General features: G+C 39.5%; 1 protein-coding gene across 1 annotated transcript; it reads right to left on the reverse strand.

The window, feature by feature from the left end:
* Positions 1 to 15,387: 15,387 nt before the first annotated feature.
* LOC126176747 (mitochondrial ornithine transporter 1-like) lies at positions 15,388 to 54,791 on the reverse strand. The gene is made up of 6 exons (XM_049923916.1): positions 54,701 to 54,791; positions 54,365 to 54,609; positions 36,244 to 36,390; positions 29,926 to 30,106; positions 28,749 to 28,898; positions 15,388 to 16,878 (listed from the first exon to the last, which is right to left on the reverse strand). Exons 1-6 carry the CDS (start codon positions 54,789 to 54,791, stop codon positions 16,760 to 16,762), a joined length of 933 nt encoding a protein of 310 aa, XP_049779873.1. The 3' UTR covers positions 15,388 to 16,759.
* Between the last annotated feature and the right edge of the window lie 17,298 nt (positions 54,792 to 72,089).

A 72,089-nucleotide genomic window follows, 5' to 3' on the forward strand; every position in this document is an offset into this window, starting at 1 on the left:
GGTCACCATCAACAGTCGACTTGTCCAACAATGAAAGCCTAGTTTGTACATCATCAAATTTGGCTAGATGACCTTGTATTCCTCCAGATGCCTCCCACACAATGCTATAGCAGTCTTGCTTTCCCCAACACGATGTAAAGGCTTGGTGTCAAGTGACAGAATTAGTCTTTTCCTTGCCTTTGCATTAGCCTTTGTTCACTTCGAAGTTCAGTTTCATAACTCTGTCCACTTCCTTCTGGCCTAATCAGTTCGCCACTCACGACATCAAATATTTCGTCATACTCTAAAATAGTTCTCATAATAATTCTCCAGCTCCCCCAGTTTTCTGCGCCGGTGAGTTTATCTAGTTGTTGTCTTTCATTGGCCATTGTCTCGTCTTTGCACTTCTGTATCATCGAGTAATTATTTTCGGAAGTCGGCACAACTGTCGCACTTCATACAGATTTTATCAACCGTGCACACCTGCTACCGTGTTAACAAATCATCAAATGCCATTTCAGAAATGAATCATTTATTAAACATCACACAGTACCCCAATATGATACGAAACACCAAATGCACTTTCAAAACACAGCCAGAGATCATCAAAACTACATCAAAAATGAACCAAATAATTTATGAAACATGTGACAGACAACATTCAAAGATGAAACATCAATACTTTCACAGAGAGTAAACAAGTAAATGTAAGAGTTAAAAAATCCACCCAATACCAGCACACACAAGAGAGAACATGTGTGTCCAGAAAAGGAGCACGGAAAACAGAACAAAAGTTTAAGACAAAAACAAAAGAAAATTGTAGAATATAATGAGGATGTAATGTTTTGTTAATAAGTATCTAGATTCAAAGACTGAAAATTCCCATAAGATGCATGCAAGACAAGTAGCAATGTTCATTGTTCAGCTGTAGGACAAATGGTAAAAGCAGGTGGGTTTTATTCAGCATTACAAACAGCGTATTATTCCCTTCTCTTTTGGTTACAAAACCCTACTTTTCAAGACACTTTCCATTCAATGCAATGACGTTACACCACATCCCTGGGAGGGCACGTACACCCACATGGAATCACTCCAATGGTCAATGTTGGAGCCGACATCTAGCCGAGTCGATAACATCTCCGTCATCCATGTACTGCTTCCCATGGAGTGCATCCTTCAATGGGCCAAACAGATGGAAGTCAGAAGGTGTGAGATACGGGCTGCATGCTGGGTGAGGAAGAACGGTCCAATGAAGTTTTGTGAGCTCCCCTTGGGTGTGCATACATATGTGAGGCCTTGCATTGTCCCAGAGAGGAAGATGTTTGTATTTCTGTGGTGACAACCATACTGAAGTCGATTTTTCAATTTCATGAGGCTATAAAAATACACCCACAAGTTGATCATTGCACCATGACGGAGGTCAGTGAACAGAATAACCCCTCCAGTCCCAGAAGACCGTCGCCACCACTTTACTGGCTCAGGTTGAGGCTTTGAACTTATTCTTTGGAGGAGAGGTGGTGTGGCAGCACTTCATGGATTGCAGTTTTGTTTCCGGTTCAAAATGATTAACCCATGTTTCATTGCCTGTGACAACATTTGACAAAAAATTGTCACTATCAGCCTTGTAACACACAAGCAACTCCGCACAGATGGTCCATTGGTGCTCTTTATGGTCTTCTATTAGGTAGCGAGGAACACAGTGGGCATGCACTTTTGAATAGCCCAAATGTCGGACAGTAGTGTCAAAACCACCAACAGAGACATCTAGCTGAGCAGTGAGGTGTCTGTGATCTACCAATCACCTCAAATGAATGTGTCTCCACATCCAACACTTCAGGAGTCACAGCTGTGCAAGGCCAGATGGCATGCAGGAGATAGGAAAGGTTTCTGCAACCTGGTTGCCATGATGCCTCGCCCAAAGATTTACTGTGCTTTTGTCCACTTCCAGGTCTCCATAGACATTCTGCAAGTGCCTGTGAATATCTGTGACACTCTGATTTTTCACAAATGAAACTCAATGTCAGCTCTCTGCTTGGAATGCACCGCTGTTACAGATACCATTTTGAAGGCTATGCAAAGCACCATGACCAATCAAAACTCCACAAAACTATAGGGACTGAAGTGAGAATATTCAACGATTTCTCATTACAAATTCCACATTTTTTCAACAAAATGTCCGAGAAAAGAATGTGTTGTATTACTTACTGAACACCTCTTGTACAAGGTGATTATAATTAAACTTTCACTACTAGGGAGGGACCCCTATGAAAAACGAGTGATCATAGGACAGTGAAACTTTGTGGAAATATTTGTAAGGACATGCAGGAGAGAAATACTGACTAAACCATTAAAGAAGTACATTTTAAGTTTCACATTGGGGGCAACATTTGTTAATTGCACACCATATTTACATTTCAGGTTACAAATGTTGCTCAGTTTGATGACCATCTACATCCACAACAGCCTGGAACCACACTAGAGATACCGTGTCACAATTGTTTGCAGCACTTTTTGAATGGAGGACCATGGACTGTTCAGCTGTCATGACACAGCTCATGCACATTGTGTCCTGCTTTCTCAGCCATAGCGACATCAACTTCTTCAACAACTTGTTGCACAGTTGGCAGTCAGCATCTCCCAAGATGAATTCTCAAATCACCAGTTAATTCAAATTTTGAAATCCTGTTCTTCAACCTTTGTGCAGAGAGAGGATTTCTTTTACGAAGAGCAGCAACACAGCAGATATTTTATCAAAATAGCTTTTTTGAGTAAAAGTCCTGCTCACCTTGTCCACACTCATGTTGACTGTCTGCAACTGTAATGCAAACTGATGTTTGTTTTTCAATCCTACGTTGCCATACCAGTACCAATGCCTAATGGCAAATCATGGCACTAACACCACTAGCAACACAAATCCTGCAGCACACTGCTGAACATCATTCCTAAATAGTTGGATACCTATATGGTAAGTAGTTTTCCATCTACACTGGCTAAGAGATGAATAGCAGCAATTTAATATAACTGTGGAAGTATAAACTTTTGTCATAATAGTGGCTGTCTTGCTAATTAATTAGGATACATTTAAATGGCATCAGAACAAATAATATTAAATAGTGTGGTTAATTTATTGCTAATACAATTTATAGATTGAGTTTCTAAGAATTGTTTCTCTTGTGTTAACGTGTACCTAGACTCTGCACAATACTAAGGGTTGTTCCTTCTGACTGAAGAGTACCTATATGGTTAATGCATCTGCTCACCAAAGCCTAAATTAGATCTATAAATAAACACAGCCTTGTATGTATACAACCAACTTTATTTATCGATAACATTAATATCTTTATACCATCTTTTACAAAAACAATGTAAGTTGAGCATCAAACAGCAATGACTAGAAATTAATTAATAGATTTCCAAGGTAAAATAATTAATTATATAGTATCATGCTTTGGTCAGGCATATGGGCATTAAATAAAAACAAATACCTCTTAATTATATTAAATGAATATGAATTATCTGACAATGGACATAAATACAATTGGACATTTCCAAAGACAAACAAAACAACATATACAGCAGAATAAAATCCAAAGAAGTTTCCATTAATCACAAATGGAGGGAAGACTGACACAAGCAACACATTTTGATTTGATTTTAGATGGCCATGTAAGTTTCTTCCAGCCACACACACTAAAAGTTACAGACATAAGTTTTAATTCACATGGAAATGATTAATACTGAATGGAATGCAAATAGCGGTGTGTCTGCAGCCATTCACTTACTATAATAAAGTGCGAAGCTGCAGAATGGCACACAAACAAGAAGCTGCAGACTGTAATTCCAACTTTTAGTGATAAGGGGTCATACCTGATTATTCGACTACAAGACATCGCTAGTAAATTGATTGAAACAACATATTCCTAGCCTTGAGTTGATTACTGTAATACTATTTCTATTAAGGAATCAGTATAAATAACCTAGGGAAGAACAATCTTATACAAGTTTAAAGGAAACTCTGGACTACAAAAGAAAATACAGATAGTTTTTAAGTGTTTTGACATACATTATTTCCAATAAGTATGAAGCTTAGAATGTCATAAACGAATTTCAGATCCTAAGGAGGTCCAGGAACTAGTAACTACAGTGGCAAGTAAAATAGGTGAAAAATGTTACTCCAAGAAAGTCATTTTCAAAGACATCAGTTTTTTTATTGGTACCAATTTACATAATAGCAAGCAGTGTCTAAGGAAATCTGCAATAAATTAAAATAACCACTTACCATATAGTGGAGGTGCTAAACAGAATAACAAGATGATTGACAATTGAGCAAAAGTTTTGTAATTATGTTCTCTCTCCCTCTTCCCCCCCCCCCTCCCTCACAACATTCACTACCGATAGGCAGTGAAGTAATGTCACTTTTCTACATACTTTTGCTGCTAATTTTAGACATTTTATGCAGTAAATAAAAATCCTGTACATGGAAATAAAGCATACAATAAAATCTAATCACAAAGTTACAGCCGTAATTATCACTCGCAGCTTACTGATATGAGAATGGTAAACAACAAAAGAAGGCAACCAAACTCATTGTATGGTGGGATGTGGCTAAGATATCTACCTAGTAAAAACTTTGCTGTCAATCACTTTGTTATTCTGATCCAGGTACAGATAAGCACATGAACAAAAACATGAACTTTGTAGCACAGCTTGTGAACTTCTGCTGTTCTTTGAATGTACTCATTTGAATCATAATACCAATAATGTAGCATGCACATGTGCAGGATTCTCCCCCCCCTTGCCCCCCCTCCCCCACCCACCGCCTCTCTCTCTCTTTCTCTCAACAAGAATCCAAGTTCATAACTACAGAACTATTCTCCTTTTGTCTTCCAGTTTCTTTTTTCTTGACATCTGCTGCTCAATACTTCCACTATATGGGTAATGTTTATCATTACCCAGGCCTTTAATGAAAACAGTAATGATTTATAGTATATACGAAACCAGTCACCAGTTACAGTGCTTATCAAAAAACAAAGGTAGACTAATCTTAAAAATATAACTGAAAATACTTTTTGATTAAAGGAGACAACTCACTATAAAGCAGAAGCACTGAGTCATGGAGAGGCGCACACACACAAAAAAAAAAAAAAGAAAACATGGTAGCTTTTGGAGCAATCCTTTCTCAAGCTAGAGTGAAATTCAATTGTCCACTCACGCATGCTCGCCCACTTCTATGCCCCTACATGATGCCTGCCGGGTGAACCACAGCAGTGCTGCATTTCAGCAGGTGGGTTTCGTTGGTGTGGGGGTTGTGTCAAATGAGATGGGTAAAGGGTATCAAAAAGAGGGATGGAGGGTGGGATGATGATGTTTGGTTTGTGGGGCGCTCAACTGCGTGGTTATCAGCGCCCGTACAATTATCCAATCTTTGCTCAGTCCAATTTTGCCATTTTCCTGGATGATGATGAAATGATGAGGACAACACAAACACCCAGTCATCTCGAGGCAGGTGAAAATCCCTGACCCCGCCGGGAATCGAACCCGGGACCCCGTGCTCGGGAAGCGAGAACGCTACCGCGAGACCACGAGCGGCGGACAGGGATGGAGGGTGGGTGGCTATTGGCTTGGAGGGAGGCAGCTGCTTTGCCAGCTATAAATGCAGGAAGGAGAGATTACAGGTACACAGGCTAGGCATGTTACACATGGTTGTCACAGCCAGTGAGGAGCAGTGCACAGTGAAAGTGACACAGAGACTTGAATTTGGAAGAGGTGACAGAGGAAGGGGAAGGTGCTGGGTGGAGGATGTGGCAACAGATGGTTACAGGAGATTGAGGCCAGGACAATTATGTGAGCAAAGGATGTGTTGCAAGGATAACTCCCATCTGCATAGTTCAGAGAATCTGGTAATTATCCTTAGAACACATCCTTCAGTCTCATAATTGCCCTGGCCTAACTCTCCAGTAACCGTTTATTCTCAAACCCTCCACCCAACAGTCTCCCCTTCCTCCATCCTGTTAGCTCCTCCAAATTCACATCACATTCAGTGTGTGCTGGTCCTCACAGACTCCAACAACCATGCATCACATGTGTAGCCTGTGTACCTGCCTACCTAGTTGGCAAACCAGCTGCCTCCCTCCAAGCCACTAGCCACCCACTACCAAAACCTCTCTCCCTCTACTAACCCTGCCCCACCCGACGCAACCTCCACTACATCCTAGTCTGTCTGCCAAAATGCAGCACTGACACTGTTCATCTATACGGCACCACATAGGGGCATAGGTTAGTGCATGTTCAGCATATTTTACTCTGGATCAAAAAAGGATTGCTTCAAAACTTAGCAAGTTTTCTTCCTTTTTGTGTGACTACAGATGTCTCAACACTTCTGCTTTTAATATAGTATAATAGATTCTGAGAGCTGCAATGTAGCTGCTAACAACCGTCTACAGAAATTTTGATTATCAAAGCAAAATAAGAACCACCTCCACAAACCAAAAATCTTGACTCAGTGGTATGGTACAGCCAGAGAGCTGTACTGTAGTTCCAAATGCATCTGTGACAGATCAAACCAACATTTGGTTCCTCAGAAGGGGCAGCAATCCCTTTGTTCATTGCACAGGCAACAGTATGAATTGCTGACTGCTGGCCTTGTAACATTATCCAACATAACCTTGCTGTATTGTTTGATGATAACGACATCCCTTTAGGCAAAATTTTCCTGAGTTAATACAATTCCCCCACTCATATCTCTAGGTGGGTTCTATTCAGGAAGATGATATAAACATCACAAAAAAAGCAAATTGTCCCCTATGTAACAGATTGTGTAATGTTAGATCCTGTAACGGGATGGGTAGGATAGAAAACTTGAAAAGAGAAATGGATAGGCTGAAATTAGATATAGTAGGAAACTGTGAAGTGCTGGTGGGATGAGCAGGAATTCAGGTCAGGTAAGTACAAGCTCATCAACATTAAATGAAAATGGGTAATTCAGAAGTAGCCCCAAATAATGAATATGAAAATAAGTGTAATTACTTTGAACAACATAGTAAACACATTATCAGAGCCAAGACCCACTATAGTACAATATGTAAACTAACCCCGTGTATGAAGCCGGAGCCAAAACCAAAAAACAACTGTGACTGCAAGAAGGTTCAATACACAGAAAGGTGGGAAGACGTTTCTGAGATGCATGAGACCAACAAAATTTTGAAAAGTTCTCTGACATTTTCAGCTATTATTTTGAAATAGTGTTTCCTCTCAATCACAGGTGGTAAAGGGGATGAGTCCAACAGCAAAGAAACAAAAGAAATATGCGGTGTAAGTATTAAAATCCATGGAGAAGAAATAAAAACTTTGAGGTTCGCCGATGACATTGTAATTCTGTCAGAGACAGCAAAGGACTTGGAAGAGCAGTTGAACGGAATGGACAGTGTCTTGAAAGGAGGATATAAGATGAACATCAACAAAAGCAAAACGAGGATAATGGAATGTAGTCAAATTAAGTCGGGTGAATTAGATTAGGAAATGAGACACTTAAAGTAGTAAAGGAGTTTTGCTATTTAGGGAGTAAAATAACCGATGATGGTCGAAGTAGAGAGGATATAAAATGTAGAGTGGCAATGGCAAGGAAAGCGTTTCTCAAGAAGAGGAATTTGTTAACATCAAGTATAGATTTAAGTGTCAGGAAGTCGTTTCTGAAAGTATTTGTATGGAGTGTAGCCATGTATGGAAGTGAAACATGGACGATAACTAGTTTGGACAAGAAGAGAATAGAAGCTTTCGAAATGTGGTGCTACCAAAGAATGCTGAAGATAAGGTGGGTAGATCATGTAACTAATGAGGAGTTATTGAATAGGATTGGGGAGAAGAGAAGTTTGTGGCACAACTTGACTAGAAGAAGGGATCGGTTGGTAGGACATGTTTTGAGGCATCAAGGGATCACAAATTTAGCATTGGAGGGCAGTGTGGAGGATAAAAATCGTAGAGGGAGACCAAGAGATGAATACACTAAGCAGATTCAGAAGGATGTAGGTTGCAGTAGATACTGGGAGATGAAGAAGCTTGCACAGGATAGAGTAGCATGGAGAGCTGCATCAAACCAGTCTCAGGACTGAAGACCACAACAACAACATAGCGAAATGACAGTTGCAGCATGGTGACCCAACGCTAACAACCACAGATGAACTTTGGAACCAGGTGACTGCAACACTGATGGCTATACCACAGGATGCCACTTGCGCCTTATACGCTTTGATGCTATCATGCATGGAACAACATATCAGGGCCAATGGCCTACTAGGCAACAGGACATATGCTGAAACACGGTGACTGAAATGCTAATCATTTATGCAGAACGTGCTAATGTACATGTCCTGTGAATATGAACAGCGTATCTCTAGTCATTCACGGCATTCTTTTTCTTCACAACATGAGTGTAATAAACCCATCAAAAACAACTTTTCCAAACTCCTGTTTACAGGAGGAATCTTCCAACACCTCTGTGACAATAAACTACAGCAGAATTACACCCTCACTGGAAGCAAAAATTTTAGGCAGGTCACTTCAACATGATTTTAAATGGTATTCACGCATGCACAACAAAAACAAATGTGACAATGAATAAAGTATGCCTACATCTACTGGCACACAAAGCAAGCTTCCACACGGCTCCAGTTGCATACTGTGCCCAGTTCTACACCATTCTACAGTTTGGGATTATATTCTGAGCTAGTTCAGTCTTCTTCTTGACCCAAATACAGACCTATAAGAGCAATCCATCATGCATGACAGATTCCTGCAGGCCACTCTTTCAAAAGTCTTCAGTCCTCCCTCTTCCTTGCATTTTTATTCTATAAACATGTAAATATGTAAAACAGATAAATAAAGCTTTGGTATATATGAACTTGTTACCAGGCAAAAAGACAAACTCCATGTCTAGTCACTAAGGACATCAGGCTTTAAAACCTCCACTATGAATAGTGCTATAAAAATGAACAATGGTTTGCACCATAAAATAAAAGTTATTACCACATTCTCTCTATTTGATAAATCCTTAAGGGGCGTTCTTATTAGATCATTGCTTCTATTCAGTCACACAAATTTTAAACCATGTGGAGTACAGCAGACTTGAATCAAGATGTGCAAAAGCTGCTACTGCTCCCAAAGCAAGAGCTAACAGCATTAATTTATTGCGTTATTACAATATATTTTGATGTTATATGTCAAACTCACTTTTGTGTGAGTGCGCATGTGAGCTTATCCACAGATGACATCCCACAATCTGTACATGTTTTCTGGATCAATAAAGAATTTGAATTTTTTTAAAAAGTATGATGTGAGAAAAGAAATTATTCAGTGTATTAAAGGAGGTGAAAATTTAACTGTGGTGAGAGGACTGGAATTCGGTAGTAGGAAAAGATTTGCTTTTAGAATCATGAAAGAAGGTTGTATACATGGAAGAGATCCAGAGACACTGGATGGTTTCAAATAGAATATATAATGGAAAGACAGAAATTTCAAAGCCAGATTTTAAACTGTGAAACATTTTCATGAGCAAATGCGGACTTGGGTTATAATTTAAAATGCAGAAACATAGGAAACAAAGGAGATGGCACCTGGATAAATTAAATGAACCATATATTGTTGAGATACAGTAATGAAAAAATCAATTATTGATAAAATTATTTAATTGGATAGATATAAAATCTACTCACCAAGCGGCATCAAAACACACACATAAAAGACTACTGTGACTGGCAAGCTTTCGGAGCCAGTGGCTCCTTCTTTGGGCATAAGGGTTGAAGGGGAAGGAAGAAGGGTGAAGGTCAAGGACTGGAGAGGTCAAGGAAAAGGGGTAGATTTCGGGAAAGTCACCCAGAACTGCGGGTCAGGGAAGACTTACCGTACGGGATGAGAAGGAAAGACTGATTGTTGGGGACTGCATCAGATGAGATTTGAAAACCTGAGAGCTTAAAAGTGAAAGACGGTAATATTACCCTGTCTATTTGAAAACCTGGGAGCTTACAGGTGGAAGACAGAGTAATATTACCCTGTTGTTGAGAGTTTCAAAGGGAGCATTAAGCAAAATATAACTGGAATGGGGAAAAGAATACAACAGAGGATGGGTGGGCTGCTTTGAGATATGAAATATTTAAGGCAGCAGGAGGAACACTTAAGTAAAAATACAAGGTGTAATATAAATCTATGGTAACAAATAAGATATTGAGTTTAATGGGTGAAAGAAGAAAATGTAATAATGCAGTAAATATAAAAGGGAACATACATCTCAATTATGAGATTGACAGAAAGTACAAAACTGTAAAGTAGGAATGACTAGAAGAGAAATGCAAAGTTGTTTCTAAGCGAACATGACTAAGGGCAAGATAGGTGTCGCATATGGAAAAATTAATGGAACCTTTGAAGAAAATAAATAGCCACATGAGCTAAGATGGCAAGTCGATACAAAGAAAAGATGGAAGGAAGAGCTACACAAAGAAAATGGCCTTGAAGATAATATAATAAAAGGGATAAAGAAGCACATTCAAATGAAATGGGAAATAAAATATTGTGAGAGTAATTTGACGCAGCAACATTCCCTGCAAATTATTAAGAACATTGGGAGAACTAACCATGGCAAAACACCTGTTGTGCACAATATATCAGCCAGGTGAAACAGACTTCAACAAGAACGTAATAATACCAACCTGAAAAAAAAGGCTGATGTCAAAAGGAGTGAATATAACTGATCTGTCAGTTTAACACATCATGGCTTTGAAATACTACTATGAGTTATTTACAAAAGAACACAAAGATTGCTAGAATCCAACCTTGGGAAAAGATCGGTTTGAATCCTAGAGATGCACATGCAAGGGAATATTAACACTAAGACTTATTTTAGAATGTAGACTGAAAAAAAGCTAACCTACATTTATAGCTTTTGTAAATTTAGTGAAAATTCTGAAGGTTGCAGGGATAAAATGCAGAAGTTGTAAGGTAACCAATAACTTGTGCAGACACTGTTCTACAGGTATAAATGTCAAAGGATATGAAAAAGAGGCAATAGTAGAGAGAGGAATGAGACTGGGTGGTAGCCTTTCCTTCATGTTATTCAATTTTCATACTGAGTAAACAAAAAAGGAACCACAGATAAATGTGGAAACACAATTTGATTTTTGGATGAAGAAATAAAAACACTGAGATTTTCCGATGACACTGTAATTCTGTCAGGGTCAGCAAATAGCATGAAAGATCAGTTATATGGAATGGATTGTGACATGAAAATACACTTTATATTGTGAACATCAACTAAAGTAAAACTGAATGTTGCTAACATAAAAGAGTGATACTGAGGGAGTTAGATGAGGTAATAAGGCACTGAATGTGTTAGATTAGTTTTGTTATCTCATGAGAATTTCTAAAAAACAGAAATAAGTTAATATTGCAATTAAATTTCTGTGTTACATAGTCTTGACAATACCAACAGTGGAGGATGAACTGCCGAGCATGGAAGACACAGAGGAAGCCATAAAAATGCTGAAGAGAGGACAGGTATCAAGAATAGATGGCATACCTACAGAGATGCTGATGGAGGGAGGAGATGATACACAAGAGAAAGTATACCATCTAATCAGCTTAATTTGGAGGAAAGAAAGGATCCCAGCAGAATAAAACATGTCTCATCTGCCCAATACTAAAGAAAGGAGACATAATGAGATGCAGCAACTATAGAGGAGTTACCTCACTATGCACAACTTATAAGGTCCTGAGCATGTTGCTGAAGCAGCTAGCATCGTACACTGAGAATATACTTGGATCCCAACAAGCAGGGTTTAGAAATGGTAAATCAGCCATAGACCAACTACATATAATAAGGCAAATGTTATGAAAGAGCTGGGATTCTCACACAGATGTTCACTGCCTTTTTTGTGGATTTCCAAAAAAGCGTATGATAATTTGAACAGGCAAGCAATATGGCAATAACTGGAAAGAAAGATTCCTAAAAAACTAATAAAAATAACACAAGCATGTATACAAGATACAACATGCACGGTGAATGTGAATGGAAAGATATCACAGAAATTAAAACTGAAGATTGGAGTGCAATGGGTGCTTAATCTGTTTCTGGAAAGATACCTTACAAAGGTAATAAGCCTGAAGAAAGGAATACAGCTGGGCAGAAGAATGAACACTCTGGCTTATGGGGATAAAGTAGTTTTAGTAGCAAAGAATGAGCAAGATCTACATGGCAAGAGTGTTAATGGAAAAGGCAATGAGAACAGGCCTTAAGATGAATATGGATAAGACCAAATACCTCATTGTGAGCAAAATGAATGATGACACACCTTTAGATATGGATGGTAAAATTTCTGAAAGGGCAAGACAGTACAAATATCTTGGGGCAGTACTCTGTGAAAGGAATTAGATGGACCAGGAAATAATGGCAAGAATCCAGGCAGGAAACAGGTAAAGGTTTGCACTCAGAGGGCTGCTGAAGTCCCAGCGTCTACTGAGATCCACAAAGATCGAGATCTACAGGACAGTAATACAGTCTGTTGTCCTATATAGAGCAGAGACCTGGATTATGACACAGTAGAAAGAAAACTCCTCACATTTAAGAATGCTGTTCTGAGCCAGATTTTTGGGCCAATGAAGGATGGAGATGACTGGACAAAAAGGAAAAACCATGAATTGCATGAGCTGTACAAGTCACTAGACATAGTGGCTGTGATTAGAGACATGATTGAGGTGGTACGGGCATGTAATGCAACGAGAAGCCAGGTCACCAGGCAGGTGGTGGAAGATGATATCAGAGGCAACAGAACAAGGGGAAGACCACTTCTGAAATGGACTGACAGGACCAGAGAGGATATGTGTAAGATGGGAGTAGCTGGAGAAGATTACATGGCCTGATGAAGATGGAGGAGGCTAACTGGTGAGACCAAAAGCCAACTGCAGTTTGTGTGGCCAACCTAGTAAGCAAATAAGTTACAAAGTCTTTTCTGAAAGTATTTGTGTAGCCTTATAGAGAAGTGAAACATGGGTTGTAAACAGTGCAGCAAAGAAGAAAATGGAATCTTTTGAAATGTAGTGACACAAAAGAATGCTGAAGCTTAGATAGACAGATCATATAATTAATTAAGAGGTAATGAATTAAAATTAGGAGATAAGAAATTGATGGCACAACTTGACTAAATGCTTGGATTAGTTGATAGGACACATCCTGGAGAAGCAAGGGAGAGTTAATTTGATAATGGAAATCAGTGTGTGTGTGTGTGTGTGTGTGTGTGTGTGTGTGTGTGTGTGTGTGGAGGGGTGGGGGGAGGGGGGGGGGCTCATCATGGCTGGAATACAGTAGACACATTTAAGCAAGTCTAGGTTGCAATAACTATGCATAAACGATGAGATGTGCACAGGCCAGGCTAGCCTAACAGATAGCTGCAACAAACCAGTCTTCAGAGTGAAGACCAAAATAACAATGAATTGGAGGATGTAAGAATAATCTCCACCAACAATACAAACCATTGATATAAAAAAGCTTATCCCATATCTCACTTGAAAAATGGAACAACGAATCACAGATCCAGATGCAGCAAACAACTGCAACGAAATACTTGAAGGAAGTGATAAAAGGAATAAACTAGCCTAAAATTAAACTTGCAGTGACACAGTACACAATATACATGGAAAACACTCATCTCAAGAAATTGGTAAAAAGATACATCCTCCAGAAAATGCACATAACACCGAACTGCATTACAGTGATGAAAGAATGTCTACCATTATACACACATTTTCAAGTATTACCTATGCACAAAAAGAATTTTCACATTACTGAAGAGAAATATTTGCCACATTTAGTTGGCCCACCACCACATCACAGCACCTTGTAGACATGTCATCTGGTGGCAATGATACAGCCTGAGTTACCACTGGTGCACTTATCGTGCTAACAATGAGACTGTTGATGTCTGCCACAAGGACTTTCCTACTAGTGTTGAACATGGGCACCAGGCACTTTCCTCTTACCATGCCCCTCATTCCTCTGACAGTGGATATCTCATTGTGTAACCATAGTATTAGTATATGGCAATTTGTTTACTTTGAAATTCATTCCTACACAGTGACAAGTTTTATCCAAACTGTGGCACTGGACATGCAGTTTATCTGGGCAATATTTTAACACTCCAACATAAAACATTATGAACAAGGTCCAACACAAAACAAACAAGACTAACATTAAAATCTGTATACAGCTTGTTTGGCTAGTGGGGGTTGCCGAGAAAATAAGACCTAATAATGCCCAAATATGTCCGCATTCTTTCCTTCCATTGCTAAAAACACTTCTGCACATCATGTTTCGTGTTGCAGTGTTACATTTTATTGACTTCTGGCACAGTGCAATTACATATCTGTAGTAAACATTCGACCACTACCAGTGTATTTATTGGTTTTAATTAAACTTGTAACAGAATATACAGTAAGATTGTTTATGCACTAATACGTCATGAAAAATAGTTAATAATGCAAGCATTTTCATGTTTTTTGTGTCTCAGAAACATACCACTGAGGCCTAAGTGTATTGAAGTCCTACATAAATGAAAACACCTAATGTGATGGGACAACTTTAGTATTTGCTCACAGATGCCACACTCCAAGGCATTACATCATTATTTTACTCATGATTAGCATTACAGAACTGCAGGACAACATGTTAACAACCTGTGGAACAACTAGAAAATAGCTTAAACAAAATGGTTTTGACACTTTATCCATATACAACATTGGTCAGCCTTTCATTCTTTCATTTTTTGATAGAGTATTTTTTGATTCAATGAGAAGGTAAGACTAAATACTGAAATACGTCACTAAATGCTGTTGGTGTAACAATCCTTAGTTATGCAAGAGTTCAACATAAGGAAGACATAAAAACGGCGAAAAAAGTATGCCATTATGCCAGAACATACTCACTACATAGAATAAATATTATAAATTTTTGTTAATTGTGTGTATGTCTGGTGTAGAGATCAGTGGCATATATCTGAATAGTAATGCAGTCAACCAAGCCTCTCAAAAATTGGTACTTAAATTTCAAGCCAAAACTTCTGCTCAAAGAAAATTACATTAACAGTCAATATGGACGTGTTGGTGCCACACAGACCACCTATAACAAGAAACAATAGCCAAACAGAAATAACCCTTATAAACATGTGCCCACTGAATAGTTTTGCAGTTGCAAATAAGTAGACAGAAAAATTTTTGAGTTCACATGCAATGAAAATCAACAATAAATAGCATAATATTGTAGCATTGTTCACTGTAACAGAAAACAAATCTGAAATTTTTCATAAAATTTCCATTTTAACATTTATGCACTTTTTAAGCATTTAATTAAAACTATAAATTTACTTGTGAAAAAGAGTTTAATATACGAAAACATCCTTGGAAACTGAAGATTATACCATGATCTAGTATTTCTCTTTCAAACATGTCAAGAATAAATGCTCTTTATAAACCTTATCTAGTTTCCTGCAGGTATATATCTTAAAAATTAATGCCCATATATTTATGAATGAAGATGCAGGTGACACTAATCACTAATAGTTACATTTGGGTAACATGTTTCACACACACACACACAATTTTCCCAGATACAAGTGTTGTACACAGGCATTGCATACTCATCCATCAGTGACAGATAAATATTATTTTTAGAATACATATGATGACGTGCAAATTTATGGTTAGAAAACAAAACAAACAAAAAATGGAACACAAAACATGGAGATACGCACAACTGCTAAACCATCATTTTCATTCTTCACTATATAACAACTCCTGACATAAAACTGCTTACAAACTAAAAGTGGAAATATATGCAACTGAAATTAAAGAGTGGGACAATAAATACAGAAACTTATAATTAATTAGGCAATCCAATAAATGATAGCTTAGATAAACATGCTTCATACTTTGACAATATATTATCAGTAAATGATGGGCAATTTAAATGATAACAGACTACTTATGATTATTTCTACTTTCTTTTTGATTTGTAATTAATACTTAATAAACATACACAAAGGATGGAAAAATACCTTGTATTAGCATATTGTTACAAGATTTCTTTCTGTCAAGTACTGAGTAAAGTATTGGTCCAGTCATATGACCACACTGTATCAATAACCCCTGTGTTATAATATTTACCCTTATCTCCACAAAAACAGTCACAATTTACCAGTCTTGCAGTGTTCACATGAATACTTATATGCATGCTTAATTTTATTGCATTTATAAACAAAATTTTTAAGTTTTCTACTTAAATTAAGTCTCCTGTAATTAGCAATATTATGAAAAGGATAGATTCCACTCACCATGTAGACAAGATGTTGAGTCACAGACAGGCAAAACAAAAACTGCTAAACATGTGAGCTTTCAGCCAAAAGGCCTTCTTCTTTTGGCTAAAAGCTCACACATTTAGCAGCCTTTTTGTTGTGCCTGTCTGCAACTCAGCATCTCCTCTATACAGTAAGTAGCACTCTATCCTCTTCATAAAATTGTCATTATTCCATCTTGGATTTTCTCTTGTGGTTTACATTTTAAAAACCTATTACATTTGCACTGTCAGTATCAAAAGATTAAGAGCTCCACTGCAACCAATATTCAGTATTACTGCTCCAAACTATTCTCTAAGCAGTTTTCCATTGGCAACTTGTATAACTATGAGGACAAAATCTGTGGAAGTGATTTTGCCATTATGCAATAAAAACATTCAAATCTACCGTACTGTTCATTCTAAAAGTTTAAGCAACATCTTTTTACTATTTTCATACACTAGAAATAAAGTAGCACAGGCTGGTATTGTTCTGACAAGAGATGGTTGCAAGCCATTGTACAAGGCAGAAATCCCTGAAAAATAGCAAAAGACACATGGAAAATACCTTAAATTTATATAAATACCAGTAGGTTCATTTTGGTCTATTTTACTAGTAATAAGTACTTCAATAAACAATGCCATACAAATTAACAAAAATTAGACTAAACTCAAGAATTTAGTGACTCACAAATTTATTTTACATAACATGAAGATAGAAATCTACTACCACATCTATACACTCAAATAAGGCTTGGCAGAGGGTCTTTCCCATTGCACAGTATCTTATGTTTCCTTCCTGTTCTGTTCACAAGTGGTACACAAGTAGAATGACTACTTAAATGTCTCTATGTGCATAATAATTAATCTACTCTTGTCTTTGCAGTCCCTAGGGAGCAGTACACAGAGGAAAGTAGTATATTCCTAGATTCCTCTTGCAATACTGGTTCATTAAATTTTGTAAGTAGGCTTTTGTGGAGTAGATGAGTGATACAAAAGACAAATATAAGACAACAAGAAGCAACACCAATAGTTGCTCTCTGCTTTTCTGATACTGCTAAAATTTCTATCTTCGAGACTTAGTTGAAGAAAACAGTCATTTATACTTTTGGGGTCATGGGCAGAAAATAAACATATTGCTGGAAAGTATATATATCTGATCACTAGAACCTGTATGGCAGTTCAAGAAAGTGCAATAGTTAGGATGTTCAACTCATACTCAGAGATTGTCTTCTTAGAGTGGTGAAGAAGTTTGTGAGATTTGTTACTACTCTGGAGCTCTGCAGGACCATCCACGTCTTCCAGGCCAATGGACATTAACTAGAAAAAGAGCAGTCCATAAGAAAGGCCAGGAAGAGCAGAGGTAGAGGGAACTCATTAGGTGTGGTGAAACCACTTCCTCTAAAAGAATGAATTTTGAAATGAAACAGAGATAGAGATGTTTGTCAGCCATGTCAAAAGATAGCTCCTGTAGGTGTAAGAGGCCCTGAAATAAAATCCTCAGTCCCCCTGGTTGGGGGTTTTGTGGCTGGTGGGTATTAAAATACACTTGTCTTGACCCAGTTTCATTACACCCACTTCGGATGTTGCAGTTTATTTGTCAGCTGTTCTTGAGGCTCAGTCTTGTAAAGAATGTAACCATCTTATACTGATTCTATTATTCAAGTCTTTCTCTAAGTCTGCAAATGCTAAGAGAGTATCCTTGCTCATCTTCAAACTACCCTCCATTTACAAATGCACTGTCAGAATTATTGCTCTGGTACCTTTTCATTCCTTGGAGCCAAAAAGTCTTTTGCAGCACAGCTTTAATTTTTTTTCTTCATATTATCCTGCTTAGCAATTTACAAGTATGACTTGTCAGACTAATCATCCAACAGTTTTCACATTAATCCACATGTGCCTGTTTTGGTAATGTGATGATAAGACTTCACAGGAAATTCAATGGTAAGTCACTTCTTCCGTAGATTACCGACATCAACTCAAATAGTAATCTAATTCCCACACCTCCCACACAATTCAGTAGCCCCGAAGGTATATCATCGATTCCTGATGACTTGGGTGCTTGTTCATCACCATCTTGAAATACAAATTCGTACATGACACACTGACTGTAAGGCTGGAAAATGGGTCAAAGGATTCTGTCCTGATACTGCACAGTCCTCAAGTTACCATCTGTGATACCAGCATAAAACATGACTCCTAAATCCATGGGGCTGCATACACCTGAGACATGTGTAAGTACATGCCCTTCTCCACAACTTTCAATACTCTTTAGCCACAAGGCAAATCCTGGACTCTGTGAGGAGAGCCCAATGCCACTGATTCAGATTCCATTCCAGATGTTCCTCTGGCCATCATCTTAATGTACCATAGTGGATGAGGGTTTAAACTGTTGAGCATAATGGTAGTCTAGAGGGCAAACTGATGGTATGGAGATGAAGGATTACTGATTGCATGAACACTACCCTTCTAATTGGTGCAAAACTATTTTTGTGCAGTTTATGTCAATGTCTCCAGATCGATTCAGCAAAGGCAGTTCAGTTGTCTTCACTCACTGTTGTATAACTTAGAGGAATCTGATCTATGGTGTAATCTTCACATGTGCTAGTTTTTCCAAACAGATGTTTGGTGTCTATATCACATTCTAAGTAAATAAGGCATATACATGGACAAGCAGCATTTGGCAGGCACCATCAATTTATCAGTGCCAAATAACCAGAGTCCTTCTTAGGGAACATAAATTGTTATAGTCATTCCAGTTTTGCACCACCCTCATGACTTGAGTGATTTCCCAATACTGTTTCGACTACGCAAAATTGCTACATACAGTCAGCTGTTTACTAATGGAACTAAAAGTAAAACTGCACTCTCAGCACAGTTCAGTATGTCTTCAATCATGAACAGGTCAGTTTGGCCTGAATACACTGGTCAATCTGGCAACATGCCTTGAAGAGTCACACTGGTGTGCACTGTCACTTTATGGCAAGAAGAGTTTTGTGTGTGTGAAATTGCCCATCAAATTGGTGAACGCCACAGTGATGTCATTCAGAAATTCTGTCACTACTGTGAGACACCAAAACTTCAAAGATCTGCCTCATCATAGTCACCTGTGGTCAACACCAGCTGATGATTTCTAACTCCAAATTAAGGCTCATAGGAACCTCAAAGATAATGCTACTGAACTGCATGTTGCCTGGGAGAGCTATGTCAATGCAGACCATATGGAACTGTCTCAACCAATCAGTTTGACCTCTAGGTGCCCATTATGAACAACGTTACAAACATCCCAGCACCATGTTGCATGATGGCGGAAGGTGGGCAAGGGAACACATGGAATGGAAGTGGGATCAATGGCATCAGGTTCTCTTCAGCAACAAGTGCAGGACCTGTCTGATGCCTGATTATCATCACAGAAGAGTGTGGAGGCAGTCACACACTAGTACATGTCTGGAGGGTCAGTCCCACAAGTTCTGTAAGGAAATGAGTTGGTCACATTTTAGAACAGTATCGTGTACGGATGTTGGATGCCTCTCATTGCTGTTGAGGCTCATTTGAAGGCTGTGCTGTACTGAAACATGATTCCCAAGCCTACTTTTTAGCCCTGCAGTCAACATTTTGATAATGTGTGTGTACCCCATGCCCACCTTGTGAACACTTTCCTCTAGGAAGCAGGAATCAGTCAATTCAATGGTATCTGCTGACATGAACTCAATTGAGCCTGCTTGAACCAGAAGAAACTTGCAGCATATCATTGCAGGAACCCTCTTCACACATGGGATGATCTCTGGATGGCTGCCACTGAGGAGTGGGGCAGGCTTGAGAATCAACATCTTCATCAGCTTGTGAACAACATGCGATGGAGGATCCGACTTGCTACAATGTATACAGCAGAGCAACACAGTATCAAATGCTACCCAGCAGCACATTTTTATTTCATACATGTGTCACAACTTTCTTTCTGATTTTCTTGATTAAATTTAGCTGGCAAAGGATTAATGGCACAATGCAGTATAATGATAGTCAACTGTTAGAATGGTATACAGGTTAAAGATTCTACAATTTCCATATCTTCCATTAATGTATGCCTCGGCTCATTCCACAGTCCTTGATGGGATCCTAGGAACATGACAAATGATGCAATCAGTCAATAAATTGATCAGTCAATGAAAATGAATGAATGAATGCACTTTTGAACAGGTTTCTTTTATTTTGATTAATGATTTGTTTTTATTTCACAAAGGCATTCCTTTTTTAAGTTTCCTTGAATCTAAGTCCACACATTTTTGGAGACTTTTTGAAGACATGAAAGTGGTGCAAAACGTTTTTGAGCAGTTTACATGCTCAACATATGACCAGTTCGGTAGATGGTGCTTCTCAGTATGAAGTCAAAGGAGTTTTATGACAATGAAATCTCAATGCCTCCAAACACCTATAGATTAAACCAAGATGAAGTAGATCTCATGTACTGAAGGACAGGAACCATCAAGCATTTAATATTGTCCAAGAAAAATTAATACCGGACGGAAAGAGATACATACACACATCTTTATGATCTGTGGTTTCACTTGTAATGCAATGGAAACTGCTGGTCATTTTTGGACATGCTGCAATATACACAATAAAATTTCACAATACTTTCAATGATGGGCACTATATCTCAGTGTCTGAATCTACAAGATTCACTTCAAATTAATCACCAACACCCAAACAATGAAGCTTTGTCGTGAGTCCCCATAGACCTTGGCTCTCTATTCAAGCAGTCTATGAAATTTGTCATTAAAAATATATCACTTTTTCAAACCAACGGCTCCATTAATGGAATCAATACTAGAAATAAGAAAAATCTTCACAAGGATTTAAAGTCACTTACTCTTGTACAAAAAGGTGTGATTATTCAGAAACACACATTTTCAGTAACTTGCCAGCAGCCATAAAAAGCTTGGTGATAGATCCAATATCCAAACACCCCAACTTATGGGTATGCCATTCACCTGAACTGTAGCCACTTTCTGGGCACATCTTGACCATTGGAATCTAACCAAAAACTCTTATGTGAGAAAACAGCCTTCAGTTCTCATCACAGATATTGATGAAGCATTAAGATCAAAGATGTTTACAACATCTAATGATGACACATTCAAGTAGATGACTAAGATTTTCAAGCAATATATGTCGTAGACCACAGGAGAGATATACACTGAGGCTAGGCTGACCCTCCTTGTGTACTCTCAATGACCACAGCCTCACTGACCACCTACATGTCAGGCAACCTCACTCTCACTCTCACTCCTCACTCTCTCTCACTCTCTCTCTCTCTCTCTCTCTCTCTCTCTCTCACACACACACACACACACACACACACACACACACACACACACACACACACACACACACATACAGAGAGAGAGAGAGAGAGAGAGAGAGAGAGAGAGAGAGAGAGAAGAGAGAGAGAGAGAGAGAGAGAGCCATATCGTCGCTAGGCAATGAAAACCTCGTAACTCCATCTGACAATGAAATCCACGTAACTGCATTACCAAATGTAGAAAATTATGCCACATAGGCTGTTGAACCCCCCCATGAACCATGGACCTCGCCGTTGGTGGGGAGGCTTGCGTGCCTCAGCGATACAGATGGCCGTACCGTAGGTGCAACCACAACGGAGGGGTATCTGTTGAGAGGCCAGACAAACATGTGGTTCCTGAAGAGGGGCAGCAGCCTTTTCAGTAGTTGCAGGGGCAACAGTCTGGATGATTGACTGATCTGGCCTTGTAACATTAACCAAAACAGCCTTGCTGTGCTGGTACTGCGAATGGCTGAAAGCAAGGGGAAACTACAGCCATAATTTTTTCCGAGGACATGCAGCTCTACTGTATGATTAAATGATGATGGCGTCCTCTTGGGTAAAATATTCCGGAGGTAAAATAGTCCCCCATTTGGATCTCCGGGCGGGGACTACTCAGGAGGACGTCGTTATCAGGAGAAAGAAAACTGGCGTTCTACGGATCGGAGCGTGGAATGTAAGATCCCTTAATCGGGCAGGTAGGTTAGAAAATTTAAAAAGGGAAATGGATAGGTTAAAGTTAGATATAGTGGGAATTAGTGAAGTTCGGTGGCAGGAGGAACAAGACTTTTGGTCAGGTGATTACAGGGTTATAAATACAAAATCAAATAGGGGTAATGCAGGAGTAGGTTTAATAATGAATAAAAAAATAGGAGTGCGGGTTAGCTACTACAAACAGCATAGTGAACACATTATTGTGGCCAAGATAGACACAAAGCCCTTGCCTACTACAGTAGTACAAGTTTATATGCCAACTACCTCTGCAGATGATGAAGAAATAGATGAAATGTATGACGAGATAAAAGAAATTATTCAGGTAGTGAAGGGAGACGAAAATTTAATAGTCATGGGTGACTGGAATTCGTCAGTAGGAAAAGGGAGAGAAGGAAACATAGTAGGTGAATATGGATTGGGGGGAAGGAATGAAAGAGGAAGCCGCCTTGTAGAATTTTGCACAGAGCATAACTTAATCATAGCCAACACTTGGTTCAAGAATCATAAAAGAAGGTTGTATACTTGGAAGAATCCTGGAGATACTAAAAGGTATCAGATAGATTATATAATGGTAAGACAGAGATTTAGGAACCAGGTTTTAAATTGTAAGACATTTCCTGGGGCAGATGTGGATTCTGACCACAATCTATTGGTTATGAACTGCAAATTGAAACTAAAGAAACTGCAAAAAGGTGGGAATTTAAGGAGATGGGACCTGGATAAACTGAAAGAACCAGAGGTTGTAGAGAGTTTCAGGGAGAGCATAAGGGAACAATTGACAGGAATGGGGGAAAGAAATACAGTAGAAGAAGAATGGGTAGCTCTGAGGGATGAAGTAGTGAAGGCAGCAGAGGATCAAGTAGGTAAAAAGACGAGGGCTAATAGAAATCCTTGGGTAACAGAAGAAATATTGAATTTAATTGATGAAAGGAGAAAATATAAAAATGCAATAAATGAAGCAGGCAAAAAGGAATACAAACGTCTCAAAAATGATATCGACAGGAAGTGCAAAATGGCTAAGCAAGGATGGCTAGAGGACAAATGTAAGGATGTAGAGGCTTGTCTCACTAGGGGTAAGATAGATACTGCCTACAGGAAAATTAAAGAGACCTTTGGAGAGAAGAGAACAACTTGTATGAATATCAAGAGCTCAGATGACAACCCAGTTCTAAGCAAAGAAGGGAAGGCAGAAAGGTGGAAGTAGTATATAGAGGGTTTATACAAGGGCGATGTACTTGAGGACAATATTATGGAAATGGAAGAGGATGTAGATGAAGACGAAATGGGAGATAAGATACTGCATGAAGAGTTTGACAGAGCACTGAAAGACCTGAGTCGAAACAAGGCCCCGGGAGTAGACAACATTCCATTTGAACTACTGATGGCCTCGGGAGAGCCAGTCATGACAAAACTCTACCATCTGGTGAGCACGATGTATGAGACAGGCGAAATACCCTCAGACTTCAAGAAGAATATAATAATTCCAATCCCAAAGAAAGCTGGTGTTGACAGATGTGAAAATTACCGAACTATCAGTTTAATAAGTCACAGCTGCAAAATACTAACGCGAATTCTTTACAGACGAATGGAAAAACTGGTAAAGCCGACCTCGGGGGAGATCAGTTTGGATTCCGTAGAAATGTTGGAACACGTGAGGCAATACTGACCTTACGACTTATCTTAGAAGAAAGATTAAGAAAAGGCAAACCTACGTTTCTAGCATTTGTAGACTTAGAGAAAGCTTTTGACAATGTTAACTGGAATACTCTCTTTCAAATTCTGAAGGTGGCAGGGGTAAAATACAGGGAGCGAAAGGCTATTTACAGTTTGTACAGAAACCAGATGGCAGTTATAAGAGTCGAGGGGCATGAAAGGGAAGCAGTGGTTGGGAAAGGAGTAAGACAGGGTTGTAGCCTCTCCCCGATGTTATTCAATCTGTATATTGAGCAAGCAGTAAAGGAAACAAAAGAAAAATTCGGAGTAGGTATTAAAATTCATGGAGAAAAAATAAAAACTTTGAGGTTTGCCGATGACATTGTAATTCTGTCAGAGACAGCAAAGGACTTGGAAGAGCAGTTGAACGGAATGGACAGTGTCTTGAAAGGAGGATATAAGATGAACATCAACAAAAGCAAAACGAGGATAATGGAATGTAGTCAAATTAAGTCGGGTGAATTAGATTAGGAAATGAGACACTTAAAGTAGTAAAGGAGTTTTGCTATTTAGGGAGTAAAATAACCGATGATGGTCGAAGTAGAGAGGATATAAAATGTAGATTGGCAATGGCAAGGAAAGCGTTTCTCAAGATGAGGAATTTGTTAACATCGAGTATAGATTTAAGTGTCAGGAAGTCGTTTCTGAAAGTATTTGTATGGAGTGTAGCCATGTATGGAAGTGAAACATGGACGATAACTAGTTTGGACAAGAAGAGAATAGAAGCTTTTGAAATGTGGTGCTACAGAAGAATGCTGAAGATAAGGTGGGTAGATCACGTAACTAATGAGGAGGTATTGAATAGGATTGGGGAGAAGAGAAGTTTGTGGCACAACTTAACTAGAAGAAGGGATCGGTTGGTAGGACATGTTTTGAGGCATCAAGGGATCACAAATTTAGCATTGGAGGGCAGTGTGGAGGGTAAAAATCGTAGAGGGAGACCAAGAGATGAATACACTAAGCAGATTCAGAAGGATGTGGGTTGCAGTAGATACTGGGAGATGAAGAAGCTTGCACAGGATAGAGTAGCATGGAGAGCTGCATCAAACCAGTCTCAGGACTGAAGACCACAACAACAACAGGCTGTTGAAACCTTCCTTCTTCGAGTTGAACGGTGTTGCCATCTAGCGGCAATAATGAAAAACTCACATCTCCAGCGATATGTAGTTTGTGCTGTAAACCTCGCATCTCCGATAATTGCCATTGTTAGTGTGCAGGGCGAACACATACTCCGAGATCAAAACGTTTTCTGATGTGATAGTAACTTTTTTGACTGACAGACCCAACACTGCTTTATTGCTACAAGTACGTGTTAGTATTTCTAGGTATTTTAATATACAGAATTAATAATGACCTCGTTAAATACAATGTTGACTTACGAGTTTTTCATCGCGCGTAAAGCAGACTGCACTCGGTACATACGAGGTTCTAATTTTAGAACTGAACAGAATCCTATACATTCTACAGTAACTACTTTGTTTTCAGCTATGGGTAAAAAGAGTAAATTCACTCTTCACCTTGTGAAACAAGCCGACAACGGATCATATCGTATAAAATCACCGGAAGAAGATTCTAGTCAGGTTCCTCCTTGTCCTGTACCAAAAGAAAGGGTAGACCTACAAAATTAAGGTAAACCGTAGTTTATATTGTTGTAGCTGGAAGTAAGATCCTTGTTTGGAAGTTGAGGTGATTAAATTATTTAAATGTTATTAATGACATTATGGTTTACACTACAGATAATGCGGAAAAAGAAGCCAATACAGAGGTGAATTCCACTTCTGAGTTTGAAAGTCTTTTTGAACACAGCAGCGAGGATGATATCTCCAGTGGCAGTAGTGATGCGTACGATCCAGATAAAAACAAAAATGACCATAGCAGTAACAACAGCACGGAAGACGACGATGACGAAGTTGATGTGGGACTAAAAAGCACTAAGCAGCGCCGTAAAAGGAAAAGCAATCAATCACTTCAAAGTTTGCAGAAAGAAAAAAGTATGAGGGAACAGGATTATTTAGGAATGCAAAATGATGAATTTGGCAAGAAGAGACCAACAATGAGCAGAAGTAGGAGGGAAATGAAACCACAATGTACTTGTCAACATTCTTCCTTAAATTGGAACAGGAATTGCAAGGATATTACAGAAGAGCAGAGACAGCTAATATTTAATCATTTCTGGCAGGATATGTCTTGGGGTGAAAGAAAAATTTTTATTAGAAGCCATGTCTACTACATTCCAGTTAAAAGACGCAGAAATAATTCAGAATCTAATAAATCTCACCGTTCTAACACACTATATTACAATTTTGTAATAGAAGGACAGAGAAAAACTGTCTGCAAGACTATGTTTCTGAATACTTTGTGCTTAGGTGAATGGAGTGTCAGAACATGGGCATCTAGTGCATCAGGAATAACGCTTGCAGAAGGGCCTGAAATGCAGGAGAGACCAACGAAAGTTTCAGGTGGACGACAATCAGCATCAGATTTTTTTGCAGAGTTGCCGAAACTAGAATCGCATTACTGCCGTCGTTCTTCCACAAAACTCTACTTGGAATCTAACTGGCAGAGTAAATCAGAACTACATAGGGAATATATACAATTTTGCAAGAAAAGAGGACAAATCCCAGCTGCTTACAAACAGTTCTGCGAGGTATTCGATGAAAATAATCTTAACTTATTTTCACCTAAAAAGGACCAGTGCGATCTTTGTTGTTCTCACCAGACAGGCAATCTCTCAGACAATGAATACTCTTTGCATATGGCCCGAAAAACTGAGGCAAGGGAAGCGAAAAATAGTGATAAATTAGGATCAGCTAGAGTGTTTACAATGGACCTTCAAGCACTTCTCCTTTCTCCCAGACTAAAAGCATCTGCACTGTACTATAAAAGCAAACTGAAGGTCCACAACTTTACCATCTATGATTTAAAAAGTAACGATGGTTATTGTTACGTTTGGCACGAAAGTGAAGGTGGACTAACAGCTTCGGAATTTGCCAGTATACTCGTGCATTTTATAGAAACGTACGTCCAAAATGATTCAGAAGCTATTTTCTATAGCGACGGATGCACATATCAGATTCGAAACTCAGTCATGAGTAATGTACTGGCTTATCTCGCCAATCAGAAAGGCATTAAAATAGTGCAAAAATTTCTGGTGAAAGGTCACACTCAAATGGAGTGTGATTCTATGCACTCCACCATAGAAAGGAAGTTAAAAAACAGACACATTTATACTCCTGCTGGCTATGTAGAAGTTTGTGCTACCGCAAGACAAAGTCCTAGACCTTACGTTGTCAATTATTTGGACCACACGTTTTTCAAGTCCTATGATAAACTCTCGTTGTATTCGTCTATCCAACCAGAATCAAAAATTGGGGATCCAACATTGACTAATATCCGGTGTCTCAAGTATGATCCCTCTGGAAAAATGGAATATAAATTGAAATTCAGCGATATATGTGCATTCATTTTATGACACACTGCCTCACATTTGTAATGAGAGAACATGTCCGTGTCTAAAAAAATGCAGCCGAAAATAAACTTGTTTACAGCCACCTGTGACTGTCAGTGTAGCAGCAATAGTAACAATAATAAATGTTAATAAACTGCACAAATGTTTACAGTAAGAAAAGGTTAATTAAAGCTAACAACATTGTTTCTATGTTTTTTAAACACTGTAATTTATTAACATCCAGATTCCAATATTTTGATCAAAGTGAAATTATCCATTTCACTTTATATCTGTAACAATGTATCGTTACAGACATTTCATAATACACAAATAATGCACAATTTAAGTAAGTTTTTTTAAAAAAATTCATTTCAATTCTTAACCGTGCACTCATTACATGCCTCTTATCTCCATCACTACCAAAAAAAATAACTGTGCAAACCTCGTAACTCCAAAAGCCGGCAGACAATTTGAAGTGCATAATAAAGTCTTATGTACCAATGACCGGATCCATATTGTGTAGCAGAAACCACGACATTTGACTAATCAGGTCCTCATGTGATTTCTATAATTAGTTTTTTGTTTCTCCTGTAAAATTTGACCAATTTGAGTTACGAGGTTTTCATTGCCTAGCGACGATATACATGTTGCATCCAACATCAGCTGCAACCATCTCCCTGCAGATACATGAAATGAATTCTAGTCTGCACAACTTTGAACAGTGTCTGGGTTGATTTAAGTTATAGTGCTGAAGGTAACCACATTTTCACTGTTTCATTTAAGGCATCAGAAGACTCCAAAAACATACTTCAATAATTATGAGTGCCCCACTTCTCCACAGTGGTTTTTGCATTCCATAAAATGATTTCTCCTAACAAGTAGACATCTGTTCACATTGTGTTCCCCACTCTTCCAAGTCTACATAAATTACTTCATCCTCAAAATGTGCATAAAGCAATGACACTTATTTTTAGAGCCTCTGACTGTAATGCATTAAATAATTGTTGGTTCTGATATGATGTCTTTCTCATTTTTTTAACATTTAACTAAACTTCAGTACTTTACTCACTGCATTTTCATCCATTTTTAAACTTCACACAACAATTTGTTCACTTCAAATACCTTTTGAACTTCCAATGAACAAATGTAATTTGTACTGCATACTAAAATAATAAAACTTCAAAACAAACCTTCTTGACGGGCCACCCTTAAGGCAACAGATATCATGGGTTCTTTCAGACCGCCAACCTGTATTCTTGATTTTACAGCATCCACAGGAAACACAACAAGCCAAAAAACAAAACCACCTGTAGCACCAGCAACCATTGTACGTACAGCTCCTGTAACACAAATTTCACATTAATAAGTTCTATCATGTGTGACATAAAATACATACGATGCATGTAGATTTACAAGGTCTGTTCAAAAAATTCCAGAAAATTCATAATTCCACACCAATGGCGTGTTGGAGCAAAATGCGACTGGCATCCCTGCACATGCTTGTGTTTAATGTGTAACTGCTGGAAGTTTCATTGTTGTATGTTTGTTAGTTATTGTTCAGCGCTGTGTTGAGTAGAACATTATGTAACACAGTTGGCAAATTTCAAGATGGCAGAGTTCAAGGAGCAGCATTTTGCATGAAACTCAAGAAAGCCTTTACAGACACAAAACTACAGGAAGCTGATTGTTATGAGTGCTTAAGCTGTACTTGGTGTTATGAATGGTTCACATGGTTTAAAAATGACCAGATGGAGGTTAAAGATGACCCTTTCCAGGATGCCCTGCGGTGTCTATCAAGGACACTCATGTCAGGAACATCAACAAAATTGGGTGTGCCAATCAAAGACTGACTGTCCGAGAGATTGCAGAAGAGTGTAATATTTCAGTTGGATTATATCATGCAATCTTGACACAGCATCTTGGAATGCATCATATTGCTGCCAAGTTCATCCCATTGCTCACGAGTAAAGACCAGAAAGACCTTTGCCTCATAATCAGTGAAGAGCACAAAAAATTAAACCACTGTGCTGCCTCATCTTCTGTACTCTTCAGACCTGGCCTCTGCAGACTTTTTTCTTTTCCTCCTTAAGTTGAAAACACCGTTGAAAGGATGAAGATTTGCAACAATACACTAGATTAAAAAAAATTCCAGACGGTGCTTTGCCTGATCCAGCAAGAGGGATACCAAGACTGTCTAAGGAAGTGGAAACGGCACTGGGAGCCGTGTATCAATTGTGGAGGAGAGCATTTCAAAGGAGACCATGCACAGTAAGTAAAAGGTAAGCATCAAAAAAATTTGTGGACAAGGTTCGGAAAGTTCTGAACAAACCCCGTATATTTGAAAGAAAATTATTTCAAACATCTTACCAATTTCATCCTTTGATTTCCCTGGAGGTGTGAGCAACTGACGAGCACCTTCATATCCTCCAAAAAAGAAGAAGTTGCCAAACATTTCTCGAGCCATAGTTGAAGTCAGACCTCTAAACAGGCCCATTGCTCCTTCATTTTTTATTATGTATTTCGTCATTTTTATGGGTCCATAGTTTTGCTTCAATGCAGACAATAAATAATTAATTGGGTGGCACTAATTTAGAGCTCAATATTTTTACACATACATCAATACAGTACTTGTGTCAGAAATTTTTATTTTTTTTCATAATGGTTCATAATGGTAACAAGAAAGATCAATGTAGATACAGAATCAATACAGATACTGGCAACAACTCTTTCCAACTATAAATATAAACAAATAGGTCTTGTTTTGCACTGACTCCCCATACTCTCCTCATATCTAGTTCATATATGTGTATGAAGTGTCATAGCTTTTATAATGATTCTCTCAATTTTTTTCCCCCAAATATTAGAGCAACTTTCACAATTGCCCTCCATGTTATGGATATTGCTAGAAGTTCCTTTATTAGTTGGAAGTTTAATAAGTCAGTGGCCTTTATACAAGCTCATGCCTTAATCACATTTCATTTTGCCTCAGGTATGGGGCATATTTGCATACACCCAAAGAAATTCAGTTGGATCTGTACATAAAAATTTCTTAGTGAACATCAGCAAGCAAACCAACTGAATCTGATATAGCAATCAACGAAATTGCACCAAAGTATAGTATCAACTACATATCACTAAGGTCAGTGACATTGCTAGCATTTTCAGATTACTGTAAAAGAGAAAACCATGGTGCTTGTACTGCAGGAATGACAAACACCAGACTACAATTTTCTGAGATACTTCCGAGTAGATGCAGCATCTCTACAAGGCCATTTGCATGATCCAGTTTCAAGTACTGTTTACCTGTCTGGGCCATATGATTGAAGGGTCCACAAGAACTGAAACAAGAGCTATGTAATTTGCAGAATGTATGTTTGGCCATTTTGAGTGCTATATAAAAATGCTTGAGTAACTACAATGTCATACTCTATGAGAAAGGTGTTGTATAGTCTGTCGGTAAACTTATGAAGGAGTAGCCACATGAGAGAGCAGCCAGATCCCAACTCTGCCTACTCAGTTACATCACAAGGTACTTCTAAAAGCTGTTTCACGACATTGTACTGGCCCTTCCATGGCATACGCTTTAAATCAGGGACAATAGAGTGAGCAGATATGCCTGAGCAGTGTTTATCTTTTGCTATATGAGCAAACACAATATGGAATACAAAAGATGATTGCCTTCATCTGAAACATGATATAGCACTGATTTCATTAACATAGGAATGAAAGACATAAATCAGGGTTCATACATATACTACAAATACAGAACAGATACATGTTCATCTGCATGCATGTTTGTCTACGATCTCCTCCTAAACCGATTCACATGTTCCAACACGATTTTCAACGCAACATGGTTCAATTATTCTGTAAAATTGAAGTGTTATTCCTTCATTGTGGGTCTGCACAAGTATAGTTTTCTTTGACGGGCTGCACTGAAATACAATTCTTATGAGGAGTGCTCAAAAAATAACAGGGAAATGGTAACTTCGCATGCTGTATTAGTAAAATTCATGCAACTTTTTCAGCATTATGTTGGTAAACACATCTGAAAAGTATCTGTACAATGATAGGCATATTGAGTATTTAGTCTGTTGTCAGCTGTCAACAAGGTAACGTGTTTTGGTGGTAACGGTGATTATTTACTTTTTATAAAAATGGATCAGAGAATTTTTGTTAAATTTTGCTATTAGAATGAAATAAAGTGCATCAAAGTTTCAGAAATGTTAAATATTATTTTCAGCGACATTGCTGTGAGTAAAACAAGGGTTTATGAGTGGTACAAGCATTTCAAAGGAGGTTGTGAAGACATTGAGGATGACAAGTGCCCTGGACGCCCCAGCATATCAACCAGTCATACCCTGGAAAAAGTGAAAGAGACAACTATGACTGATCACTCAATCATAATCAGAGTAATCATTGATGATGCTGGCTTGTCAACAAAAAGGTGGTGAATTCATAATGTTCAGGAGTCACCAGGTGAAATCAACATCAATGCAGACCTACTGAAACAGGTCATAGCAGGTAATGAAATATGTGTTTACTAATATAACATTGAAACTAAAACTCAATCGTCCTAGTGGGAGCATTCTGCCAAGGCCAAAAGAAGCCGACAAATACAGTCAAATATGAAGGTTATGCTAACAGTGTTCTTCGATTTGAACAGTGCTGTGTACCATAAGTTCTTGCCACAAGGTAAAATGATCCACCCAAGTTTCATTAATACAAAACAACTTTCTGCCTCGCTCTCTTAACTTCCTTACTTGTATCAACTATTTGCATTGCTAGTAAATTACATCAGTTCAGTCTACCAGAATCTTTTCTTCACTTACAGATCTCTTCCAGATAAATCCCATTGCACAGTGTCTTGTGTAAACACCTATCTGCCCAGAAAAACGGAGTTTTTATTTTACAGCAATAAATAATTTGCAAAGTGTCAGCACTATTTTTTTATTTATGTAGGAGCCCTAATTTTGTAAAACTGTCATTTAATGGTCTTTCATGGCAATTCCAGTAAACACTGTGATTTATTTTCACATTCTTTTCTAATGTGTCCTATTGCGCCAGTGATAACTTTTGCATTCATTGTAGTCCTTTCACTGGGACTGGTAGTACTAGTCAACAGTTCTTTTTGTGACAACTCTTTAATACAAGATGTAATTACATTAGAGGTGACCAAACACACTTTACTCAAACAGCTCTTCTTTGCACTGTGCATTATTTTCCTGCATTGTAGTATCTTTCTCCACCAGTTCTGAATAATTAAAAATATCACTAAAAAAAAAAAAAAATCTACTCACCAAGTGGCAGCAGGAGAACACACACATATAAAGATTAAGGAAATTTGCTAGCTTTCAGAGCCAGTAGCCCCTCCTCCTGGCAGAAGTCTTGACTAGGTCAGGGGTGTATTGTATTATATGTTAACTGGGGGCCTAGAAACAACGGAGGCTCTGTCCCCGCTGCAGCCGCAGTGGTCCACAACCCAATGACGACTAGCACAGTCCACTTCACCCCTCCGCTGCCCCACACCGAACCACTCTTTCAGGGTTACTGTGCGGTTCGGTCTCCAGTGGACCCTCCCCCCCCCCCCCCCCCTCCCGGGAACGTCTCACACACCAGACAAATGTAACCCCTATGTTTGCATGGTAGAGTAATGGTGTGGTGTACACGTACGTGGAGAACTTGTTTGCACAGCAATCGCCAACATAGTGTAGCTCAGGCAGAATAAGGGGAACCAGCCTGCATTCGCCAAGGCAGATGGAAAACTGCCTAAAAACTATCCACAGACCGGCCGGCTCACCGGACCTTGACAAGTCCGAAGGGCGGATTCATGCTGGGGACCAGGCGCTCCTTCCCAATCTGGAAATCCGTGCATTAGACCGCACAGCTAACCGGGCAGGCCTAAGTCAGGGGCGACTTACTGGATAGAATGAAAAGGAAACACTGATTAATGGGGACTGCACCACATGAGATTTAAAAACCTGTGAGCTTACAGATGGAAAACAGGGCAATAAACAAGACAGAGGTTGCTGGAAAACTTCCTGCATGAGTTGATATGAGTAGAACTCTTACACAATGTTTTGTCAGTAATTTCTGTCTTGCTTATTACCCTGTCTTCCACCTCTAAGCTCTCAGGATTTCAAATTTCATCGGGTGCAGTCTCCAACAATCAGTCTTTCCTTCTCATCCCATGCAGTAAGCCTCCCCTGACCCAGGCTTCTGGGTGGCTTTTCTGAACTCTCCCCATTTCCTAAACCTCAGCAGTCCTCTTCTTCATCTGTCTTCCTTTCCCTTCAGCACTTCTGCCAGACAAAGGAGCTACTGGCTCCAAAAGCTTGCAAATTTCCTTCACCTTTATACATGTGCATTCTCCCATTGCCACTTTATGAACAGATTTTTTATCTATACAGTTACATAACATTTTCAAAAATTGAAAACTGACTAATTTTGTAAGTATACAAAGTAAGTAAGTAAGTGTACAAGTATACAAAATTTTGAAAGTATACAAATATACAAACTGATCTGAGTGATGCTGTAACTAAAACCACATGAATAGAATCGACATAAATCACCTAATGTTGCACTACACCGCTACACAGGAAACAGACAACTGTTTTTTGGTGCCCCTATAGTGCAGTTGCAGGGTTCTTCCAGGAGAGGCCCATCTGCCCTACAAAGAACACTGCTCGTTCACGAGTGTACCAACAGACTATACCTACAAATACTGAACACCTCACTTACGTGAATATTCTATGAAATAATTCATATGCCCCTTTACATATGCCTCACACTGTGACCTTAGTGACCTTATAGCATGAACACAAGCACACTGAAAATTATTATTCTCACAAGTTTTTGAATGTAATGAGATACGGGGAAAATGGTTTTTGCACAAACAACCATCTCCCATGCACCACATAGTGTGTTTTGAGATGCAACAAAGACTTTCAATATCTCAAGTACACTGATATTTAATATATGTATTTGGATGTAAGGAAGTTGTTGGAAAGATTGGTGTCACAACTCCCCATAATCATGCAGATATTTTATAGCAGCGTCTGGAAATGCTAATGTAAACCACATCAACTTCACAGATGGTTTGTCATTGCTGATAAAAGTGTAGCTACATCACTTTCAATCTGGAGAAATTAACAATCAAAACAATGGATGTCTCATATTTAGGTTCTCCAAAGAAGCTGAAAATCTTTCTTTTATATGGAAATAAAATAGTGGCAGATATTTGTGATTTAAATGGCGTGATATTCAGGGACTACACACGAGAAATAACATACTGTTCACAAGTGTATATTGTGCCTCATAGGTTATGCAAAATAGTAACCTCATTTGACAAAGAAAAATATTCCTTTTCACTTGGACAGTGCACCTGGCCACGTCTCTGCAACTGCTTTAAGGAAAAATTGTTGATATGTTCTACGAATTATATCTTGTTCGCTGTGCCAAAAATTTGTCTCCTTGTGATTATTTTCTCTCCACAAACCTGGAGAAATAGCCCTTGGGTAAAAAGCCTCATGCTGAATGAAGAGATGATGATTAAAACAAACTAGCTTTATACAGATTTTAGCAACAATACTTTTCCCAAAGATTTTATAAGTCAGATAATGTTTCAAAAAGGTTGTATTGTTCCAACAGAAGACTCTTCTGAGAAATAAACTAGACTTTAATGAGCCAATCATAGTGGCATCTGTTTTGTCATGGCAAGTCACTTATTCTCTATTTTCAATACATGTAGAAACTTGCCTAGAGTGTTTCAAATAGTGGATATTTTGTTGTAGTGAATCATACAACAATGACATATCCTCTGGACTGAAGTGAAAGGTGCCTTTCTAGTTTTCCAGGCAGACACCAACCTTCATCATAAAATTTCAGTCCATGGTAAAGGTATTATGGTTACAGATAATGCAATTGACTTATTGTATGAACCTTCTTGACAGATTAAAAACGTGTGGTGTACAGAGACTGTAGCCTGTTCATTTGTCTTTCACTGTCAGCCTTCTACCAACTATAGCTAGCACAAAATCATGTCTCAGCTCCTCTCAACTCAAAGCTTTATTCTGGAGTAGGGAACGAGTTATTTAAGATGGAACACGACGCATTCTTAGTTGGCTCAACCAGTATAGTCCCATCCACAAAATGCATCAGTTTTCCTTAATAACAGCAAGAATATTTATGGAAAATAGCTTGTGGAAGAAAAGTAGCATCTTAGGAATTGGGGATTTGTGGTAAGTCCTATGGGACCAAACTGCTGAGGTCATCGGTCCCTAAGCTTCCACACTACTTAATCTAACTTAAACTAACTTACACTAAAGACAACACACACACACCCATGCCCGAGGGAGGACTCGAACCTCCAACGGGAGCAGCCGCGCAAACTGTGACAAGCTGCCCTAGACTGCACGACTACCCCAGGCGGCAATTGCATCTTAAACAAGCTTTGTACTGAAACCTTTTTATAGGTTGAAATTACATAATGCACTTTAAGATAGTAGCTGATTCACTAAGAACAACTTTGAAACAACATGTTAAAGCTACACAGAAGCTGCTTGTTTTCCCACTCTGATTAAAACACTTTTAAGGTGCAGTTTTGACATGTTCAAAGAACTAAACATTCAGTACCGTTATATTCACAAAAAGATAAATGCATTAATACAGAGCACACCTCCTTACAGTAGCTGTTTTAGACTGTGAACTTGTCTCTCGCAGAGCCTGCAGTTTGCATTTCACCAACTCTGTTGGACAAAGCGTAAGGGATGAGAAAATCGCAGAAAGTGAACCAGCTGCTGCATTGGAGAATGTTCCCAGTTCCTCCACTCTCTGTAATAAAGAGAAAAATAGGCAAAACCTTACAGCATAAAAAATATTCACTAATCCATAAACACCAAATGAAAACAGAATGCATAAATCACCAAATTCTACTTAAGCCCCTGATGTATTTTTGAAAGCATACTCTGAATAGGCAAAAGTAGAATAATTCCAATGTTTTTCTCTTCCTAGCAATGTTTCAAGAACTACTGTCTATCTATACAAAGGTGGTTCAAATGGAAACTTTAAAAGTGCAATAAAGTTCATAAAATTTTTACTATTGATTTGGCGATTGGAAGGAGTTATACTTGTGTTTCCATAAATGACCAACTGATGATAGCCTCTAGTCGCATCATGGAAAAGGAAGCTGTGTCAGTGCAAAGATGACCATCCTATTTGAGCCACGCAAGAGTCTTTATCAATAACTGCCCCTGTGGCATATCGACTTTGGCCATAACTACAGCTCAGGCATCCCATTAAGGGGGCAGCAACCTAGCACTCTGTAAGGATAAAGGCTCATGCATGAGCTATGGAAGGGACATTGGCTGAGCATCCGCTGCAGTACTGCGACTTGTGGGAGGCATTTTGCCGATGGCTCCATGTAACGGCCAAGAGACTGGCTTCAGGCTTCAGCAGTTGGGTATGCCTGGACTACTGATTCAGACATGTTGGCCATTAATGGGGTGGCCACACTGTTGGAAGTGTCTGTCTGCTTCCTAGTAGGAAGTCCCGAGTCCCTGAATACAAAGCCTTGCCTGTTGGAACAATGTGGAAACTACAGTGAACGTCTGCTTTACAGCCATCACATTCTGGGAAGAGGGATTTTGGAAAATCCCTGTGTTCTGCTGTAAGGTTCCACCATCCTGGTTATCAAGACACATCATGCTGTAATACTGTGTGGTCCCAACGTGTGGGTGCATTGCTTATCTCTATTCATGTAATAAGCAAGTATGTTACAAATGTGTCGTTACTTGTTAAATTTTTGTGAAGTTCAGCCTCACATCTGGTGGAGGGTTGCCTTGTCAGTCTAATCACAGTTAAGTGGCAGGTGGTCATTGTATGTAATCTGTTTTATTTGTGTTCACATTGTGTATAAAACTGTGTGAGATCAGTGGAAGCACTGGCAGAAGTGCTGCTAATGTTTATTATTACTTGGCTTTCAACTTGTTCTGTGCCACTTTAGCACTTTATATCTTGATTCTTGTGGCCTCTCACACTGTTGGTCACTTCATGACTGTGCTTTGATTTTAAATTCAGGTTTAATTCCATGTGCTTGTTCAAGTAGTATTTAAAAGCTTTAAGACTTTTGATGTGTTTCAAGCAGCCACTTACTGTCTATGGTCGTTGAATTGTAAGGCATTTAAAATCTTAAAAGATAGCCAAGTGGAGGATCTTTTGTTTCCTACAGGTTTCTTTTCAATAGTTGCTTTCTAAGTTTTGGTAACTCATTTAAAACATTGTTGGTCATTTGAGGTGGATAGTTAAATTTTGATGTTCTTTGTTTTGATAATTTTATCTGACTGCCGTCACATCTAACAGCTAAATGTTATTTTTTTAATTATACTAATCTTGGTTGCCAACTGAAGTGAACTACTAATTGTAACTACTTTAAAATTATATTTAAACACACTGGCTGCCTTGAAGGCACTTCATTCTTTTGCCTTGTAAGGCATCTAATAGTTGCAACTGTTTTTCATATTTTATTACTTGTGACCTCATTATTCTGAGTGTTTACCAGAGCAGAAAAGTTGAGAGAGTGCAAACTGCTTTTCTTAAGTGTCAGCCTGGAAGATCAAGAGAGCTGAAACTTTGATTGCTTTTGATGTTATTGTTAAATACACTAATTGAAAATGCATCAAATTATTTGACCCAGGACCTTAACACTTACCAACATACCTCACTACCACTTCACCACTGTCGACTTCCACTACATTTGACCAGTGATCTGTAATACATTTCTTGAGTACTAAACCTGTTAAACATGTGCAAATGCATTGCAGGATGAAACCACAGTGCAGCAATTCATGTGTGCCCCTGCAGCAACTGTACGAGTGGTGCAGAAACTTTAAAACTGGTGTAACTTCCATGGAAGATACTCCATGCCTGAGCCAGGCATACCATGTAGTGAGGAATAAAACATTGCCACGATGGAAAAGCTTATAAATTACTGCAAGCAATATAGCCACAACTTTGGATATTAGAGTTGGTTCAGCACACAATATTGTTCATGGTGTGCTGTGATTCAGTGAAGTATCTACTGTATGGATGTCACATCAGTTGATTGCTGAACTGAGAGATCATCACATGATACCTATGAGAAACTTATGTATTGCTTCCAGATCGAAGGTAATAGATTTCTGAACAGAATTGTTACAAGAAATGAAACTGGGTACACCATCACGAACCTGAAATGAAAAGATCATACAAGGAATGGCACCATAACTCTGCCAAAACAAAACAAAAAAATCCACAATGAACCACCAGCAGCAAAAGTCTTGCTCACTCTCTTTTGGGATACAAAAGGAATGATTTTGGAGCATTACAATCTTGAACACCTAACTTACTCATCAGATCTCATCTTGAGTGATTTTCATATGTTCTGAAGTCTCAAAGCAGTGCTAGGCACTAGGATGCAAGCATTTCACAAGCGATGAACAGGCGACAGCCACAGTGCATTCAAAACTACAAGCATTTTTCTCACGAGGTATCCATGCACTTCAGAAGCAATGGAATGCTGCAGTACATGACACGGGGATAACATATTGCATCATTTGCATAATAATAGCTAATTAAGGTTTTTGTTCTTGTGATACTTCAGACGTACAAAACAGACTTGTAGTTATTTGTTGCATTAGAATATTGTTTGTAAAAATAAATAATTACTGTTTTATACCAAGTTTGCAATCTTCTTTATTAATGATGTAGTAGCAAAAATAGTTACACATCCCGATAAATTCTAAAGCATCAAATAAAATACGAAGCAAATGTTGTCAAAATATGAAACATGTGGAGTTGGAGGACCTATCAGCATGTTTTTGACAGTAAGAATGTTCACATTAATTGCTATTCCTAGTTTAACAAGACAATCATCTTTGTATGAAAAAGAGCAAAAACCCTGTTTTAGGATTAAGTGCAGGCATTAATCAGACAACTGAAATGCCATGCACATATAGATATAAAACAGCTCCTCATCTGTAGGCAGCTAATGAGATCATATACCCACCCTCCCTCCCTCGTACATATGTACATAAGACCATCCAAATTACCTTTTTAAATATCAAACTCTTCTTCCCAAGAGCAACTGAATACAGTGACTTCTGTTGGAGCACCAATATACAAACTGTTAACGAACTTTTTTATCAATGATCATGTGACACGCAAATCAAAATTTTCTATTAACTGAGTAAGATTTGTGTTCTGTAGATACAGCTGTCATGGAACTGTAAAGTAGCATTCCAAAGGTAAATGTGTGACTGGGCCTTGTAGAACAGAGTTTTTACTGTCCACTATTTTTTGCTGAAGCAACAATTACAACATCATCATCATCATACTTGGGCATGCTTGAGCAACTCCTACAATCCCACTATTTTCTGACAACATTCTGGATTCAATGGTACTTCAACAGAATGGGACACACCACAATGTTTGCACACTGTGTGTAATTACCTCAGCAAGACATTCCCAGGATGCAGGATTGGACAAAGCACACCACAGTTCTCGGCAGCACCTTTGCCTTATCTAACAACTTTCGACCTCTTCACATGGTGTCATTTCAACAGTCAGGCATGCTACGTGAAGTGTGGGGTGTGCAACTCTGCATGAACGCATCTCGGAAGTGGTGCGTACAATAACATGTTTAGGTGTGCACCAAAGACAGAGGGCAACTCTGTTTGGCTGTGGTGGGCAGTCATGGAGAATGGAATGATTTCATTGAATTAAAGTGTCTTCTTCCATTTTATATTCCTCTTCTTTCACACTATAAACACTTCATTTAAATTAAAGTACTATTTCTTAGAAATGATTAACAACTTCTCAAGCACCTTGTATTGATTAGCTTTCCACCTGCCTGGCATAGACGCAAGGAGATTACTTTCAAGTTTCCACAGGACAATTTCGCACTCCTCAAGACCACAAATTTCAAGCTCTGCTACATTCAGGGAGATGTTCTCCTAGCTGCCATGTATCACCCAAGCAAGTTCCAAGCATTCTGCACTTATAATTCCAGTAACAGCTTTGTCTTCTCATTTATTGTTCGTCAATTGAGTTTTGTGATGAAAAACAGTCATTCATAAAATGTAAATGATTTGCACTGGAATCAACACGACATAGGAAAAAGTTAGTGTATCCTTGCCAGTCCTTTCGAGCACCCATTCAGGTGGGGTGAAGTTGTGTGCGCCTACTAGTGCTCATTCTTGCCCACCCTGTCACCCATCACCATGACAATGGAAAGTTCCAATGAAAAATACCGAGTTGCTTTCATATCATTTTCATTTTTCACATGTGAACTTATTAGTTATCATACTCACGTTGTTGTTGTGGGCTTCAGCCCTGAGACTGGTTTGATGCAGCTCTCCATTCTACTCTATCCCGTGCAAGCTTCTTCATCTCCCAGTACCTACTGCAACCTACATCCTTCTGAATCTGCTTAGTGTATTCATCTCTTGGTCTCCCTCTATGATTTTTACCCTCCACACTGCCTCCCTCCAATACTAAATTGGTGATCCCTTGATGCCTCAGAACATGTCCTACCAAGTGATCCCTTCTTCTAGTCAAGTTGTGCCACAAATTTCTCTTCTCCCCAATTCTATTCAATACCTCCTGCAAAATACTAACACGAATTCTTTACAGACGAATGGAAAAACTAGTAGAAGCTGACCTCGGGGAAGATCAGTTTGGATTCCGTAGAAATACTGGAACACGTGAGGCAATACTGACCTTACGACTTATCTTAGAAGAAAGATTAAGTAAAGGCAAACCTACTTTTCTAGCATTTGTAGACTTAGAGAAAGCTTTTGACAATGTTGACTGGAATACTCTCTTTCAAATTCTAAAGGTGGCAGGGGTAAAATACAGGGAGCGAAAGGCTATTTACAATTTGTACAGAAACCAGATGGCAGTTATAAGAGTCGAGGGATATGAAAGGGAAGCAGTGGTTGGGAAGGGAGTAAGACAGGGTTGTAGCCTCTCCCCGATGTTATTCAATCTGTATATTGAGCAAGCAGTAAAGGAAACAAAAGAAAAATTCGGAGTAGGTATTAAAATCCATGGAGAAGAAATAAAAACTTTGAGGTTCGCCGATGACATTGTAATTCTGTCAGAGACAGCAAAGGACTTGGAAGAGCAGTTGAACGGAATGGATGGTGTCTTGAAGGGAGGATATAAGATGAACATCAACAAAAGCAAAACGAGGATAATGGAATGTAGTCGAATTAAGTCGGGTGATGCTGAGGGTATTAGATTAGGAAATGAGACACTTAAAGTAGTAAAGGAGTTTTGCTATTTGGGGAGCAAAATAACTGATGATGGTCGAAGTAGAGAGGATATAAAATGTAGACTGGCAATGGCAAGGAAAGCGTTTCTGAAGAAGAGAAATTTGTTAACATCGAGTATAGATTTAAGTGTCAGGAAGTCATTTCTGAAAGTATTTGTATGGAGTGTAGCAATGTATGGATGTGAAACATGGACGGTAAATAGTTTGGACAAGAAGAGAATAGAAGCTTTCGAAATGTGGTGCTACAGAAGAATGCTGAAGATTAGATGGGTAGATCACATAACTAATGAGGAAGTATTGAATAGGATTGGGGAGAAGAGAAGTTTGTGGCACAACTTGACCAGAAGAAGGGATCGGTTGGTAGGTCATGTTCTGAGGCATCAAGGGATCACCAATTTAGTATTGGAGGGCAGCGTGGAGGGTAATAATCGTAGGGGGAGACCAAGAGACGAATACACTAAGCAGATTCAGAAGGATGTAGGTTGCAGTAGGTACTGGGAGATGAAGAAGCTTGCACAGGATAGAGTAGCATGGAGAGCTGCATCAAACCAGTCTCAGGACTGAAGACCACAACAACAACACCTCCTCATTAGTTATATGATCTACCCATCTAATCTTCAGCAATTTTCTGTAGCACCACATTTCGAAAGCTTCTATTCTCTTCTTGTCCAAACTATTTATCGTCCACATTTCACTTCCATACATGGCCAACTCCATACAAATACTTTCAGAAATGACTTCCTGATGCTCAAATCTATACTCTATGATAACAAATTTCTCTTCTTCAGAAATGCTTTCCTTGCCATTGCCAGTCTACATTTTATATCCTCTCTACTTTGATCGTCATCAGTTATTTTGCTCCCCAAATAGCAAAACTCATTTACTACTTTAAGAGTCTCATTTCCTAATCTAATACCCTCAGCATAACCCGGTTTAATTCAACTACATTCCATTATCCTTGTGTTGCTTTCATTGATGTTCATCTTATATCCGCTTTTTGAGACACTGTCCATTCTGTTCAGCTGCTCTTCCAGGTCCATTGCTGTCTCTGACAGAATTACAATGTCATCGACGAACCTCAAAGTTTTTATTTCTTCTCCATGGATTTTAATACCTACTCTGAATTTTATTTTGTTTCCTTCACTGCTTGCTCAATATAGAGATTGAATAACATTGGAGAGAGGCTACAACCCTGTCTCACTCCCTTCCCAACCACTGGTTCCCTTTCATGTCCCTCAACTCTCATAACTGCCATCTGGTTTGTGTACAAATTGTAAATAGCTTTTCGCTCCCTGTATTTTACCCCTGCCACCTTCACAATTTGAAAGAGAGATTCCAGTCAACACTGTCAATAGCTTTCTCTAAGTCTACAAATGCTAGAAACGTAGGTTTGCTTTTCCTTAATCTAGCTTCTAAGAAAAGTCGTAGGGTCAGTATTGCCTCACGTGTTCCGATATTTCTACGGAATCCAAACTGATCTTCCCCGAGGTCAGCTTCTACTAGTTTTTCCATTCGTCTGTAAAGAATTCGCATTACTATTTTGCAGCCGTGACTTATTAAACTGATAGTTCGGTAATTTTCACATCTGTCAACACCTGCTTTCTTTGGGATTGGAATTATTATATTCTTCTTGAAGTCTGAGGGTATTTCGCCTGTCTCATACATCTTGCTCACCAGATGCTAGAGTTTTGTCAGGACTAGCTCTCCAAAGGCTGTCAGTTGTTCTAATGGAATGTTGTCTACTCCCGGGGCCTTGTTTCGACTCAGGTCCTTCAGTGCTCTGTCAAACTTTTCACGCAGTATCATATCTCCCTTTTCATCTTCATCTACATCCTCTTCCATTTCCATAATATTGTCCTCAAGTACATCGCCCTTGTATAGAGCCTCTATATACTCCTTCCACCTTTCTGCTTTCCCTTCTTTGCTTAGAACTGGGTTTCCAGGTTTCCATCTGAGCTCTTGATATTCATACAAGTGGTTCTCTTTTCTCCAAAGGTCTCTTTAATTTTCCTGTAGGCAGTATCTATCTTACCCCTAGTGAGATAAGCCTCTACATCCTTACATTTGTCCTGTAGCCATCCCTGCTTAACCATTTTGCACATCCTGTCGAACCCCTTTTTGAGACGTTTGTATTCCTGTTTGCCTGCTTCATTTACTTCATTTTTATATTTTCTCCTTTCATCAATTAAATTCAATATCTCTTCTGTTACCCAAGGATTTCTACTAGCCCTCGTCTTTTTACCTACTTGATCCTCTGCTGCCTTCACCATTTCATCCCTCAAAGCTACCCATTCTTCTTCTTCTGTATTTCTTTCCCCCATTCTTGTCAATTGTTCCCTTATGTTCTCCCTGAAACTCTGTACAACCTCTGGTTTAATCAGTTTATCCAGGTCCCATCTCCTTAAATTAGCACCTTTTTGTAGTTTCTTCAGTTTTAATGTACAGTTCATAACCAATAGATTGTGGTCAGAGTCCACATCTGCTCCAGGAAATGTCTTACAATTTAAAACCTGGTTTCTAAATCTCTGTCTTACCATTATATAATCTATCTGAAACCTTTTAGTATCTCCAGGGTTTATCCATATATACAACCTTCTTTTATGATTCTTGAACCCAATGTTAGCTATGATTAAGTCGTGCTCTGTGCAAAATTCTACCAGGCAGCTTCCTCTTTCATTTCTTACCCCCAATCCATATTCACCTACTACATTTCCTTCTCTTCCTTTTCCTACTATCGAACTCCAGTCACCCATGACTATTAAATCGCTGAGGCACGCACGCCTCCCCATCAATGGCAAGGTCCATGGTTCGGGGAGGGGGGGGGGGGGGCATACTCATAAGTACATTTAAATCATGAGACAACAGATCATTTTTGTGGAAACTCTATCTATAAAGTCCCTTATCCAGTTCCACACTATCAATGCGTCATACATTACCTCATGTTGAGTGCAACTGTGGACAGTTCAGACTGATATGCTGTGTCATGTCCTGTGAAGATCAATTCAGTCAAGTATCATGCTGCACATACTAGTGGTCTGTGAGCAAGAAATAATGGTCATCTCTTGTTGCTTCTCTTGATTGTCAGACACAGTAAAAAAAATAATGTAGGAAAAGACAGGTTGCTACTTACCATAAAAAAGACACATCGATTTGCAGAGAGGCAGAAATGAAAGACACTTACAAAAAGCTTTCAGCCACAGCCTTAATCAGTAAGAAACAGACACACACCAATCACACACACAAGCAAGGACACCTCACGCACAAATAACTGCCAACTCCAGCCCAATATGGCGGAGTTTGTGGTCATGTGTGCATGAGGTGTGTTCGCATGTGTGTGTGAATAGTATGTGTCTCTCTTTTACTGATTAAGGCTGTCACCAAAAGATTTATGTAAATGTCTTTTAACTGTGCCTGTCTGCAACTTGACTTTCTTCATTATGGTAAGTAGCAATGTGTCTTTTCCTAAATTGTTGATATTCCTAAGTGCAGTTTCAACTGTTTGAAAGACCTAAGCCGAAACAAGCCCCGGGCGTAGACAACATTCCATTAGAACTACTGATAGCCTTGGGAGAGCCAGTCCTGACAAAACTCTAGCATCTGGTGAGCAAGATGTATGAGACAGGCAAAATACCCTCAGACTTCAAGAAGAATATAATAATTCCAATCCCAAAGAAAGCAGGTGTTGACAGATGTGAAAATTACCGAACTATCAGTTTAATAAGTCACGGCTGCAAAATAGTAATGCGAATTCCTTACAGACGAATGGAAAAACTAGTAGAAGCCGACCTCGGGGAAGATCAGTTTGGGTTCTGTAGAAATATCTGAACATGTGAGGCAATACTGACCCTACGACTTTTCTTAGAAGCTAAATTAAGGAAAAGCAAACCTATGTTTCTAGCATTTGTAGACTTAGAGAAAGCTTTTGACAATGTTGACTGGAATCTCTCTTTCAAATTCTGAAGCTGGCAGGGGTAAAATACAGGGAGCGAAAGGCTATTTACAATTTGTGCAGAAACCAGATGGCAGTTTTAAGAGTCGAGGGGCATGAAAGGGAACCAGTGGTTGGGAAGGGAGTAAGACAGGTTTACAGCCTACCCCGACGTTATTCAATCTGTATATTGAGCAAGCAGTAAAGGAAACAAAAGAAAAATTGGAGTAGGAATTAAAATCCATGGAGAAGAAATAAAAACTTTGAGATTCACCGATGACATTGTAATTCTGTCAGAGACAGCAAAGGACTTGGAAGAGCAGTTGAACGGAATGGATAGCGTCTTGAAAGGAGGATATAAGATGAACATCAACAAAAGCAAAACGAGGATAATGGAATGTAGTCGAATTAAGTCGGGTGATGCTGAGGGAATTAGATTAGGAAATGAGGCACTTAAAGTAGTAAATGAGTTTTGCTATTTGGGGAGCAAAATAACTGATGACGGTCGAAGTAGAGAGGATATAAAATGTAGACTGGCAATGGCAAGGAAAGCATTTCTGAAGAAGAGAAACTTGTTATCATAGAGTATAGATTTGAGCATCAGGAAGTCATTTCTGAAAGTATTTGTATGGAGTTGGCCATGTATGGAAGTGAAATGTGGACAATAAATAGTTTGGACAAGAAGAGAATAGAAGCTTTCGAAATGTGGTGCTACAGAAAAATGCTGAAGATTAGATGGGTAGATCATATAAATAATGAGGAGGTATTCAATAGAATTGGGGAGAAGAGAAATTTGTGGCACAACTTGACTAGAAGAAGGGATCGCTTGGTAGGACATATTCTGAGGCATCAAGCGATCACCAATTTAGTATTGGAGGGAGGCAGTGTGGAGGGTAAAAATCGCAGAGGGAGACCAAGACATGAATATACTAAGCAGATTCAGAAAGATATAGGTTGCTGTAGGTACTGGGAGATGAAGAAACTTGCACAGGATAGAGTAGCATGGAGAGCTGCATCAAACCAGTCTCTGGACTGAAGACCGCAACAACATCATTGTTATATTCACACTGTGAAGAGGCTTCATCACATCTCCACACATGAAAGTGGATGCTAGCACTAGACACAAATGATTAATGGTACCCCAACACTTGAGGAATGACTCATATTTCTGTCTTTGTATCATGGTGAAGTGCCTTGAACAGCAAAAGTGATTTTCTCCTTTTTGTGATATTACTTATAGGTAGCACTCCAAAACATCTCATTCTATTTATTGTTCATGCAACAAATACCATGTCAGATAAATGATCATTGAGTTCATAAATAAAGTTAAAAATACAATCTTACTCACAACAGTGGGTCACATAGATTAAACACCTGCGCATGATGATAATCAACCCTGTAAAATAGGTAAAGTAATACTGAAAACTTCTTAAGATCATATGCAGATCTATATCTTTACTCTGCAAACCAAACCAGTGTGAAGTGCATGGCAGATTGAACTTCCCAATGTACTAGTTACTCCTGCTTCTTCCCATTATATTCACATATGGACTGCAGGAAGAACGATGGTTTAGTCCAGTTTTGTACAGTCCCACACTCTTGAGTAACATTTTAGGTTGGGACTCATGAGTGACTGGTAAGCAATCTCCTTCAAAAACTATTTTGCAGAACATGTAAATCCTTCTACTAGTTTTAATTGCTCTTTCTACTTTGGTAATAATTGTTGCTGCAACTGCCTCATGGTCACTTGTACCAGTTCCAATGTGGACATTCAACGAGGTCAGTTCTATCTGTTGGCCTTAATCCTAACATATTTCCACTGTGAGTCAGATTCCAAACAAACTGTTCTAGGAGTAGTACTCAAATAATACATTTAGTAATGTTTTACAGGATGTCTTGTCAGGTCTATCAATTACAAACTGTAATTTTTCCAACTGATCATTGGATGATTAAAGCCTCTTCCAACGACAGCAATGTATCTGGGAAACATAAGTACTGGTGAAGTTAAGTTTTCTCTGTTCTTTTTAAATCTGAATGTGCACTTGGTGTTTGATAGAAGGTTCCTGTTGTAAGTTTATGTACACCTTTGATAGTGAGTCTTGCCCAGGCAACCACAATGCAGTTTCAGTTTCAATCTCAGTGGATTTGAGTTTCTTGTCTACTGTGATAAACATACCACCTCCATTTACCATTAGCTTATCCTTTCTATATCTGCTTAAATCTTCTCCAAATATCTCACTGCTGTCAATTTTGGATTTTAATCAACTTTCTATACCTAATATAATGTGAGTTCCACAGTTTTTCAGGAGCACTTGAAACTCTGGTACATTGTTGTGAATGCTTTAGCACTTAATCACTAGGATTTTAATACTCCCACCTGGGGTGGCGGTGGGGGGGGGGGGGGGGGGGGGGGGGACAGTCACCTAATCTAAAAAAAAAAAATCTTGTGTGCACCCCATATGTAGTCAGCTAAGTGGATAGCAGACTCTTATGTGTAGTGCACACCCAACACCATTGAGAGGGACCCTATTGCCCAAGTCCATAAAATCGCAGCCTAGCTTGTCACTGAATCTTCAAAGTCTCAGTTCAATCTTTCCACTTGACTCATAACCAGAGGGCCATGATCAGCTCTGGAGAAAATGCTGCAAAGTGTGAGCTTTGTTAAAACTCTGTGCTAGTGGTAGAATGATACAAGTATGATCTTGGAGGCCAGATGACGGGCATCATTTGTTCTAACAGAAGCCACTACCTGCACTTGGTTGCATCCTGTTCCCTCAATGGCTGCCAGAATAGCCTCTTCAGCATATTGAACAAGGCCCCCAGAAATGCACTGTGAGTGCACTTGGCATTCCTTTCCTTTCCTTGCTGCTATTTCCTTAATGGTACCATGATTTGGTCTACTTTTAAACTGCTAACAATTAATACATGCTTATCCTTTTGCATTTGCCTTGAAATTACTGAAACAGTTCAACGAACAAACATACGCTCCCTTTTCCTTGGGAAGAGTTTTCGGTAAGTGACCCTAACAGTCATGTTTCTTAGTCATATAATGATGTTATTTTCTCTACTGTTTCACTGTTTTTGCTTATTCTTGTTTTGTGATGTGTTCCACATACTCAAAGATCTCCTGACTACGGACGTGTGGAATGAAAAGTACATCTAATCTGACCTAGAGTGCAAATACTCATGACACAGATTGATCTGCACTGTAACAAAATACTTGTGGTTATTCAGTATAGTGTATTCCCATATGGGAAAAGCCTCCCTGTCCCCTACTCCACTCCCAGGTGGCACACAAAAAACATATGCCTGCGAGAATGGAAGCTGTCTCAAGGCTAAGGATGGGCCAACACCATATTGAATTCCAGCATTACCAATGGAGGGTGCCACGAACTTGTAAGTCATTTTCAGCCAGGCGTCCGGATACTTTTGATCACATAGTGTTTATTACCCATCTTTCCCTTAGATTTTATCCATTTTTCTAGTCATTTCAAACATGACAATTTCACATTGTCAAATGCTTTTTCTGGGTCCGCAAATCCTATGGGCTAAAGTGCAATTCACTGACATTTGTCGTAAACTATTGAGCGATAACATACAGTTGCCACTGATAATCACTGAATCTAACAATTTCTTTGGCAGATTATATAAATTGATAACATTTGTTTTCAATATGGAGACCACCAGAATAATTTTCACTGCTTGATTATTATGAATTTTATGGCTGCTTACTGGTTTTCATAATTCTTTGGTCCTTTCAGATGGCGCTCTGGTTAATTGGACCACCTGGACGTCAATCTCAAGATTTTGGAGAGAGACTTGCTGTTGGTCATGACATGCCATGTATGGCAAGAAAGACACTGAACAAACTGACATCTGGAATGACAAAGTTTGCTAGGAAACCTAAGACTGTGTGAGACATAACTAAAGAGGCTCTCCGTGAATATGGGGAAAGCGCAGGAGACACAACTGCCCGTCTGCAGGAAGTTTCATGGATCATTTATTATAAACAATTTACTTGAAGAAAATGAAAAAGCACTTTGGACAGCAGAATTTTTGGCTGTAAAGTGAAGCTGACCTCTTGTTTGTATAGCTGGTCAATTTGATCTCATTTTGTATATATTTTTCTCCTTCACAACATGTAATAGCAACAATACTTGATGAGCACAGAAGTAATAATTGTGTAATACATTTGAATTAATGAAACAGTCTTGCTAGTTTATTTCTTAGTTACTCATTTACATGTTCCATGGTTAATAATCATGATCTCTTGCTGTGATATGGCAACATGCTGACCATTTACATAATTTTTTAAGTTGGTTCTTTTTACATGTGTACATATGTAAGTAGTTTGTACTTAACTATATTAAAAAATTTCTTTGCATTACTGGGTAGATGGCGAAAGATTTTTATGGATGACTACTTCCCTCCTCTCCATGGCACAGTGTAATGTGACATAGTATAAACCATTTTTCCTTCTACTATTACATTTATGAATGTTACTGCTGTTTTGGAACTGTGATTGATAATTGACAACAAACTTAATAAGGGAGTAAATATACTGTGAAGCTGTCATCAGTGTGCCCAACTATTGCTTTGGTGATTGAAAAAACTACTTATGCTACTAGACTGACATCTAGCAAAGTCTGAGGCCTACATTAGGTTGGAGTGCAACAGTCTTGTGGTGTTGGAGAAGCAAATGAATATGAATGGAATGGAAGAAAACTGAATGTGCTAACAGACTGACCTGTAGCATACGCCGAGGCCTAGGTTAGGTTGTAATGTGATAATTTGCTTGAGAGTTGATGAAGCTAATAAATCTCAAAACAAAAGTACAACTGCCATAACAGACAGACATGTAGCATAGCCAAAGATACACATATGTCACTGCAATAATCTACTTTCATTTTTATTTCTCATTCTGCCAAAAATTCCAACAATATGATTAAATTCACAAATGCAAGCTAACTTTATCTACGAACCACTGGAAATTACAAATAAGAATCTCATTTTCTACCTCCATCTGATTTGTGATATGTTGTGTCTACTTCCTGTGACTGATTGTAACCATTACCAACAGCAGTAGCCCCTGGAAAAGCAACATCATCAGTGCACTTTTACCAATCCTATGAATTGTGTTGATCCTCAAGTACAAGATGCCTTTACTTACATTTCCTACAGCCAATCTGATCATTATTTAACAGATCTTAAATTTTATTTTCCCTTCATTTGCATATCATTCTTTTCATCACCTTTGATGCATCACCTCTGAAACTGAGTGTGCAATAATTATTGTGTATATTTCCTTAGTGTTCTGGCAATGAATGGCAACATGGTACCTGCTTTCCACCAACTACTTTTCTTTTTATGATCCAATTTAGGTCAGGCAGTATGGATACTTCTTGAAACTTTACCAGTGATATGTCAGCAATAGTGCAGTTCAATAATATGTTTCTTCTACCATTTACGCACAATGTCAGATTAATTTATATTCAGTGTAATTGAATTGTATCTTTTTCCTTTTACTTACACACAAAATGTGTATTTCATTATGTTGTGTGTCTGCTACCAGCCCTTCACCAAGAAACCACACTTACCAGGTGTTCCTGCATGTCGCTAGTATTTTCTGCATGTGGACTTTTTTTTATGTACAACAGCATTCTCTGTGAACAGCCTCAAAGATCTTCTGACATTACAAATCAGATCATATAAATATATTTTGAATACTAATTACCCCATAATACTCCCTTAGGGTACTTCCTAAACTACTAGCCCTGCTATATTTGATACTGGCCCATTAAGAATGAAATGTTGAGTTCTATCCACTAACAAATCCTGAATGCAGTCGAAAATCAGCTGGATCAGTATTCCATAAGATTGTATTCTGTTTACAACCCAATAGCGCAGATCTGCAAAAATGTCTTGGTCATTGCATTCTACAGGAAGAGTTATGTATTCAACCCCTTGCGTATTATGTAGTTGACATTTGGCATACCTTACATAATACACATCAAAATACTCATTAAATTATTTTTTCATGTGTAATACAGCCTTTCTGGATTTAGCTCATTGTTTCAGTCATTTATAATGCAAGTTACATTACATATGGAGTGAACATGGTCTTCAAGCTACACTTCCAAATCAGTCTGTTACAAACCAAGTTTATTTCATAATCACATTAATTGCCTTCACCAACCCAAAATGAAATTTTGCCTTTCAATGTAATTACCTCGAGCAATACTACAGATTAGTCTGTCCCACAACCAATATTTCTACTGCCACCAGTTCTCAAAATTTAAGTGAAAGTAAATATATAACAAAAATATTGATAATAATTATAAGAAACAGCATAATAATAAAAAAGAACATTGAACTTCAGTAAGCAAGGACACAAAGTAACTTCAAATTATTTGCAAGTTGTGAAACAAACAGAACAGCATAATGGTGAAGAATTATTATTCTGCCTGAGTTTTATACATTTTGGTTGCAGTGACATCAATATGCGTAACAGTTACTTCTGGAATATGGCAGGCAAGTGTCGTGGGACCCACGCTGTTCACGTCATATATTATTAACCTGGCTGACAATATTAATAGAAATCTGAGACTTTTTTGTAGATGACACAATCACCTATAATGAAGTACTGTCCAAAAAAATGCACATGTATTCAGTCTGGTCTCGGCAATTTTTCAAATAGATGCAAAAATTGTCAACTTGCATCAAATGTTCAAAGATGTAAAATCATGCACTTCAAAATATGAGGAAAAAAAAGTATTTATGATGACCGTAACAATCGGCCACAAACGGAATTAAATCAGTTTATACAAATACCTGTTTAACAATTTGTAGGAAAATGAAATGGAATTATCAGACCGGCTGTTATAGGTAAACTCAGGTGACAAACTTCAATTCATTGGTAGAATACTGGGAAAATGGATTCCATCTACAATGGAGATTACTTGCCGTGCAGCCCACCCTACAATGCTGCTCAATTGTGTGGGATCCACACCAATTACTACTGTCAGGTATACTGAGTGTATACAAAGGCAGCTCATATGCATCATCTTTTGCTCAATTGAAAAGCAGCATAGAAACACAGAAAAACCTGAACTGTCAAAAACACTGGGAGACAGACATAAACTATTATGAAAAAGCCAACTTAGAAATGCATGCTTTCATGACCAGCATTTGATTTTTGTTTTATGGGCTTTATGTCATGATCCAAGGAATATTTCTCTACATAATGCTTCATCTGCCAGCCAGTGCTGGAGACATCATCAGAGGCTACAATGACTCAGAAAGCAGTTTCAAACTAAAAAAACTCAGCAAGCTGGAATGGTTACCCATACAAAAAACGTGGCTTGCCGATCTTTTATGTTTAAAACTGATTTCTGAGTCTTTATGGCCTTTGATTGTGTCTCCAGTACTGGGAGACAATATGGCAAATATGCTCTAGACCGTGGTCTAATGGGCACAAAACAAAAATCATCAAGGATCCTACTAAGTGGTGGTGGTTAGTGGTGTTTAACGTCCCGTCGACAACGAGGTCATTAGAGACGGAGCGCAAGCTCGGGTTAGGGAAGGATGGAGAAGGAAATTGGCCGTGCCCTTTCAAAGGAACCATCCCGGCATTTGCCTGAAACGATTTAGGGAAATCACGGAAAACCTAAATCAGGATGGCCGGAGACGGGATTGAACCGTCGTCCTCCCGAATGCGAGTCCAGTGTGCTAACCACTGCGCCACCTCGCTCGGTCGATCCTACTAAGTTTTAAGAACCACCATTAAGAGAGGAATAGAAACTTCATACAACCACCATCACTGAGCCATTATCATTTTGATGTTAACACTGTACTGTTTACCTCCAGTGCAGATGAAATTCACACAAAGTGAAAATTTAATTCAGCAAATTTTAAAGTATGCCCAAAAATCAAATATAATAAGACAAGCTTCCAAAGCGAGCAAAATGAAAATTTTAAATTTGTGTTAGTGTACATGTTTTGACTTATAGCAATTAAACATGGGTTTCTTTATTACGAAAGCTATTCAACATGAGAAAATGCAGATCAACTAGGAAACACACTTAAGAGGGCGATGCAATTATAACATACAAAAATGAAATGGGGTTGGCCACAAGAAGTACCCAGAGGAATAGGTAGTAGATTAATGAAGTGTGTTGTCTCTTAGATTGCAAGGAAATCCAGAGGCAGTGATCTACTCAAGGGTGGATATATGAAATTATAAAATGTGAAGCAGCATGTGTGTATATGTACTTTGTTGAAGACTAATGTATGTGAAAAACTTGATAAGTCCTTTATCCTGCAGCTTTATGGCTGATGATGTGATTGGAAAGCTTTTTTCCTTTTCCATTGTGGCATAAAGACAACACAAGGAATTTCCACATAAAGCATATCTACTTCAAGTTAAAAGAACACGAAACTGGAAACATTGGTCTACTGCTTTGAACACTTCATTCATTCAATTTGATCTTTTAACGCCGCTTTTTCTTCTGTGAATGATAATTGGGCAACGAGCTTTTATGTGAGTACTAAAACTGTTATTAACTGACCTGTATGCCCGTCAGCTTCATAATCAGTTTTTGGCACGAACCATAAGCAACAAAGAGAACTGATTTCTCAGCAACATTTGCAATTACTGCGGGCACTGCACCGGCATACAAGCCACGACGTAAACCTTCTTTCATCCATGTCTGTCGCAAACAGTCCATCATACCTCGGTACAGATTTGGAAATGTCTGCATTTTAACTTTGACAGTATCCAGCGGCTGACCCGCATAAACCATACTGATTCCACCTATTGGTAAACAATGTTTTTTCCGCTATTAGAACCAAAATTCACCAAGTAAAAGTATGAAACAGGCTGTAAGGACTTTTTTTTTAATTACCCAGTGAACCAGCTATAAAATCCACAGCGGCGAGCATGACGTTACCCCTGCTCTTAGCACGAATTATTCTATCCGCCGGCAGCGACTCCATCCTTCCTACTACGCGCCACTTGACTACAGATTGTTTCAATTAGCGATTTATTGAGGATTGCGTAATGCCTTCCCCCTCCTATCAACCGATAATAACAAGTGCCTGACAGTAAGAATGCAATATAAGGAATTATAGGCATAATTTTTCTTTCATTATTGACAGTGGGGCTGCACATATGCTTCATGTTTATCATGCCTCGAAATCCGCATTCAACAACATGAACACGTGCAGTCAACGATAAGTGGTACGTGTATGAAGTAGAAGCAACAGGTGACCAGAGATTACAGATACAGACCTTGAAGGGAGAATAAAGTCTCTGGCGACACTGTAGTGCAGACGATTCCAACGAGAGTGGATGTATCCAGTTTAGATCGGAATAATCCAAATACACCGTACTGTGTACCACCGCTCGTATCGTATTTTGATACAGCTGTTACAATAAATGTGAAATTATGGAATAATTTCAATATTAAATGAAGCTGTTCTTCATCTGAATGTTGCTCTCAGTATGGAGGTTGTGTAGGACCCAGAAAGAATTTTCCTGTTTGAGATCAGATCCTGTTTTCCTCCGAACTGCGAAATGATTTATCCAGCAACTGCAGGGGAAGCTTCAGTTGAGCATGTATCCAAACGATAGCCCACTTTGCAATTTTCACATTCGTTAAGTATTGCCACAGGCATAAAAAGAGATAAGAGACCAAAAATATCCAAGAAACTAACCCCAAATCTTGCATTTGACGTGTTATTAAAATCTGTACTTTTTTGCTATCTTTTATCGTACAAAATGTTCAACTGCAATACAGACAACGACTTTTGAAACATGTTCTGGCAAATAAAGCTACATTCAAATTAATAACAGTCTGTAATAACACGTTAAATAAATTTATTCAAAAAAACCATTCCAGAAAATAAAAACCAATAACGAACGAAGGTAAAACTGTCCAGCGTTTCAACTCAGATTATTTACGTGCGTTACATGCATTTATTTACCTCAAGAGTAGGTCTACAGTGTTCATCCTTCTGGTACCAGAATTTGTGTTATGGTTCGATTTCTAGTAAACTTTTATCCTATTCATTCCCTGTGAAGTGCAATTTTTAATTTCTAACAAATATTTTATCTGTAATTTTCTTCTTGTCATTCCTCTATAGAACACCACTTTCATATTCAATTTACATTTCTCGATGCTATGCAATATAATTTTATGGGTGGCATATTTTACTTAGTTACTGCATAGGTACATAATAACTTTATGTTTCAGTTGGTCTAAATAAATCATATACGAAGAAATCAATTCTGATGTAGTAAAGTTACTCTTGTCATGACTTCTGAAGGAGGTTACCAAATTCAGTATTCACATCTTTATAGCACTATGCACTTCAAAGTATCTCATCAACTAAGATGAGAAGAAAATTATTGTTCTCATTCATTTCTATTGAATGCAGTCTATTATTTGTTTATACAATAACAGTAACCACCTTATAGAAGGTGGACTTATGTTTATTGTTAATATTTTCTAATTAGTGCCATATTTTACATTTTCCCACCTTTGATAACATCCTTCACTCTCATTTTATTATTTGCCTTTCTTCTCTGGATGTATCATGAGTGATTGACTGTTATACTTCTATAAATTTATGCATAGTTTCAGTTTAGCTTCATTAGTCCTGGCAGGTTTCAAATTGGATTGTATGGAACTAGTAAAAATTCGCTGCTGCAATACTTTCTGGGCATTTAATAAAATCATAGTCTTCTGTCAGATTTGCTTTAGTTATAGCCTCTTCCCCCACATCATATGATCAATGTAATATCTGATACTGTGAATACTTGTCCCAGTCAGAACAGTTCACAAACTGATTTGGAGACTACAAACTGTTAACAAAGGTATGATTGTTTGGAATAGGTTCCCAGATGTATGGGTACCTTCCTCACTTTTTAGTAATAGAACTCAGTACAATGACATCAAAAGTGATTGTTCATCAGAGGCAAAGGTGTCTTTAGGAGTGTCCCAAGGAAGTGTGATAGAATCACTTTTTTTCTCTATATACATAAATAACCTGACAGACAGCGTGAGTAGCAGTCTGCAGCTATTTTTTGATGATGCTGTTGTGTACGGGAAGGTATCATCGCTGAGTGACTGTTGGAGGCTACAAGATGTCCTAGACAAAACCTCTAGTTGGTCTGATGAGTGGTAGCTTACTCTAAATGCAGAATTATGTAAGTTAATGCAGATGAGTAGGAAAAAATAATCCTGTGATGTTCAAATACAGCATTATTAGTATGCTGCTTGACACAGTCATGTCACTTAAGAATCTAAGCATAAAGTTGCAAAACGACATGAAGTGGAATGAACATGTACTGATGATAGGCAAATGCTTGAGTTCTGTTTATTGGGAGAATATTAGGAAAGCTCGTCTATAAACGAGACAGCATATAAAACACTAGTGTGACCCATTATTGAGTTCTGCTCGAGTGTTTGGGATCCCTAACAGGTAATATTAAAGGAAGACAGCAAAGGAATTGAAAGACATTCTGCTAGATTTGTTACTATTAGTTCAATCAGCATGCAAGTATCACAGATATGCTTCATGAATTCAAATGGGAATCCCTGGAGGGAGGACAGCATTCTTTCAGTGAGGCACTATTGAGAAAATTTAAAGATACAGCATTGGAGGCCAAGTGCAGATCGATTCCACTACCACCAATGTACATTTCATGCAAGGTACATGGCGGTAAGGTCAGAGAAATTAGGAATCATACAGAGAAATATAGATAGTCCTTTTTCCCTTGCTCCACATGTGAGTGGAACTGGAAAGGAAATCGCTAGCAATAGTTGTGGTACAAGGTATTCTCCGCCATGTACCATACAGTGGCTTATGGAATATGTATGTAGGTGCAGATGTATATGCTGTTAGCAGTCCTCGAATGTGTACATACAAGAACTTATCTTCATAGAACATATTTGAAAGAACAATATTAGCCGGCCTCGGTGGCCGAGCGGTTCTAGGCGCTTGAGTCTGGAAACCGCGCGACTGCTACAGTCGCAGGTTCGAATCCTGCCTTGGGCATGGATGTGTGTTATATCCTTAGGTTGGTTAGGGTTAAGTAGTTCTACGTTCTAGGGGACTGATGACCTCAGATTGTCTCATAGTGCTCAGAGCCATTTGAATCATTTTAGAACAATATTCATGATTAGCTGCACTTTCTGTGTTACATTTTCATCTCCATTGGTGTGGAATTCACGGAGAGTGGCCTTCAATACTCGCCCACAAAAGAGGTTATGTCTGTGTTAGATTATTTATGATTTTACTAAATTGAACAAGATAAGTACTGGGTTGATTCCCTTCAAAAATGGGTAGTCGATGTCCTTCCCAGCCCTTACTTAGTTTGCAGACTGATTAGATATCCAGAAGTAGACTGGATGTACTTTCTATTCCATAGATGCTTAGTCAGGAGATCCTCAGAGATGTGGAACATATCAGAAAACGAGAATACACAATACATGTCTACAAAGAACGAAAGATATGCTACATATACCTTCCACAGATCGCAAGTGAAATGGATGTCGGATAGCTCAAAAATTTTGAAATGGCGTAGGTTCCTCTTAAAGTGAACTTTATTACCAGTTAAACTTTTTATAATTGCTGGAAAACTGAAATTTTTCGTTCCTGAATAAAGGACACTTTCTGGCCCTTAGCAGGTGACTTTAAATCTTTATGTAGATTACTCTCAACTCTAGTACTCATTCTATGAAATGAGCTGTTTTGACGAAGGGATATATTGCTTGTGACAAATGTCATTAAGGAATAAATATATTGAGGATCAGTAGTTAGTATCCCCAGTTCCTTGAACAGGGCTTTGCAGGAAATTTTTGAGTTCACACCATAAAAATTTGGATAAAACATTTTTAGATTTGGAAAGCTTTAGCATGGATTGATGAGTAACTGCAAAAAATGATCCCTTATGAGAGTTTGGAACGAAAGTAAGTGAAGTATGATAGCTTTCTTTATTTTTATATCATTACCTGATAACATCCCAATTGTAAATAAAGATTTGGTCAGGCACTCCTGTGGTATGCTCCTTCTAGTTGAATTTATTATCAAGCTGTAATCCCTACAATTTAACGTTGTCAATTTCGTCTATCTGCATGTCATCATATTTTAGGTGTACAATGAAGAGAAATCTTTTAAAAGTTCAGAACAACTTACAGTGTGTTTTTTTAAGCTTAGTGACGAAGAATTGGCTAGGAACCACTTATTAATATCAATGAAAGTTTCATTAACCAATCTTTCTAAGACTATACTTAATTTGCTATTTATTGCAGTCTTTATGTCATCTGAAAATAAAAATCTTGGCATCAGGTAACGTTATTGATAAAAGGTCATTGATATACAGGGTGAGTCAGCTAACGTTACCGCTGGATATATTTCGTAAATCACATCAAATACTGACGAATCGCTTCCACAGACCGAACGCGAGGAGAGGGGCTAGTGTAATTGCTTAATACACACCATACAAAAATGCACGGAAGTATGTTTTTTAACACAAACCTACGTTTTTTTAAAATGGAACCACGTTAGTTTTGTTAGCACATCTAAACATATAAACAAATACGTAATCAGTGCCATTTGTTGCATTGTAAAATGTTAATTACATCCGGAGATATTGTAACCTAAAGTTGACGCTTGAAACCTCCTACGTTCAGTTGCGTGTTGTAATAAACACGGGCCACGGTCGGCGAGCAGCATCTGCAGGGACATGTTTACGATGACGACCGTGTTTACGAGTGTGGCTGTAGTGCACTGTTGTGGTTTGGTCTAGCTGTCGCAGTGTCCGCATGTAGCGCTTGCTGCTACTGTTATTCTGCATTCGTCTCCGCACGCAGACCAACTATAGTACACCGTGTTACCAGACGTCTGTGATAGTGTAGTGTTGTAGGTACTGTGACCATGGTGTATTCGAACTCTGAAAACGCGGAGATGATACTCATCTACGGCGAGTGTCGACGAAATGCAGCTGAAGCCTGCAGGGTGTATGCAGAATGGTACCCGGACAGAGAGCATCCGACGTGCCGCACATTGCAAAACATCTACCGCCAACTGTATGCAACAGGTATGGTCGTAGCACGCAAACGGGTCCGTAACAGGCCCGTCTCAGGAGAAGCGGGTGCAGTTGGTGTGTTAGCAGATGTTGCCATGAACCCACACATGAGTACACGGGACATTGCGAGAGCCGGTGGACTGAGTCAAAGTAGTGTCATGCGCATACTACATCGTCACCGCTTTCACCCGTTTCATGTGTCGCTACATCAGCAATTACATGGTGACGACTTTAATCACCGAGTGCAATTCTGTCAATGGGCATTAACAGAGAATGCGTTGTAGTTCTACCTGTTTACCGATGAAGCGGGTTTCACAAACCACGAGGCAGTGAATCTATGGAACATGCATTACTGGTCCGTGGACAATCCTCGCTGGCTCAGACAGGTAGAGCGACAGCGACCGTGGACTGTAAATGTATGGTGCGGAATCATTGGCGACCACCTCATTGGTCCTCACTTCATTGCAGGGGCCCAAACAGCTGCAACATACATCGCGTTTCTACAGAATGATCTGCCAACGTTGCTCTAAAATGTCCCACTGGAAACGCGTCGACGTATGTGGTATCAGCATGATGGTGCACCTGCACATTCCGCAATTAACACTAGGCTGACCCTTGACAGGATGTTCGACGGGCGTTTCAGTGGACGTGCAGGACGCATAAATTGGCCAGCCCGTTCTCCTGATCTTACACCTCTGGACTTCTTTCTGTGGGGTACGTTAAAGGAGAATGTGTACCGTGATGTGCCTACAGCCCCAGAGGAGATGAAACAACGTATTGTGGCAGCCTGCGGCGACATTACACCCGATGTACTGCGGCGTGTACGACATTCATTACGCCAGAGATTGCAATTGTGTGCAGCGAATGATGGCCACCACATTCAACATCTATTGGCCTGACATGTCGGGACACACTCTATTCCACTCCGTAATTGAAAACGGAAACCACGTGTGTACGTGTACCTCACCCCTCATGGTAATGTACATGTGCGTCAGTGAAAAAGACCAATAAAAAGGTGTTAGCATGTGGACGTAATGTGCTGTTCCAGTCTCTTCTGTACCTAAGGTCCATCACCGTTCCCTTTGGATCCCTACGTAATTCGGTACTCTCCGATACACACGATCGAACAGCGGAGGAGTGGTACTCAAGCGTCAACTTTAGGATGTAATTAACATTTTACAATGCAACAAACGGCACTGATTACGTATTTGTTTATATGTTCAGATGTGCTAACAAAACTAACGGGGTTACACTTTAAAAAACGTAGGTTTAAGTTAAAAAACATACTTCCGTGCATTTTTTTATGGTTTGTATTAACCAATTACACTAGCCCCTCTCCTCACGTTCGGTCTGTGGTATCGATTCGTCAGTATTTGATGTGGTTTACGAAATATATCCAGCGGTAATATTAGGTGACTCACCCTGTATATGATAAAATGGTTCAAATGGCTCTGAGCACTATGGGACTTAACTTCTGAGGTCATCAGTCCCCTAGAACTTAGAACTAATTAAACCTAACTAACCTAAGGACATCACACACATCCATGCCCGAGGCAGGATTCGAACCTGCGACCGTAGCGGTCGCACGGTTCCAGACTGTAGCGCCCAGAACCACTTGGCCACCCCGGCCGGCTGTATATGATAACTTTTGAACACTATTAAGGCAAATAAATAAATTTGTTCTCTATCAAAATCTTTCATTTGCTAACTATGCCTATCACTAGTTAGTGCCTTCAGTAGTTTGAATCTTTTATTTAGCTGGCAGTAGTGGCACTCGCTGTATTGCAGTAGTTCGAGTAACGAAGATTTTGGTGAGGTAAGTGATTCATGAAAGTTATAGGTTATTGTTTGTCAGGGCCATTCTTTTGTAGGGATTATTGAAAGTCAGACTGCGTTGCGCTAAAAATATTGTGTGTCAGTTTAGTGATGATCAGAATAAGTTTTGCTCAGCTGTTTGAAAATCAAATAACGTAAGAGTTTTTCCAGCACTGTCATTCTTAGATTTTCCAAAGGGCGTTACGCAGCCAGTAGCCCACTGACAAGGACCGAGCCGTGCAAGGAGCACCCCCTGCAAGAAGTGAATATAAGCGCCAGCCTCGGCCACCCAGATAGGCTCATTGTACAGACAATAGCAGAATGTATTTGTGGATCTTGCTACAAGAACAACGAGTTGTGATCCTTATCAATTACTTGTGTGTACTCCGTCTATAGTGAAGATTATTACTGTTTGCCTGTCGCCTCTCACTAACAGCATTTCCTGTAATTAAAGTTATGTATTGGCAATTCTGCTTTATAGAAATAAAACTACTAATGTTACTTATTTGAATTGTTGTATAGCATTCTGAGAGCGCAGCATCCTTTAGGCAACCTATAAGCGATGAGTGGGCAAGATCCAACATAGAGGTTTTCTTGTGAGTCGTTCATCGGGGGGGGGGGGGGGGGGGGGGAGGAATTCATCCTCACAGTTGTTAGTGGCACCATTTGTGCACAAGACGCAACCCATCTCTGATCCATTCCCATAGTCCTCTCGACAACAGCTTGTGTGGACCCTCTTTTGCTGCTGGCAAGCATGCCAAGTAATATCATCATTGTAGTATTAAGAGTTCCATGGCAGGGCCGGCGCAAGCGTGGCACTTAGTAAGCTCTTCTGCATACCCTCTCGGCAGCAGAGAACCTTGCCCACCCTCCATAATGTTTTGTCGTCTATTGACTCGGGATGGCTCCAGTCATGCATCATATACTCTCTCAGTACAACAAGTCTAGGTTCAAATGGCTCTGAGCACCATGCGACTTAACTTCTCAGGTCATCAGTCGCCCAGAACTTAGAACTAATTAAAGCTAACTAACCTAAGGACATCACACACATCCATGCCCGAGGCAGGATTCGAACCTGCGACCGTAGCGGTCGCTCGGCTCCATACTGTAGCGCCTAGACACGCACGGCCACTCCGGCCGGCGGAGTCTAGGTGACCCACGCGCTTTCCTCGAAGTGAGGCAAATGAGGTGCACTCAGCCCTTGTGAGGCAAACTGAGGAGCTACTTCATTGAGAAGTAGCAGCTTCGGTCTCGTAACCTGACATATGGTCGAGAGAGCCGTGTGTTGACCACATGCCCTCCATATCAACATCCAGTGACTCCTGTGGGCTGAGGATGACACGGCGGCTGGTCAGTACGGTTGGGCCTCCATGGCCTATTCGGACCGAGTTTAGTTCTTTGAGCAAATCATTCCATTTTTTCCAGTGAAATAATTTTAATAGTGTTGTCATTACTCACTGTTACATCACCATCACTATGAATGAAGTCATCTTCATTGCATTCCTCTCCTTCCATTATGTCACTACCTTCCTACTCTTCATTATCTGAGGGCAAGAATTCATCATTATCCAGAGCAAAAATAGTTTTGTTATCGAATAAGTATCATCCCACAACTTAAGAAGAGTGTTATCTGCCTCTTCAGCCCAAATAAGTATTCCATCTATCCTAAACAAAAAATTAATTGCATATTTAAGTTTTAATTTAAGTCATCAGATAATAGTTTCCTACAATTTTCTTTTTAGGAACATATACATGGAAAAATGTGAAAATTTGAAAGCAAATGCTATGCCTACCTAATAAAATCAGCCATCGTCTACTTTCCGCACATCACCAGTGCTGTCTGAAGCTCAAAAAATGAGTAAACTCCACTATTAATAAGTTCTGCCAACTTAAGCCATTTCCTGGCAATACTGAGTCAGTTAAGCCAGCTGAAGTCTTTGAAGGTCACAAGCTGTTCCAATGTGTGTGAAATCTTATGCGACTTAACTGCTAAGGTCATCAGTCCCTACGCTTACACACTACTTAACCTAAATTATCCTAAGGACAAACACACACACCCATGCCCGAGAAAGGACTCGAGCCTCCGCCCTCCGCGGGGACCAGCCGCACAGTCCATGCTGCAGCACCTTAGACCGCTCGGCTAATCCCGTGCGAAGACCAAAATTGCCCACTTTCGTTGATTCCTAACCAAAGTCAGCATAAATTAAAGAAATAGTTAATTAATGGTATTTTTGCACAGTGATCATTTAGATAATTACTTCAAGAGAGATGTCAGGGACCATGATCATTACGAGATTAGTAACTACAGAAGTAACTGGAATGACATGGGGTTTTATTAGAACCAAAAAAATACAAAAGTTCAAAAAATGTCCGACAAATGGTGCTTCATCTGATCAGAATAGCAATAATTAGGATAACAAAGTAAGACAAAGCAAAGATGATGTTCTTTACAGGAAATGCTCAATATGTCCACCATCATTCCTCAACAATAGCTGTAGTCGAGGAATAATGTTGTGAACAGCACTGTAAACCATTTCCGAAGTTATGGTGAGGCATTGGCGTCGGATGTTGTCTTTCAGCATCCCCAGAGATGTCGGGCGATCACGATACACTTGCGACTTCAGATAACACCAAAGCCAATAATCGCACGGACTCAGGTCTGGGGACCTGGGAGGCCAAGCATGACGAAAGTGGCGGCTGAGCACACGATCATCACCAAACGACGCGCGCAAGAGATCTTTCACGCGTCTAGCAATATGGGGTGGAGCGCCATACTGCATAAACACCGTACGTTCCAGCAGGTGTTTATCAGCCAGGCTGGGGATGATGCGATTCTGTAACATATTGGGGTACCTCTCACACGTCACGGTAGCAGTTACAAAACCAGAATCACGCATTTCCTTGAAGAAAAAAGTCCCGATAACGGTAGATGTGGTAAATCCAACCCATACCATGACTTTCTCGTCGTGCAATGGAGTTTCCACGACAGTTCTAGGGTTTTCGGTAGCCCAAATTCTGCAGTTGTGGGCGTTGACAGACCCTCGGAGTGTGAAATGAGCTTCGTCGGTCCACAACACGTTACTCAACCAATCGTCATCTTCCGCCATCTTTTGAAACGCCCACACCGCAAATGCCCTCCACTTCACTAAAGCGCCAGGTAACAGTTCATAATGCCGATGGATTTTGTATGGATAGCATCGGAGGGTACGCCTCAGTGCCAACCAAACAGTAGTGTATGGAATGCCGGTGCGACGTGCGACTGCACGAGCGCTGATTTCACCGTGCATAGACGAACCCGCTACAGTCTCAATTTCTACCTGAACTGTGTCAGCAGCATTACGCCTTGTGCTCGGTCGGCCACTACGGGGTCTATCGTCCAACCCGTGGCTTCGAACTTCGAAATCATTCTCGCCACAGCTGCATTTGTCAACGGACCTTTACCCGTTCTAATCTCCTTCCTGTGGCGATAGGATCGTAACGCTGAACTAGCACATTCCCCATTCTGATAATACAGCTTTACTAAAAGCGCCTTTTCAGGTAACGTCAACATACTGCGACTGTTGGCGCATCTGATTATCTCTCTCTCATTACAGCTCCTTCTATACACGACTGTCATGGGCAGTCACTGACGTTTTGTTGTCCAGCGCCATCTGTCGGACATTTTATGAACTTTTTTTTTGGTTCTAATAAAACCCCATTCATTCCTAGCATGTGTGTCAATTTTTACCTCTCTATCTACATTATTCCGTGGTTTATTAAGTTTTCAAATTTATACTGACTTTTTGATCACCCGGTATAATCAGTCGAGCTTCTTTCTACACTTGAAAATTCAAAATCACACTGCTGATATTATCGAAAACGCGAGAAATCTGTATGCACACGACAAAGTGCGCATAAGAAATATTAAATTACGATACATAATTTAGACACAAGTATTACCTCAAAAAGTTTATTGAACTTTTAGAACTCGAAAATGGATAAATCTGAAGTAACATATGCAACAACCAAAGAAAATTGTAACAAATTTTAATTAGTAAAATAATATCACTGTTCGTTTGTACAATATTTGTAAACATGTAGCGTCGTAAGAGAGGAACTGTCAAACTACTGTCACATCGTAATAAACATTTTATTTTCAACATCTTGACAACATTTACCATCTTATTAAGACCGCGACAATTATAAGACAGTCCACTAACGATGGGCGTCACATCAATCTAGACGTGAGTGCAATCCAGCTACTTTTACAAAAATGACATTGACATCCATTTCTGTTCCCATCAAAATTGTAATCGCAGATGCTTGAAAATGGCGATAAAGCCAAAACAGTCTGTCGTAAATAAAGATTTCTTATCATAAGCATGTATTTGGTGCATCTCCTCTAATAATCAGACACATATTATGTCGCTGGCCCTAAAGAAGAAGAATTAAAAATTTGTAGCAACAAAAATCGTCTGTTTCCCATAGGGATTTTTTCACAACTCTCCCGAGTAATGTCAATACTTGGAGGAACTTGCTCAGATGCAGGCTTGAATAGTTTGTGGTATACCATCGATTAGATCACCAAATCCCACGTTTTAGGGATGACTCTGAATAAGTTACACAGAGTATGTGGTCGTTGTCGATACCCAACAGCAACTCGTTTCAGTCGATCTCATGCAGTTTCGATTAGATTTATGTCTAGAGAATAGGCAGGCCAGTCCATTCTGGGGATTCTAGCATCCTGAAGGAAAGTGTTTACAAGAACAGGACGATGAGCAAGAGAGTTATCATCCATCAAGATGAAACTGTCACCAAAATTTTGGCGATACATTTCCACTATTGGCTGCAGAATGTAGTCCCTGTACCATAGAGCAGTGAAAATACCCTCACCAATCAAGAGAGATGTATAGTGGTCCCATGATATGCTGTTCCAGAACATCACTCCACTACCACCTTATCACTCATGTGTGACACACTGCTGGAGACAATTGATATTACCAGATTGTCTCCTGACACGTTGTCTGCGATTAACAGGTTACAGACAGATCTTAGTTTTGACCATAAATAACATGCGATGCCTATTCTGGGACACTCTGCATTTTTTTTTTTTGTCTATCTCTAGCGGAGTCCATGGTGTTGTTGTGTACTATGAGGTGCTCGCCATGGTCTTCAGGAATGGAGATTCGCATCATGCAGTTGTCTCATAAAGGTAGCCTGTTCGAGTGCCAAATTCTGTTCTGCAGCACTCAGTCCACGGTTCTTTTGTCGTAAAATCGATAGGTATCGTCATCCTGTGCATCTGCCAAACGTGGTGGCCTGTGCGATGTAAGTCCTGAACATTATCTGTCAGCTGGAACCGATTCCATGCCCACCCCACATCACTTTGACTCCACTGCAACCGGCCGGTGTGGCCGAGCGGTTCTAGGCGCTTCAGTCTGGAACCGCGCGACCGCAACGGTCGCTGGTTCGAATCCTGCCCCGGGCATGGATGTGTGTGATGTGTTAGTTAGGTTTAAGTAGTTCTAAGTTCTAGGGGACAGATGACCTCAGATATTAAGTCCCATAGTGCTCAGAGCCATTTGAACCATTTGAACTCCAGTGCAGACATTGAGCAACTTTCCTGATCCACAAGCCTTCTGCGTGCAATGTGCTGTTGCGGACCCAATCACTGCTCACGATGGTCCTTCACGGCATTTTGAATGTTATCCTTTCTCTGCCTCGTGATGACTGGGTGTTGTGTGATGTCCTTAGGTTAGTTAGGTTTAAGTAGTTCTAAGTTCTAGGGGACTGATGACCAAAGGTGTTAAGTCCCATAGTGCTCAGAGCCATTTGAATGTTATCTCTACTGTTCCACAGTCGTCTCTAACTCGTCCCTACTGGTGATTTGTTTTCAACTAAAATGCTGCATCCCATTCGAGTGTGGCGTTATACCCATAGTCAGTGCTCATGGTGTATATTTACAAGCAATGGGTGACAGTGGTGACATTCCAGTAGGTATGGGAACATTCGCAGTAGCAGGACATATTTGGGTGATGCAAGACTTTTGTTGATATGTGTATGATTTAGATGGCAATTTTTATTTAGATGATTTATGATTTTTAATATCTGATGTATGACTGTTTCATGTACTGTTCATTGAGAGTGTCAGTAACAGAACTTTCATCTGGTTGGCAGTGAGCAATGGCAACGCCATCTACCAGCGACTGGTCACACTGAATGTTAACCATGTCTACTACGACTACTGCATGTGTGTGAAACCATTATAATTTGGTTTATAGCAGGGTTCTAGTTAAATGCGGTTGATGAACTGATGTATAGTCGCTGAGTAGCTTCTCGAAATCTGTTGTGAGATGAATATTAAGTTGACTGAGGTTGCCAGTCCAGTTTAGTAATGAAGCATACTGCTCATAAGCGAGATCCTTCTGTATCTCTTCCCCCCGATTCATGGATCCCGGGGACATTGCGACCACAGCAGCCACCAGAGGTTGTCATCACAGTGGGACGAACCCATGGAGATGGAGCCTTCGCCTCTTCCGCCTCCTCTCGTCCTACCAGTGGATCTGGACCCGTCCCCGCCACAGTCTATATCACAGCAAAAATAATTTTTAAATTTACCACAAGCAAATAAGTAAGAACGAAAATGTTAAGATCTCGCTTATGAGCAGTATGCTTCATTACTAAACTGGACTGGCAACCTCAGTCAACTTAATATTCATCTCACAACAGATTTCGAGAAGCTACTCAGCAACTATACATCAGTTCATCAACCGCATTTAACTAGAACCCTGATATAAACCAAATTATAATGGTTTCACACACATGCAGTAGTCGTAGTAGACATGGTTAACATTCAGTGTGACCAGTCGCTGGTAGATGGCGTTGCCATTGCTCACTGCCAACCAGATGAAAGTTCTGTTACTGACACTCTCAATGAACAGTACATGAAACAGTCATACATCAGATATTAAAAATCATAAATCATCTAAATAAAAATTGCCATCTAAATCATACACATATCAACAAAAGTCTTGCATCACCCAAATATGTCCTGCTACTGCGAATGTTCCCATACCTACTGGAATGTCACCCCTGTCACCCATTGTTTGTAAATATACACCATGAGCACTGACTATGGGTATAACGCCACACTCGAATGGGATGCAGCATTTTAGTTGAAAACAAATCACCAGTAGGGACGAGTTAGAGACGACTGTGGAACAGTAGAGATAACATTCAAATGGCTCTGAGCACTATGAGACTTAACATCTTTGGTCATCAGTCTCCTAGAACTTAGAACTACTTAAACCTAACTAACCTAAGGACATCACACAACACCCAGTCATCACGAGGCAGAGAAAGGATAACATTCAAAATGCCGTGAAGGACCATCGTGAGCAGTGATTGGGTCCGCAACAGCACATTGCACGCAGAAGGCTTGTGGATCAGGAAAGTTGCTCAATGTCTGCACTGGAGTTCAAATGGTTCAAATGGCTCTGAGCACTATGGGACTTAATATCTGAGGTCATCTGTCCCCTAGAACTTAGAACTACTTAAACCTAACTAACACATCACACACATCCATGCCCGAGGCAGGATTCGAACCAGCGACCGTTGCGGTCGCGCGGTTCCAGACTGAAGCGCCTAGAACCGCTCGGCCACACCGGCCGGTTGCAGTGGAGTCAAAGTGATGTGGGGTGGGCATGGAATCGGTTCCAGCTGACAGATAATGTTCAGGACTTACATCGCACAGGCCACCACGTTTGGCAGATGCACAGGATGACGATACCTATCGATTTTACGACAAAACATCTACATCTACATCTACATCCATACTCCGCAAGCCACCTGACGGTGTGTGGCGGAGGGTACCTTCAGTACCTCTATCGGTTCTCCCTTCTATTCCAGTCTCGTATTGTTCGTGGAAAGAAGGATTGTCGGTAAGCCTCTGTGTGGGCTCTAATCTCTCTGATTTTATCCTCATGGTCTCTTCGCGAGATATACGTAGGAGGGAGCAATATACTGCTTGACTCTTCGGTGAAGGTATGTTCTCGAAACTTCAATAAAAGCCCGTACCGAGCTACTGAGCGTCTCTCCTGCAGAGTCTTCCACTGGAGTTTATCTATCATCTCCGTAACGCTTTCGCGATTACTAAATGATCCTGTAACGAAGCGCGCTGCTCTCCGTTGGATCTTCTCTATCTCTTCTATCAACCCTATCTGGTACGGATCCCACACTGCTGAGCAGTATTCAAGCAGTGGGCGAACAAGCGTACTGTAACCTACTTCCTTTGTTTTCGGATTGCATTTCCTTAGGTTTCTTCCAATGAATCTCAGTCTGGCATCTGCTTTACCGACGATCAACATTATATGATCATTCCATTTTAAATCACTCCTAATGCGTACTCCCAGATAATTTATGGTATTAACTGCTTCCAGTTGCTGACCTGCTATTTTGTAGCTAAATGATAAAGGATCTATCTTTCTGTATATTCGCAGCACATTACACTTGTCTACATTGAGATTCAATTGCCATTCCCTGCACCATGCGTCAATTCCCTGCAGATCCTCCTGCATTTCAGTACAATTTTCCATTGTTACAACCTCTCGGTACACCACAGCATCATCTGCAAAAAGCCTCAGTGAACTTCCGATGTCATCCACCAGGTCATTTATGTATATTGTGAATAGCAACGGTCCTATGACACTCCCCTGCGGCACACCTGAAATCACTCTTACTTCGGAAGACTTCTCTCCATTGAGAATAACATGCTGCGTCCTGTTATCTAGGAACTCCTCAATCCAATCACACAATTGGTCTGATAGTCCATATGCTCTTACTTTGTTCATTAAACGACTGTGGGGAACTGTATCGAACGCCTTGCGGAAGTCAAGAAACACGGCATCTACCTGTGAACCCGTGTCTATGGCCCTCTGAGTCTCATGGACGAATAGCGCGAGCTGGGTTTCACATGACCGTCTTTTTCGAAACCCATGCTGATTCCTACAGAGTAGATTTCTAGTCTCCAGAAAAGTCATTATACTCGAACACAATACGTGTTCCAAAATTCTGCAACTGATCGACGTTAGAGATATAGGTCTATAGTTCTGCACATCTGTTCGAAGTCCCTTCTTGAAAACGGGGATGACCTGTGCCCTTTTCCAATCCTTTGGAACACTACGCTCTTCTAGAGACCTACGGTACACCGCTGCAAGAAGGGGGGCAAGTTCCTTCGACTGAGTGCTGCAGAACAGAATTTGGCATTCGAACAGGCTACCTTTATGAGACAACTGCATGATGCGAATCTCCATTCCTGAAGACCATGGCGAGCACCTCATAGTACACAACAACACCATGGACTCCGCTAGAGATAGACAAAAAAAAATGCAGAGTGTCCCAGAATAGGCATCGCATGTTGTTTATGGTCAAAACTAAGATCTGTCTGTAACCTGTTAATCGCAGACAACGTGTCAGGAGACAATCTGGTAATATCAATTGTCTCCAGCAGTGTGTCACACATGAGTGATAAGGTGGTAGTGGAGTGATGTTCTGGAACAGCATATCATGGGACCACTATACATCTCTCTTGATTGGTGAGGGTATTTTCACTGCTCTATGGTACAGGGACTACATTCTGCAGCCAATAGTGGAAATGTATCGCCAAAATTTTGGTGACAGTTTCATCTTGATGGATGATAACTCTCTTGCTCATCGTCCTGTTCTTGTAAACACTTTCCTTCAGGATGCTAGAATCCCCAGAATGGACTGGCCTGCCTATTCTCTAGACATAAATCTAATCGAAACTGCATGAGATCGACTGAAACGAGTTGCTGTTGGGTATCGACAACGACCACATACTCTGTGTAACTTATTCAGAGTCATCCCTAAAACGTGGGATTTGGTGATCTAATCGATGGTATACCACAAACTATTCAAGCCTGCATCTGAGCAAGTTCCTCCAAGTATTGACATTACTCGGGAGAGTTGTGAAAAAATCCCTATGGGAAACAGACGATTTTTGTTGCTACAAATTTTTAATTCTTCTTCTTTAGGGCCAGCGACATAATATGTGTCTGATTATTAGAGGAGATGCACCAAATACATGCTTATGATAAGAAATCTTTATTTACGACAGACTGTTTTGGCTTTATCGCCATTTTCAAGCATCTGCGATTACAATTTTGATGGGAACAGAAATGGATGTCAATGTCATTTTTATAAAAGTAGCTGGATTGCACTCACGTCTAGATTGATGTGACGCCCATCGTTAGTGGACTGTCTTATAATTGTCGCGGTCTTAATAAGATGGTAAATGTTGTCAAGATGTTGAAAATAAAATGTTTATTACGATGTGACAGTAGTTTGACAGTTCCTCTCTTACGACGCTACATGTTTACAAATATTGT

The sequence above is a fragment of the Schistocerca cancellata genome, chromosome 3 (genome assembly GCF_023864275.1).
Source record: "Schistocerca cancellata isolate TAMUIC-IGC-003103 chromosome 3, iqSchCanc2.1, whole genome shotgun sequence".
NCBI classification, from domain to species: Eukaryota; Metazoa; Arthropoda; class Insecta; order Orthoptera; family Acrididae; genus Schistocerca; species Schistocerca cancellata.

Excerpts from the sequence above, each read along its gene's own strand:
- LOC126176747 (XM_049923916.1), bottom strand. The coding sequence starts at position 54,791 with ATGGAGTCGCTGCCGGCGGATAGAATAATTCGTGCTAAGAGCAGGGGT. Across the intron at positions 54,610-54,700 it reads TTTTATAGCTGGTTCACTGG|GTGGAATCAGTATGGTTTAT; the intron begins GTAATTAAAAAA and ends GTTTACCAATAG. Across the intron at positions 36,391-54,364 it reads TGAAGCTGACGGGCATACAG|AGAGTGGAGGAACTGGGAAC; the intron begins GTCAGTTAATAA and ends TCTTTATTACAG.